General features: G+C 32.9%; 4 protein-coding genes across 4 annotated transcripts; 2 read left to right on the top strand and 2 right to left on the bottom strand.

The window, feature by feature from the left end:
* Nucleotides 1-15182: 15182 nt before the first annotated feature.
* On the bottom strand, nt 15183-21110 carry LOC140176190 (probable serine/threonine protein kinase IREH1). The gene is made up of 4 exons (XM_072206091.1): nt 21045-21110; nt 20774-20914; nt 20576-20668; nt 15183-15365 (listed from the first exon to the last, which is right to left on the bottom strand). Exons 1-4 carry the CDS (start codon nt 21108-21110, stop codon nt 15183-15185), a joined length of 483 nt encoding a protein of 160 aa, XP_072062192.1.
* A 7446-nt stretch (nt 21111-28556) lies between these two features.
* Nucleotides 28557-30824, top strand: LOC112722504 (geranylgeranyl diphosphate reductase, chloroplastic). The gene is made up of 2 exons (XM_025773560.2): nt 28557-29577; nt 29958-30824. Exons 1-2 carry the CDS (start codon nt 28885-28887, stop codon nt 30657-30659), a joined length of 1395 nt encoding a protein of 464 aa, XP_025629345.1. The 5' UTR covers nt 28557-28884; the 3' UTR covers nt 30660-30824.
* A 3129-nt stretch (nt 30825-33953) lies between these two features.
* On the top strand, nt 33954-36139 carry LOC112722505 (GDSL esterase/lipase At1g74460). The gene is made up of 5 exons (XM_025773561.3): nt 33954-34239; nt 34421-34551; nt 34657-34896; nt 35241-35490; nt 35574-36139. The coding sequence occupies exons 1-5, from the start codon at nt 33960-33962 to the stop codon at nt 35843-35845; spliced, it is 1173 nt and encodes a 390-aa protein (XP_025629346.1). The 5' UTR covers nt 33954-33959; the 3' UTR covers nt 35846-36139.
* A 26537-nt stretch (nt 36140-62676) lies between these two features.
* On the bottom strand, nt 62677-63983 carry LOC112722506 (uncharacterized). The gene is made up of 3 exons (XM_025773562.3): nt 63730-63983; nt 63576-63643; nt 62677-63022 (listed from the first exon to the last, which is right to left on the bottom strand). The coding sequence occupies exons 1-3, from the start codon at nt 63830-63832 to the stop codon at nt 62918-62920; spliced, it is 276 nt and encodes a 91-aa protein (XP_025629347.1). The 5' UTR covers nt 63833-63983; the 3' UTR covers nt 62677-62917.
* Between the last annotated feature and the right edge of the window lie 8106 nt (nt 63984-72089).

Below are 72089 nucleotides of genomic sequence, written 5' to 3' on the forward strand. Positions count from 1 at the left end.
TGTATTTGTCACACCTTACAATCTGTAACACCCTCACTACCAGAATGTCACGCTTCCGGCTGCGCCACTCTGATAGAAAGAAGTATTACGACTAATTTATATACTTAATATTAAAATAAGAGCCTGTGACTCGACACTGTATTGCTGATTTTTTTTAAAACTGGAAATAAATAATTTATCTTAACAAAAAAAACAAGCAGGCATAGATTCATATACAAGACTTCTTACATAATATCTTATAATATAATATACATATAAAACATACAACTCCTATCCCTCTTACTAAATTATAATAACAAAGACGAGGGAAGAAAACAATCTAATTAGTACAACAACATATAAACCAAACGCAGTATAACTCTTCATAAAGCTTCTTCATCCGGTTCCTGAAAAGGTAAAGCTATAGGGGGTGAGAACCTAACCACATGGTCTCACCACGGAATTTCAGAGTTGTCATAAGAAGATACTTAATAAGAAAACTATTTTCAAGCTCAGTGATTATCACTGCCTTATGAATCTTTTAAAAACCAAGAGTTAATCATTTCAAACCTTTTCAAAGAGACAATATTCAATCTTTCAAAAATCCAAAACCTTTCTTTTTTATAAGAAAATCTTAATCAGGGACCAACCACAAAATCAATCAACAAAATCATTAATTCAGCACCAAAGCTCATTCTCAAAAGTAGCACACCAGGACAAATACAAGCAAAACAGACAAAGAAAGCACAAGTTTAGGTAACAGTTACAACAAATAGTTCAGGTAGCAGTTAAGAATAGTTTAACAATTAAGCAAACCAAAACAAGTTCAAACCCAAGCAAAGCATACAAATGCATATGATGCATGCCTGGCCTATGGCTAATGGGCTCATCTGTCGGTTATCCAGCTAACCCGACAAGTCCGAAAATCTTAGACTGTTCCTCGACGTGCATCCCCAAGAGTCTATGCATAGCTTTTTCTCAAATAATCAATATTGTTCAATGGGGGTAAAATTCCCGGGAATTTATAGTGCTCGGTCACCCTTACGTCGTAGGGTCAACAGAGTATCGAGTTTCAACCTGGTACACATGGTGGCAAGCCACGGTACTTTACCCAGGAAACTTGTGTCTCAGATAATTCAATTTCATAAGCCATATAAATAATTCATTCAACATTCATCAATGTCTAAGTTATTCTGAACATCATCATCATTCATCAATCCATAACTCATTTCTAAATTCATTCAAAATCATATTTCAAAGAAAATCCTCATCATCCTTTTTTCCATTCCGTTCACTAACAATTTCCAATCCAAAACATAACTCTTCCTTTGATAAATAAAGTAATCTTAAACCATATAATGCTTAAAATTAAACCTTTTAAAATAACTACTTCAAATGAAACTTCTACTTTTATAAAATTTCGGCATCATCTCCTCTAAAACTCGGATTTCTGCCACCCTTTTCGGATCCCATCCAAACATTTCTTAAACCTTTACTCAACCATTTCCAAATTTCAATCGTTTTCCAAAATTCAACTATTTCCAATATCAAATTATTTTCAAATCGAACCAATTCCAATAATAAAACTCTTTAAAATCAAACCAGCTCAAATATTAGATCATTTATAAAATCAGACTAACTCAAAAATTAAACTACTTCGAGAATCAATTTATTTTCATATCTCAAATCATTTCCAACAAAATCGACTCATTTACATTACCAAATAAATTCTAAAAACCAAGAAAATTCACTTTTCATAATAATAAAGTAAATAACATTTCAAACCAATTTCTTATCAACAACCATACACCACTCACGCAATCAAGCAACAATTAATTCAGTCTAACAAACCATCACATCTACAAGACAAATATAATCACAGAAACATATCTTTTTGCATTAATATCTATTTCTAACAACTCTATAATATAAAATAGATTTTTAGAAAAACCCCTACCTCAGTTAGCTGAGTCTGCGTAACTTATCGTGATAATTTTCTTTCCTTTTAATTCATAGCAATAGTGACAACAATAACCCCACGGGAACAGCAATAGCGTAACTTATCGTGATAATTCCCTTTCCTTTCCCTTTGCTTATATTTTTATCTTTAGTTATTAAATTCTATTTTTTTTAATGCTCTAGACGAGGTGCTTTGATAATTTGCCGACTTTGTGTTCTCTTGAATGCTGAGAGAGTCTATCGTGAACTTTCTACAATACTAGAAGGGGAACCTAATTTGAATTTTGCATCAATTATGGTTCAGGTTGGTTGACTTTTCTGCGAGCTTGAATAGCAAGATGCAACACACGTGTAAATTTTGATATATATAAATTCATAGGTCTATGACCCACACCACTCTGTTGGCTATAACCAAATATTTAAATGAAACAGCTTCATGAATTTTGTAATTAATCTAGTGTATTTGCTTTGCTTTTATGGGAATGATGAATCATTCTTTTGTGAATTGTTATTGCATAACTTGGTTCTGTTTTTTCTCTTTTAAGCAGACCTATAGAAAGTATATTGATTGACATTGATATGCATTTTGATATTTTGTGTACAATACTTAATAGGCCTTTAGCCAATCCAGTGTAGTAGAGTGGTATTGATATAGATTTTAATATCCCCCTCCTTTTGTAACAAAATTGTTTTTACTCTCTTATTATTAAGCATGTTGCTGTTTACCTGTTTAATGGTGTACATCACTACTTCATGAACAATTCTATTTACGATATGATTCAAATTTCTGTCCACTCAAGTCTCAGTATTTCCTTCTTGTGCTAAAGGAATATATGTACATTAACAACAGCTTGGAAACCTTGGCGGCATATGTAGTCCCTAATATTGACACTTCATTTTCCGTCATTATGCAGCAAAGTGCCGCCTTTAAGATACTGAAAACTCATTTAAAAGCCGTGCCTTCGTATTCTTTCAACGGCGAGCAACTAAAGAGAACACCCTTAGGGAATCCCTACCAGTTTCTTCATCAAATGCCTGGTGGCTCTCAAATCACCAAGGATGGCGACATAACCATGGATGGTGGAAACTCACATAACGGGATAAATTTTGCTGCAAGACTACAACAGTTTCAACAAGTGCAGCATCTACATCGTCTACATTCAAAAGCACAGGTGCAGTCACGCAAGAATTTGACCTCATTATCAAAAGGTATGCAACCTGTCTGCAGCCTCTCTCAAGTTTTGTAGTTAGATGTAAACCATATTTATTTATGTGATCCTTTTGATTAGTTTGTATTTTGTGATGTAAATGGCTGCAGAATATGGTTGAAGCGCAGAAACAAAAGGAACCAAGGAGACCACAGTTGAGTGAAATTAATGTTCCGACCTCAAGATCATCATCAAAGAGAAGCCCCCAAGTGTAAAGGTGGTTCTTGCACATTCATATCTTGAGTCCTTATTGTGCCAATGATCTCTCTCAGTATATTTATAAACTTTGAACGGGATCTGCTTATTGATTTGGAAAAAATTGTAAATCACATAGTAGCGCGTAAAAATTTCTTGGGTTTTTGGAATCAAGATGAAGCTTCGGGCTTTGGCTGAGGTATTCTTTAGTTTTTGTTGAAAACCATGAGGGCTAGAGGCCATATTTTATTCAGGAAAAGGTCTCTTTTTGTTGACCTCTTTATCATTTACTGCGATATATAATAATTAAATAATATTTGATAAGGAATTAGATACTCAATGACAATGTGATGCATGTGTGTATGGGTGTGGGGTACGCGTTTTGTTTGGTTTGATCTCGTAATATCAGAGAATCATATGTTGCTGCCTCAGGTTGCAACATTGTACAACACTTACACATGCATTTCACAAATATTGTTCCATGTATTAAGAACTCATTATGATGTAAGCTTAAGTATTGGCAAGTTTTTTACAATTAAATGTTCATTTCTGGAGGATTTCTATGATGTACGAATATTTAAAAAAAAAATAAAAGACACGGAGAGAGAATCAATTAGAAGATACCAAGAAAAAACTAATTTAAAATAACCTCCAATATGAAAGAAACATATGGTTTCAAAAAACTTTTCATACAAAATTTTTATATTTTCTTTATCTAAGTCTAATTTTTTGCTTAAACCAAATCGATCTTGTATGGAAAAAAGTTTTCTAAATCGAAAAATTTTCATTTTCAACTTATAATATAATATACAAAAATCTACATCCGAGAGCTGATTATTGATCTTAATAATCAAGATATGAGCAAATTAAACAGATTTGAACAGCCTACTACAACCTGAAACTTCATCTGAAAATAGGTGAATAATCTATTCTACTGTTCTAACATTTTCACCTCAGTTTCAGTAAAAAATTGCATCTGATGCTATGTATGTCCTCACAGAGCATAGATCTTTTCAATGTCGGAATTATATTCGTCCAAGTCTGATATATTTGCAGAGTACGACCATGAAAAAGATTTACTTCCGCTAGCTCTCTTGATTCGCCTCTGTGAATCGTTGTGGAAAACACCAAAATGTTGTCGAAAAACAAAGTAGCACAAGCTTGCTAGTGTTCCAACTAGAATTGGTACTCCCAAAATGGTGATGGTCCAAAAATGTATATGATCAAGACATATATACAAGGGGTAGCAAAAACATCTAAAATCTTATCATGAGGAATGCAAACAGAACACTTGCAAGGCTGACACACAGTTTTCCAAGGAACAAGATAACATTTCCAATAATGTTAAGACGCCTGATCCTTAAGATGTTATTCATGATCAACTCTGTTGCAATAGATGAACAGCTAGGTCAAAACAGATGCTAGTTGTTACATGAACAACTAGTTTTAAGGTAAGCAAACAACATACTTGTGCATGTTGCAGCCGGACACGTGAACCAGCTTCAACAATAAGATCTATAGCTTTGTCTGGCAAAAATCGATCGCTGCAATACACAATTATTTGAGAGAGAAAATATGGCAAATACATAGAGCAATTGTATTATACAATTGCAATTGCTATTGCTAAAATATTTCATCAAAACTTATTTAAATAAAATAACAAAGAACCTGAATGGAAGCTAGATTTTCTTCAGACTATGTAGCCTGCCTCTTAAGTGCATCGATGGAACTTAGAAATGCCTCAATTTCACCATTTTTGGCTGCCACGGCCTCATACGGCGACGCTCTCTGGAATCCATTGTTAATGTTGCAAGTGTGAGGAGTGTTGAAAGTTAGTTCCACATCAAAGAAAGCAAGGAAGAGTGAGGAGTTTATAAGATAAGAGACCCATTAATTTGACACCTTAAGGTTTTGAGTTGGATGTGATGTCTTCTCATCTTATGTTCTGATCGCGACGACGACCTTGATTGCGAGACAGATGAGAGAGATCGAGCTCCATGAAAGAACAATCTTTTGATTTTTTTTGTTTCTCAGATATGTTTTTAGCCTGTTGTTTAAATTATTTGAAAATATAAAAAAATTGAGTTAGTATTCAATTTTGTTCTTAAACTTACTCATGAGTCTCAATTTATTTTTTAAAATTTTAATTGTCTCTATTTAATTCTCAAACTTTGCAAACGACATTGTTTTAGTTTTAACACTTAAATAGCTCAAAAACAACACCGTATCACTTGCTTTGGGAAGAAAGATTTCAATAAATACCACTTACAATGTTGTTTTTAGACTACTTGAATGTCAAAACTAAAATGACATCGTTTTACGATGTCTAGCATGGCATCCGGCTATCTACGTACGTCAACGTTTCGTTAACGTCTGTGCGTTAAAAATTGTCCCAGGGACTAAATTAAGTCACATTCACAAAGTTTGAAAACTAAATAGAGACAATTGAAATTTCAGGGATCAAATTGAGTATTATATATCTAAAAGTTATCGTATTAATATTTAGTACAATTTTTAAAATTAATTTATAATTTTCTAAAAATTATTTAAAATGCTTAAGGAGAAGTAAAAAAAAAAAAGTGGCTTCTCCTCTAATATAAATATTTTTATCACTTCTCTTTTAAAATAAATACTTTTGTAATTGAAAAATTAAATATAAAATAATTTATTTATAAACTATTTTTAATATATACTTTTATATTTTAAATATCTTAATTAAATTATTTATTCAAACTGATTCTTAATTTTATAGGTTATTTTATTTTATTTTCAACTTTAGATATCATCTAATTTATTTATATTATTTAAGAAAATTCTTTTTATTAGATTACACACATTGAACAAATATTATATTATGATTAATAGGCTAACAAAATTGTTAAAATCTCTCTCCCCCATGCTTTCGGACCCTCTCCATGAGTTCGAGTTCTACCACTCCTGAAATCCAAAAAAGATTATAAAAAAAAATCTAAAAGATAGAAGTACTAAAAAAGTTAAAATGAATGTTGATGATAAAAAAAAGTCTACATAGTAGAAGCTAGCCAAGAACTAAAATTTTCACCGGAAGAGAAGACAAAAGACAAAGTCATGTATAAGGCAATTACAACCCTGAGCCTAAGCAAGTCGAGTCAACCAAACTTTTCTATGGGGATAGGCTGGTTAATAATGGTTTGGATAAGTTAAATCCTAAAGAAATAGTGGAAATGGTGGCCGAAGACTACAAGTCAGACATGGAGCAAATGATTCCTACTGAAGAGGACAAGGCTCTCTTCAATCCAAAGCCTGAGATTGAGATCTCCTTGGAAGAATATGATGAATAGTGCAGGCCTTGGAAGCAAGCGCTTATTGTTAAACCGCTCGAAAAGAGAGTCAATCTACTGGCTATAGAGCAATGGATCAATAGGAGATGGGCAAATAAGGATGTACTTCGGCGATAGATCTGGAAGAAGGTTTCCTCTTGGTTCTGTTTTTTACACAGGAGTATTATGTGCAGCCCTCTTCGAGGGACCATGGATGATCGTATATCATTGCCTTTTAGTCCAAAGGTGGCTGATAAACCCATATTTTATGATGTATTTTGTGCTCAATTTAAGTGATTTATTCAATCCTTCACCCATTTATTCATGTAAATTGCACGGTTTTACTTTCCCTTCCTATTATGTGATATATGTGAGAAATATGTTTCCTATGCTTTAAAAATATTTATTTTTAATTACCCTTTATTACCATTCGATGCCGTGATTTGTGTGTTAAGTATTTTCAGATCTCCTAAGGCAGGAATGGCTTAGAGGACAGAAAGAAAACATAAAAAAATGGAAGGAAAGCACAAAAATAGAGTTTTGAAGAAAAAGGCAGCGACGCGAACGCGTGATTGATACGGACGCGTGCCCTGAGCAGAACGCAAATGACGCGTACGCATGACCGAAGCGAACGCGTGACAAGGACGCGAAAAGGCAGCGACGCGAACGCGTGACCTACACGGACGCGTGACAGATGCCACATGCAGAAACTGCAAAAAACGCCCCCAGCGATTTCTGAAACCCTTTTTGGCCCAGATCCAAGTCCAAAAAACACATATTATAGGTTATAAAGTGGGAGAATGCATCCATTCATAGAGAGTCTTCGATTATTCACTTTTCATAATTTAGATGTAGTTTTTAGAGAGAGAGGTTCTCTCCTCTCTCTTAGGTTTTAGGATTAGGATTCCTCTTAAAGGATTTAGGATTTCAACTTCCTCTCAGGTTCAATATTCCTTTTATATTTTTATTTATTCTAATGCTTTTATTCGTATATGACTTATGTTACCAATTTGGCTCATGAACGTTTTATGTTTAGATTGATTTTTTTTATTAATGCAATTGAGGTATTTCAGATTTATCTTTAGCTTTTTTATATTCTTGGCTTTAATTGATTAATTGGAGACTCTTGAGTTATCAAACTCATCGTGATTGATAATTGTTATTTTTGCTAATTGAATTGAATTCTAATAACTCTAGTCTTTCCTTAGGAGTTGGCTAGGACTTAAGGATCAAACTAATTAGTCCACTTGACTTTCCTTTGCTCTAGTAAAGGTTAACTAAGTGGGATTAAAACTTAATTCTCATCACCATCGATAAGGATAACTAGGATAGGACTTCCAAATTTTCACACCTTGCCAAGAGTTTTATTAGTTATTAATTTATTAATTCCTGCAATTTATTTCCCTTGTTCAAACCTTTTGAAACCCAAAAACACCATTTTTCATAACCAATAATAATTCATACTTCCCTGCAATTCCTTGAGAAGACGACCCGAGGTTTGAATACTTCAGTTTATAAATTTTAGTGGGTTTGTTACTAGTGACAACCAAAACTTTTGTACGAAAATGATTTCTTGTTGGTTTAGAAGCTATACTTACAACACGCTTATATTTTTATAAAATTCTTTACTAGCAAAAATTCTAACGTCAGTGGTGACCACTCTTTATCCCACGAGAGTGAGGTACAAAAGGTAGCTGCTTGGATTAGAATTCCTAATCTCCCAGCTGAACTGTACAACTAGCATTTTCTTTGGAAAGTTAGGAAAATTATTGGAACAATTTTGAGAGTGGACGAATCAACATCCATCCATTCTAGGGATAAATTCACACGTATATGTGTGAAAATTGATTTAACATGACAACTAATCCTCTCTTTTACTGCATTGGCAAAAACGTTTTCTTAGAATACGAAGGTCTACATCAGATTTGTTTTCATTGTGGGCGGTATGGCCATCAAATTGATCACTGTTAGGAAATACTCAGTGAAGCGATAGAAAATTTTTTCTCTCAGGCGGTGATGGCCAGCCAGAACCACCAGGAGGCTAGCGTAGGAGACAGTGGTCAGATTCAACCGTAGCAACAGGTCCCGTAGACCAAAACAGGAAAGATCTTGGAGTAGCTGAAAATTAAGGAGAGAAGTTGAAAGAGATAGCCATTGAAAATCAAATAGGCAATCAAGCCTTAAATTCAGGGGATTCCATAAATGAAAATCAAATAAGGAAAGATGGGAGCCCTTTTGGCCCTGGACGGTTGTGAAGAAAAATAAGAGAAGAATCAAGCAAGGATCTGGGAGTATAAATGTTGGAAATAAAGACAACAATTATGCCACCCATTTTGACGCCTTGAGTAACGATGGTATAGTTCAGGAAAGTAACAAAAATGGAAAAGATTTATTGCATTCTAACAGCTCTTGGCCAGAACTAAAGAAGGAAAGTGGCTTTGAAAATCTGCAGTTGCAAGATAAGCCCAATTTTCAACAAAAAATTTAGAAACCAAACCAAAATCAATGTCAACCATAGAAATTTGAAGGGAAAATAGCAAAAAATAGGGAAAAATTAAACTCGTGACAACCAAACTCGTCCAGCAAGCAATAGCAGCAATAGAAAGGTCTCATCATCCCTGAATCATGCCAGAAATATGCTAGCAATAGTAAAACAAATGAGAAACAACATCATAAATATTGGCAACAATTTTCTAGACTCGGTAAAGCGATCTATCAGAGCCATCAACAGGGAATCATCTAGCTCTAGATAGCTCTCTTGATCCGCACACCAACTCTATCCTGGAGGAGGTTATGGGAGGGGGCAGTCATGTAAAGAAGGGAGTTTTGTCAAGGATAAATCTCCAGAAGATGGAAATAAAGCCAACAAAGGAGAACATATGAATATTAATAATGATAGTCAAGAAAGAGCTACCCATGGTGGGCATGCTTTAGTAGAGGAGTTGACATTAAAGACTATGGAAGCCTAGTTGTGTCCTATCTCTGAACAGGGAGTTTTTCTTTTCCCACGTTTTATAAGTTCTTCATTATTGTTTTATTTTTAATGATGAATATCTTAGTATGGAATTGTTGTCGTGCCTTTACAAAATTTTGTTATAAAAAATCTTATGTTTAAATATAAGACTAAATCATGTATTCTTCTTGAAACTCATGTGTCAGACAATAGGGCTGAGTCGGTTATTAAAAAGATGGGCTTTGACTTTTGCTGTGTGAGTGATGCGGAGGGTTTCTTGGGTGGTATTTGGTGTCTCTAGATGAAGGATTTTTGGCATATAAAATCTTTGATCATACACAAGCAATTTGTACACATGAAAGTTAAATGGGAGGATGACATCTTGTGGAACTTTATTGCTGTGTAAGGCAGCCCTAGAGTTGGTAGTCAAAATGAACTATGGAGTAGTTTGGAAAGCATTGCTGCCATTGTAATGGGACCATGGTGTATTGGGAGAGATTTTAACTCGATCCTATCCATGAATGACACGGGGGGTCTTCAAACTTAGCTCTTGACACTCATAGATTTTTGCAATTGCATTAATATTTGTAATATAAATGATCTAGGATTTTTTGGACCCCCTTTTACTTGGAGTAGAGGAAATATAAGGAGAAGGCTAGATCGTTTTCTTAGAAATTTAGATTTTACAAATTATTTTTCAGATGTGTGTATTAAACACTTACCGAAGCTTAAGTCTGACCATCTTCTCATTTTATTGGATTTTCAACTAGCACATCAAAGAAGGGAGAAAACCCTTTAGATTTCTTGCTCCTTGGGTGCTTCATGAAGATTATGATAATATGGTCAAAGAAAGCTGGATTATTCATGATGATTTCCTACAAAATATTTCTAATTTTATGGATAAGGTTAAAGTATGGAATAAAAAAATTTTCGGTCACATTTTCAAGAAGAAGCATCGCCTTTTATCAAGATTGGAAGGCATCAATAAGAAGCTATCCTTTACAAATAACCCTTTCTTAGAGAAACTCCAAAAGGATATTTGGAAATAATAGGAGGTCATAACAATTCAGGAAGAAAGTTATTGGCAACAGATGTCAAGATGCAACTACATAAATTTTGGGAGATAAAAATACAAAATACTTTCATCAAAAAGCAAATGGGAAAATGAAGCAAAATAAAGTTTCTGCTCTAAAGTCTAAGGGAAGAGAATGGATTGATGATATAGATAGATTAAAAGCTTGGGGGGTCCATTTCTTCAAGTTGCTTTATTGTTTTGATTCAGTTTCTAATAATTTTGTGATTTCTAACAAGTTCCCCAGACTGTAGGATAAGGATTATGATAAGATGGCTGCGGATGTCTCCTATGATGATATCAAAGAGGCAATTTTCTCTAAGGGGAGCTGGAAAGCACTGGACAGTGATGGGCTTCTAGGTAAATTCTACCAGCAAGCTTGGAATGTACTAGCAGGACCCCTAGTTGACTGGATCAAAACGGTTTTTAGTAATTCTAGCAACATCAATGGAGTTAACAAGACTCTTATTGCTATTATTCTAAGATTCCCGCTCCGAAACACTTTGGTCACTTTAGACCTATTAGTTTGTGTAATGTTTGCTATAAATTTGTGACTAAAGTTATTGCAAGTATACTAAAAGATTTCATGCCTACCCTTATCTCTAATACACAATCTAGTTTTGTTTTTGGCAAGGTTAGTGCAGATAATATTCTGGTTGCTCAAGAGGTCATTCACACTATGAGGAACAGAAAAACTAAAAAGGAGCTTATGGTTGTAACACTCTACCACACAGAGCTTTACGTTTTTTAAGTCATAAATCAGAGGTGGTGAGGTATTATGACCTTTAAAAGTAAAAACACGTACATAGATATATTTGAAAGGATGTTTATCTAGGAGCCTTGAAGAAAAGTTGAACAAAACAGAACTCGAAAGTCGCATCACACTCGAACAGTTAAGCATATAAGAGACAGATAACAGCGTACGGAAAGAATAATATACATACGAATATAAAGTTCCAAAAAAGATACATATAGCAGGCTCCCGACTCGACCTGCGAAGCAAAGGCTAGCCAGAGTATATATATATAACCCAAAATTATACCAAAAGATAAAATATAAATCCTGATTCTCCGAGTCAACCTCTAGGAGGGACAAAATACAAGTTTATACAAAGTGGAGAATGTGTGTGTGTGTGTGTGTAAGTGCGCGCGCGCTCTAAGTACAAAACATAAATATGCCTAAAAGTAGTTCTTCACTTCCAGAAGTCTCCAGTACGCTCAGCGAGGTGCCTCACGTCCTACCTTTGAAAAATAACAAATATATATGGAATGAGAATCGGGGGTTCTCAGTATAGTAAAGGTGCCCATATAGATAATACATAAGGTCCCGGAAAGCCAGAGACATTCCAAAACTCCAACAACCTATATCAAATCCTAGAGTTCTCACTACACCAAAAATATGGTGACTATATCTAAGGATTCTAATCTAACTCTTCGTTTTCTATTATCTGCAAACCTCCAAATCACCAAGTGGAACAACCCTCAGCGTCTCCTCCACCCGCATGAGGGATCTCTCAGAAACAAACACAAGTAAGACAAATAGGGAAAACAAAAATATGGGAAGTAGATACAATAAATAGATCAGGTAGCAGTTAATTACAGTTAAGCAAATAGCAAGCCAAAACAAATGCATACTCAAACAAAATATACAAGTGTATATGATGCATGTTTGTCTTATGGCTGATGATATTATCTGTCGGTTATACAGGCAAGCCCGACATGTTCGATAGCAAACTCTGGAAAGTCCCTACGTGCACGCATCCCTAAGGATCTATGCATATATATATATTTATTATCTCATTGGGAGAATCTGGAGAGTTAAAGTATCTGGTCACATCTTGCAATGGAGGGTCAACAGAGTATCGAGTCTCAACCTAGAGCAAGTGGGGGCAAGCCACTGCATCTATCCAGAGAAACTTGTGTCTCAGATAATATAATGCATATGCCGTGTGGATCTTTCGGTCACAATTCATTAATATCATTATTACCCTTATTCATATCTCATCCAATATTATCCATGCATCGTTAATTCAATTATTCACTTTACAATTCTTCCTCAAAATAAAACTAACTCTTTCAATAGGTTTGCTCTTCTTCTAAAACCTAACACTAGCTATCGGTCCTTAATAGGGGTTACAGAGGTTTGGAAAGCTAGAGAAACGGTTGAAAACTCAAAAAATACTACTTTGGCAAAACAGGGTGGTCATGCATACGCATACCACCCGCGTATGGGAGAATTTGAAAATTTACAGTGCCGCGTACGCGAGACCATGTCCGTGTATGCGAGCTCATGAGGCAAGGAACAATCCCCGGGTCGCATGGCACTGCTGTATACGCGAGATTGCGTGTCCGCGTATGCGAGATGTCTGTGCAGAGCCCAATACTCGCGTCACGTGACACTGTCGGGTACGCAAGCATGTCAATTTTGCCAAAAAGCTGTTAAGTTTAGAAAATCAGTTTTTCACACTAAACTTCAACCGCACATAACTTTTTCGTTAGAAATTATTTTCAGTTCGTTCTTCGAATGTTATAAACTTCACGAATCCAATTTTTTATTCAAGACAAGTTTCACAAGATTTGAAGGTCTAGAAGCCAAGTTATGGCTTGCCAAAGTTGGTCAAAAATAGGTTTTTACAAAAATTTACAAATCCTCTAGTTTTCCAAAATTCTCAATACAAACCAAACCACTCACAACTAAAATTAATCCTAAGAATTCACATACATCATCAAATATTAGTCCCATACTTATCAATCACCCAAACCCCTAAGTTATCAAATTTTCATTTATGTCAACTCATCATCATACTCATGATACATCACATATATACACATTTAATCCACCAAATCCCACAATTCCAAGCATTCAAACCTATCTTATGGAAACTAGCCTAAGTTTTTACGCAATATTATATATTAACTACTAGAAACTAAAACCATACCTTGGCTGATTTCTCCCGAGCTCAAAACACCTCAATACCCATGAACCAAAATCACAAAAATGAAAGGAGTGGAGAACTGAGTGAGAAATTTGAATCTCTTACCACTTTGTTTAGATGGATTTGAAGATCTTAGTGAAGTGATCGCGTGGCCGCAAACGGTCGGCGATCAGAGCTCCGAATTGAGAATTATAGTTGATAAAAGATTGAATTGGAAAGTGGAAGTTAGGCTTCTTCTTCAAATCTCTCTCTCTCTCTCTCTCTCTCTCTCTCTCAGCATGTTTCTTAGTGAATAAAGGGGGAGAGTGGCTGATTAGGGTTATATGGGTGGTCGTGGGCCCAGTACAAGCCCGGTTCAACCGATTTAGTCCGTTGGCCCAACTTTGGGACCAAAATTTTTAAAATTAGTGTTTTAATTTGTATTTTAAATATTTTTACTTCTATAGATTACAAAATTTCATTTTCTAATTTCTTTGGCTCATAGTTAATTTATTAGTTAATTATTTATTAATTGACTGAGATTTTACAGTTGCCATCAAGATTGACCTAGAGAAGGACTATGACATGATCAATTGGAGGTTTGTCATTGATACCCTCAAGGATGTCAACATCCTGGGAAATATTATTGACATCATCAATCATTGCATATCCTCCCATTCGAGGAACCTCTTGTGGAACGGCTCCCCGTCGGAAACTTTCTTCCCTACTAGGAAAATCAAATAGGAAGATCCCCTTCCCCTTATCTTTTTGTGCTTTGCCACTACAAGAAAATTTAGGATTTTGCTACGCTTTTAAAGCATGGAAAAAAGTTAGAAAAAGCGTAGCGATAGCTTTTAGCCACGCTTTTTGAGCTACCGGCACGTTTTTGAAAGGGCCACATCTGCTAATGTGCCAGTTCCTCTATCTCCACGCTTTTGGTGACCTATGGCCACACTTTATTTGTTGCCATGCTTTTTATCTACTGCCACGCTTTTAAGCGTGGCCGTATGTAGGACCCTATGGCTACGGTTTTAAAGCGTGTCAATAGCTAGAGATAAGACTACGCTTTTAAAGCGTGGCAATAGCGAGAGATAGGGCTATGCTTTTGAAGTGTGCCCATAGCCAAAGATACATGGAGCTATTGCCATGCTTTTAAAGCGTGGCTATATCCTTATCAAATAAAAAAAATTATGGTATGTGCTTTTACATGTATTCTAATGCGCTCCATAAACAATAAAAAATATTAACAAAAATATGTGAATATCATTTTAAAAAATTAATTAATGAAAACTAGTATTACATTAGTAGAATTCAAACCAAATTTACCATATCATTCTCTTATATCTAAAATAGTTATAAAATACATCAGGATAAATAAAATCAATCGATGTCTAATTTCATATCCCATATTAGTCTGCATTATCTCATATCATTCAACTGAGCCTGGCGTGCCATTCCAATTGGTCTAATCTCAACTTAAGCACAGCCAACACTCCAACCAATTCCAATCCAATTGAGGTCTCTCAGTCTGGTAGTTGAAGGCATAAGCAAGAGCTCTCTCGCTCTTCATTGTTGCTTCATGTTGCTTCTTCTCATGACTTAACTAGATGCTCAGATAATCAGGGGTACCTATAGCAGATCTTTTCTTCCTTAGTTCCCTTTGATGCTCATATGTAGATATGTTAGACTCATCCTCCCCAAGCAAGGATGTCCCATTCACTATTGGACCAGATATATCATCCATACTGTTGATGAGACCAACTTTAGCAAGCCTAAAATCTGTTAGCTACATAGAAAGAACCAAAAAGAATAGAAAAACTTCAACACGTGATCAGTTGAACATTAGTATACATGAGTTAAGAAATAAAACTCATAAAAATCTACATGAATATGCAAGATCTCCTATGAGCAAAATTCAAATTAGGAAGAATAAGGGAAAGGCCACGGTTAAACATTTATAAAAAAATCTCAAACATTACAGACAAACATAAATAACTTACAAAAGTAAAATATATATTTTTAAAAAGACTAACATTGAAAAAGATCTTTCAACCTTGTGCTCCTCTATATGTAATACCCGGTCTAACCGAAATTTAGTAAATAATAAGTTAAATAGGAGCGAATATGGTTGGAAGATTTGGCAATTGGAATTTGATAATTTAAATATGATATTTGGATTCAGTGAATTTTTCCGAGTCGGAAAATATAGTTTTCTGCGTAAAAGTGCGCAGTGGAATTTTGACCGGCAGTACCAGCTGAGATCTGTCTGGTACTACAACTGAGGAAATTGATTATGGGTAAATAAGATTAAGAAATGAGGAATTATAATTAGGGAAGGTAGAAATATTTAAAGTGCGATTTAGAGCGCTAATCTTAAAGGTTTTGGCCCAAAATTGGGCCAATGGGCAAAAATAAGTGAACCGGGCCTAAGTGGGCCCAAAACCCAACATATATAAACATTAGTTGTGAGCATTTCAGCTCATTTTACCCAAAAAAGAAGGGTTGGGGCGCTGATTTGAGAAGAGAGAAGAGAAGAGAGAAAACCTAACTCTCTTTGATCTTCAAACCACCATAACTTGAGCTACAGAGCTCCGATTGACGAGCCGTTTGCGGCCACGCATTGCTCTTCTCATCCTCTACAATTCTATCTAAGTTTGGTGGTAAGTATTTCATTTATCTCTGCCCAGTTTTCGAAATTCCCCACTGTTACATGTTTTTGGGTAGTTAGTGTTGAAATCTTGTGATTTTGGGTATTTAGGGATACTCCAATATGGATTCTAAGTGGGTTCTATCCCTACTTCATATGGGCTGAGGTAAGAAGTGCTCAAACCCTTGTGATTTGTCATTTTTATGAGCCCTAGGTTGATGTATGTATGTGACATTGGTTATGTTAGTGTATTTGGTGATGTTGGTGTACAATTGGGAGATTGGTATTGCTTGAGGAGCTTTGGTAAGGCTTGGAGCTAAGGTTGGTGAAGAATTCCAAAGAAGAGGCTCAATTGGTTTGGCTACAAGAGGTACGGTTTAAGTTTCATTTAAGTACCGTGTGTTGTGATGAGAATTCCTAAGCTAGATGCCCCTAGGATTAAGTTTGGATTGTGTAAATGGTTGGTGCTAATATGCATAGTTGATATGTAATGTGAATTAATGATCGGGTTGAGAATTGTGTGACCTTGTATGCTTGGTGTATTGAGAATTTGATGTACTGGATAATGAGTATTGATTTGTGGTTTATGCATTTAAATTGTGAAAATTGGGCCGGAGGCCGTGAATTTTGGGCCGGAGGCCGGAAAGAGGTAAGAAAGGTAAGTCGATGTGTGCATTGTATGATGGCACAAGTGATTGGATGAATTTCAGATAATGAATATATGAATGATTAGGTTGGTTATTGAATAATAAGGTTTGAGAAGTTGAAGTGTGGAATTTGGTAATTTTGGGTGAAATTATGTAGACGAGGTATGTTTGGTTCGGTTGAGATATATTATGTGATCATATATGTGATTATGATTATTGATGCCTTGATGGTATGATGATGCATTAGAGATATGTATGTTGTGATATATGCTTGGGGAATGATTAAGGTTAATTTGTGGGTGAAATCACGTGATAGTGAGTATGATATTGATTACGTATAATGATGGTTGATTGGAAATGGTATTATTGGAAATTGGGATGAGGAAGGATGTATGACATGATATTGTGTTTGTCCTTTAGCCATTTGATTGAGAAGTGTTAAAATGGTTAGATGTGATTTTGGGAATTTTTGGTAAAGTGTCAATGTGTGAGTTGAGGATGGCTTGATGTGGATTTTGGTACATTTTGATTGATTTCAAAAAGGGTTGAAATTGGCATGTTTTGGTTGATTTTGAAAAGAGTTGAAAATGACTTGTTTTGAAAATGGCACCTAGTGGTTTTGTATGAAAACATGGTTTTTGGGCATACTTTGACGGGACATAACTTGGACTACGGATCTCTGTTTTGTGCCAAATCTATTTAAAAATGAAATTGGGTCCGGGATGTCCATGCCGTTTGAAGAACGGGTGAAAAATGATTTAAAATGAGAAAGTTATGTCCGTCGGAAGATTGGGGGTTGAATCTATAAATTCTGCAGCTTTTAACTTAGAAAATTTTTAGCAGAATGACCCTCCACGCGTAGGCGCACTTGGCGCGTACGCGTCGTTCTTCAAGAAGGCACTATCCACGCGTGCGCGTGGTGTGCGCGGGCGCGTCGATGCGCTGCACCAAATGCCCAGCTATTTTCCCGAGAGTTGTGCCAGAGTTGTGCCAGTTTTGTGCCTGGGGCGCAAGAGCACCCACGCGTACGCGTGGCTGACGCTTGCGCGTCGTTTGGCTATTTTTCAACCCGCGCGTCCGCGTGTATGATGCTTGCGCGTCGATGAGTTTTGTGGCCATCCACGCGTGCGCGTGGAGTGCGCGTACGCGTGGCCCTGTTTTCATGCCAAAGTTGATTTTTGAGTTTTAAAAGCCAAATCTCATACTTCTAAGCCTCCGATCTCACCTCTCATGTATTAAATCATTCTGATATGCCTAGCAATGAGCTAGGGGATGTGGTAACTTGCGAGTGAAGCAAGGGGAAAAGTTATGATCAAGGATGATCAAAGATGATTATATGAGATATGGAGGATGACGGTGGAAGTACCGTGTATGCCATGAGCCGGAGGGCTATATTTATTGATAAATGGCCCGTTCTTGATTGGACCATGAGCCGGATGGCTGAGTTATTGCCGGGTTACGACAAAGCCATTATTGTTTATGGCTGAGTATAAATGCATATATGATTAATGAATGAATATGTTAAATGGATAATAATGAAAAAAAATATTGAAATGTGATGTGCGACCCCGGGTAGTAGGCAGTGGCGTTGTCCACTTGCTCCGGATATGAGACGGGAAAGGAGGATTATGATAAACGAGTTTAATCGTGGGGTTTTGAATAAATGTGTATTTGTGATACCTGGGTAGTAGCAAGGGTCGTGGTTCGTCCCGCTTGCTCCGGGTCATTGTCTGAGGATTGATAATAATGAAGGGTGATTATGAATAAATGTTTATTTGTGATACTTGGGTAGTAGCAAGGGTTGTGGTTCGTCCCACTTGCTCCAAGTTAATGTTTGAGATTTGGTAACAATGAATGTTGATAATATGAATTGAGATTGAATGAATATATGTTTGAGATGCCTGGGCAGTAGCAAGGGTTGTGGTTCGTCCCACTTGCTCTGGGCCAATGCTTGAGATACCTGGGTAGTAGCAAGGGTTGTGGTTCGTCCCACTTGCTCCAGGTCAGAGATTGCGACGCCTGGGTAGTAGCGGCAGTAGTGATTATTTCACTGGCTCTGGGTTGAGCGGGCAGTAGCAAGGGGGTTGTAGCTCAAACCTACTTGCTCCGCAAGGGGTGTTTCTGTCCAATGGTTAGCTACCAGGACATGTCGGGTTGGCTATATAACCGACAGATGATATCATCAGCCATAGGGCAGGCATTCATCATTTGCATATGTTTGAATTGTTTGGGTTTGCCATTTGTCTTGGATTTCTACATCATATATGCCATGTTACCTGACTATATGCTACTTGTTCTACTTGTATCATGTTTGTGTATTACTTGCCTGTATTGCTTGTGTTTGTACAACTGAGAGGCCCTTCATGCTGGTGTCGGTGGGTGTGAGGGCTGTTCTTGATGGGATGAATTGATGATGCGATTGCATGATGATGTATTGATATAGAACTATTGAGGCAGAACAACTGGTGATGGTTTTGCTTATGATTCTGAGTCTGATTCGTGGAAGAGTCAGCGAGTTGGGAAACATGTGAAACATGAATTAAATTTAGCACTCCCTTATGACAGTTGCCTATTCATGGATTAGCGAGAACCTAGGATGAATAATTGGTGAAGAAGTTTAGGATGCTTAGTGAGTTTTTGTTGCAGTACATTGAATTTATTTGGCACTTTTACCGTACTGGGAACCCATGGGCCCGGGGTTCTCATTCCGTATATATCTCTTGTTTTTCAGATACAGGTCCAGGTGCTCAGAAGTGAGTTGTGGGTCGTCTGAGAGACGGCGAAGATCTTTATTTCCTCTACTTTGTGTTTTGATTAGAATCTCTCCACCTTTGTTTTGGAAAGTTTATATTATGTATTGAACTCTTTGAATTTGCCTATAGAGGCTCTCATGTTTCCTTCGGGAGAGATTAGGATATATTGTTGTCAACTAATTTCATAATGTACTCTAGCTGACCTAAACTTCGCGGGTCGCGACTAGTAGCTATTTACTTATGTTATATATATCTATCTGTTATCTATCTCTTAATCTCCTTTACGCCTTGTCCATATATCGTTTTCGGCTTCACGGTTTATCTTTTGTTGTCGAAACGTGAGAGATACGTCTTCGCGATTTTATTTCTACTCTTTTCAGGCTTCTCGATTAATACTCCTTTCGAAATTACCTATATTTATTTATTAAAAATCCACCTGAGAGTCGTACCACCGTAATATCATTGACTTATGACTCGAACATAAGGATTTGAATATTAGGGTGTTACACTATACAATCCAAAATTTGTTTTCTAATTTCTAGAAGGAAAAAATTAATTGAAAATTAAAAAATAAAAAAATTAACCAATAAAAGCACATGTCAAATCCTTTTTCTTAAATTCCAACAATCAAAGGACTAAAGGAGAATAAGCTTTTTAAATAGAGAAAAAATTATTCTCATAAAACAAAAAGCTATAATGATACTTTAAAAATAGTTAAAATATGCTAATACCAACTAAAAAAAATGAATGACCCATAATAAATATAGGCCAAACAAAATCCAAAAATCTGAAATCACACTAGGCACCCGAAACAAGCTATACACTAACCAAAAACATCAACTTATTTGTGTCTACATAAAATCAATTTTAATTAATTTATTTAAAAATATTGTGCCTAAATACAAGATTGAGGGAATTAATAGTGAGTAGAAAAAGTGTATTTAGTTACCTTAATCTGACCATCATGGGCACTCAGTAAATTGTCAGGTTTCAAGTCTCGATGAACCACCCATAGTGAATGCAAATATTCTAGTGTGAGAACCTAACCATGGGAATAAAGTTTAGACAATGTAACGAAAGTTCCCTCTTCTCGTTTTTTGAGAGAGAGAGAGAGAGAGAGAGAGAGAGAGAGAGAGAGAGAGATTACCACTTCAGCAATATACACGCGAACAACTTCTTCATCTAAGCAACCTAAATTCCTTAATAACGAATATAGGTCATCTCTATTAAGATACTCCATGACAAGATACAAGTTCTCACGACATGTGAAACAATAGAGGAAACGAACCTGATTATGTTAAGTTAAATTAGAAAAAAGGTTGCATTTTGAAAGACATCATGAAACAAGTAGCAAGTTAGATCAGCTCACCACAAAGGATTCTGAACTGTAATTAAAATATCATGTTCTGCTAATATACTTTCCACAGCATTCTTACGAATATGTCAGCCTTCTTCAGAACCTGTGAAAAATAACTTGAATTCATGTAACTATGCAAATATATAAACATGACAAAGTAACAAACAGTACCACAATCCTTCAATGTTTTAACTTTTAAAAAGCAATAATAAAATAAAATTTATTAGAGAAGAAAATAACAGAAATACAATAAAATGTATATTTAAATTTCATATGGAACACTACTTAAAACATGTTACAAGAACAATAAATAGTGTAATATACTACGATCAAATAAAAGTGGTACGAACAACTTTAAGTCTCCAAACACCCTCACATTATGAAATGACTCTTCTACAAGCCATAATACCGATCATCCAAAAATAGAACAAAAGATAAAAATTGAACACTTATCGAAATTAAAATTTAAGTATATAATACAACAACAACAACAAAGCCTTGTCCCACTAGGTGGGGTCGGCTACATGAATCAAACGACGCCATTATACTCTATCATGTATCATGTCTACAGAGACACCGTTTACATGTAGATCTCGTTTGACCACCTCATAGATGGTCTTCTTAGGTCTTCCACTGCCTTTCGCCCCTTGTCCATCTTCCATCTCATCCACCCTCCTGACTGGGTGTTCTATCGGTCTTCTTCTCACATGTCCAAACCACCTGAGACGCGATTCAACCATCTTTTTCACAATGGGTGCTACTCCAACTCTCTCCCTTATATTTTCGTTCCTTATTTTATCCAATCGCATACGACCACTCATCCATCTCAATATCTTCATCTCTGCCACACTTAGCTTATGTTCGTGCTCCCCTTTGGCCGCCCAACACTCCGTACCATAAAGCATAACTGGTCTTATAGCGGTGCGATAGAATTTACCTTTAAGTTTTAAAGGCACTTTTTTGTCGCATATAAAACCAGATACACTCTGCCATTTTGACTAACCTGCTTGGATCCTATGATTTACATCATGTTCAATCTCTCCATTATCCTGTATGTTGCACCCAAGATACTTAAAATTTAAGTATACAATAAATGAAGAAAAAGCACCGAATAAAAGGGTGAAAATAATCAGCAAGCCAGAAGCATAGAATATAATTACTTTAATAATTGCAAAAAGATCACCAGTTGTTCTTTTTTTAGCCAGGAAACTAAGTAGAACCAAAACCAATTCATCAGAAGCATTCACACAAACAGCACAAACGCAATCGTTAAACAAGATATGGGCATTGATTATCTTAGGGACCATTGAATTTAAACTCCAAGAAAATAATAGCTTAGAATATTTTAACAAATCCATAATAAAGCAAAATGCAGGATTAACAAACCCTAACAAAAAGATGCAAATCAGAAAGCAAATCCGACCGAAGCAAGAAGTAGAAACTCGAAAAAATTAGTAAACCCCAAAGTTCAGAACACCCAACACCCATCCAAAAATAATTCACAAAATGATCGAAAATGAAAACACACCTTCATTGTTTGGTTTGGTTGTCTCAGTTCGCAAGGTAGTTGACCATCGCCCTCATTATTCTTCTTCGTTCTTCGTCACTGATAACGAACAAAACAGACAGTGAATGATACAGATTTGCAAAACGGAATATGGAAGGTTAGGGTTCGCAGTGCAGCATACAGGGGAGACGAAAGGGGCACCGATAGAGGGAGCAGCAGTGGAGAGAACGTCAAAGGAAGATTTGTAAGAGAGAGTGAGCGCCTTGCAAGAGAGAATCATCGCCAAAGGAGCCGCGACGGTGGGAGCGCCAGAAGAGGGAGCGCAAACGGAGGCATTGCGATAAGAGAGTGCAAATGTCGATGGTGGGAGAGAGTGTGAGCACTGGCGATGAGAGATATTTATAACTTGAATCGCTGACTCAGCAATTTATAACTGCGACACCCAAAAGACAACTCATCATCTTTATATTTATCATTAATCATCATCCCATTTGCTTCTCATTCATCACCGAGAAAGCAAACAAGAGAGAGAGAGACCATGAGAGAGAGAAAGAATTTCATGGCACCGTGAATCTTCCAAGCTTGATTTTATGAGATTCATAATTCCCGTAAAAAAATCTAAACTGATTAAAGTGTTTGTATCTTCCTCTTATTCACAAAAGTACCACTTTTCATCAGAAGGAGCAATGCGTGGAGTTGTTGTCCCTCCATGCAAGGTTCGACCGAGTGAGCCCCAGAGGTAGAGTAGCCAACATTGATGTTTTCTTCTTCGATTTTTCGTTTAGAAAGCTTCCTTGATGTTTCGGTTTGGTGGCTATCGTACGAAGGTAGGACTTTGTAATTTTGTAATAATTAAATGTGTTCTTGATGTGTGATTAATAAATTAATGTTTGAGGTTTGATTTTGAATGATTTTGTGCTTGAATTTTAGTGAAGTTTTGTTGATTTATTGACTTGTGGTTCAACTTCAAGAAGACAGCAAGAACCAAACTGTTTCGGTTGATTTCAGCGCTATTTATAAGGTTGATTTTGATGAAAATTTGATAAGATTTGGTGGTTGGAAGGTTTAGGTAAACTCTGTGAAAAATCGGTAACTGAAAAGCTCAAAAATTGATTAAAAATCAAACCAAAAATTTGAAGAAAACTTAAAAGAAGGTTCATTTTCTATGATGGAGATGTGATCCCTAACACAATTTATTTTTGAGAATAAGATTGTATTTTGATAAAAGATCGTAGTTAAAAATAGTAATTATATAAATTTTGGAGGTATTTTGGGTAATAAGTAAAAGTTTAGGGGTAAAACGGATATTTTATAAAAGTATGAGAATATTTTTTATAATAAATTATTTTAGTATGTTCGTAAAATACGTTGGTTGAAGATATAAATCTTTCTAAAAATTCAAAATTAAAATATAATTCCTAAAATTTTGACGATAAGACTTTTAATAAACAAGTTTTTATTATCAAAATAATAATGATATTACCTTTTATTATTAATATTAGTTACTCATAATAATATAATTATTATTCTTTTACTAAAGATATTATTTAATTTAAATAATTGTTAATGAAAAAGTGAAACAGTAATATTCTCTAAAAGTTTTAGAAAGTCAAATCTAAGCTAAGAATCTTATGATTATCCTGTCATAGCATATTTAGAGAAAGACAAGAGAACGAAAAATGCGAAGATAATTTATATTGTTGAAATGTAAGAAAGTAAAAGAGAATAATAAGAAAGAAAAGAAGAAGAAAGAAAAGGATTAAAAGGATCTCTGCCATAGTAGAGTAGAGAGCAAAAACTAAAAAAATCTAAAGAATCTCTATCACAGGAGAACAGAGACCAAAGATAAAAAGACTCTAAAAGACCATCTTCCACATGAGAGTATATAGAACACGATTGTTGTTTGGGCCTTGGTACCAAATGTTTAAGGACGGGAACACTCACGAATTGATAATAATTGATTACAGGGATAACCCATGAATTGTTGAGTGTTGATCTTGGGGACGCCCACGAACAGAGGATCACTATTTTTCCATATGTGTATATTATGGCATCGAGCTTTGTGTCGATTGCTAGTGGTCTCGAACTGATGGTACTCTTAACCACAGACACGTATGCAGAAGAACACAACGGAAAACTATATTTGAGATTGATTCTTAGGTAATGTCGGGTTGTAGGGTGTAAACCTACACATGAGCTCATGACCTGCATAGGACAGACATGCATCATACTTGTTTGCGCATACTTTTCTGTAATATGTGTTTCTGTGATTGTGTGCGTGCTCAGTGGCGGACTCAGAAAAATTTAGCCATGTGGCAAAAATATAATAAAATTTAGGCATATATATATATATATTGTTTTTTATGATACCTAACAAGTTAAGGGCTAATTTATCGTGAAATTGAGTTTCATTTAAGAGGGTCAATGAGTTGCTATACATACGAGACAGAATTCGAACTCCCAACACTTGCTTAAACGAACGACTAAACTAATCACTCGATCAACCCAAATTTGTTTAGATATATTTAAAATTTTAAATTAGAACTATCTATACATATTGATAAGAACTAAAAATATACACATAATCACTTATTATAGTATTTAAAATAATAAAAAGATAATTTTACATACCGTATAATATTTAAAATAATTAAAAAATAATTTATAATGACTTTCTTTTTATTTTTGACATGACTAAATATTTTTTTTATATATAATCTTAAACAATTATTTTACTTTTTATTATCTCATATTTAATTATAAAATTTACTTATTATAGTCTTTATGGTATAAATAAATTTTTAACCAAAATAATTACTATAATCAAGATCATTTTAATAATAAATATTAATAAAGTATATTAATATATAGATAATATATTTTTTTATCTTAAATATTTTTTAAAAAGTCACTAATAATTTAAGTTGTATTTAATTAGAAAACTAAGTTTTAATTTAATTATCAACTAATTAACTAATATAATAAAATTAATTATCACTATTTTTTGAGTTTATTTATTTATTTATTTTTTATTTTTATACTAAATCAAATTTAACAATATAATTATTATTAAATGTAAAGTTTAACAAAATATTTTTTTAACATAAAACACAAAAAAATTATTTATATTTATTATGGAACAAATATATATATAAGTATTAGTTTTTTTTTTAATTTTATGGGGACAAATGCTAATACTCAAAATGGCCCCTAAAATTTGACCTCTAACTCAATTTAGCTCTCAAGGTTTCAATTGACTCTAATTGAATCCTGAAATTGTGACCCGCGCCTCAATTTGGCCCTTCTATGACTTTTCGTCACCGGAGAACTGACCTGGCAATTTTGGTTGACACCTAGCACTATTAAAACGACGTCGTTTAATTCTTGGGGCCCAAATTATTTAAAAACGACATCGTGTGACATGAGAAAGGGGTTAAACCAAAACCCAAACGTTAACTACTTCAAAATGAAATTTTCCAATAACCTTTATTCTTCCTCTTCTTCCCCTCGTATACGTACCCTCAGAGAAGAACCATGAGTGTTGCTGTAACTAAAACTTGAAGTTTTTCTTACTTGTTTCGCCCCCTATTGTGAAGACTAATTGCCTAAGAATCACAATCTCTTCAAAAACAGGTTAATAACAAAATGGTTGCTCTTAACATACGATGCTCTATTTTTTGCAAAATATTGCATAAGGTTTGTTTTTCAATTTTTTTCGCTCTATTTTCATCAGTGAAACTTTGGGAGACTTTGGTTGATTACGGTTGTTGATGATGGTAGAGTTATTGTATGCTAGGGCTTAACTTTTTTGTATGTATATAGTTGTGCTCAACTGAATCTTATAATTTTTTGTACTCCCATTTAAAACACATATTGTAAGAAATAGATGCTGCACTTCTTATGTTCAGGTGTACCCTTTTTGATACAAGCTAAGCCTATTAGCTATGCACTATTTCTGACATTTTGAGAATGAATTGTTGCATACTGTGGCAGTGTGTCTAATGCCACTAGCACTTGCGTTATTAGGACTAGGCTTGTTTGGGGTCAGTTTATTAATTTGCTTCGAGGTTCTAATAACCTATTGTTGCTAATACGTTTATTCATGATTAAAAAGAAGAAATAAGAACAACTAAATTGATCCTGCACTTTGCAGAGTGTCAATCACAAAGTGTGTTGCAGGAGAATACTAACAACAATTTGACCAAGACGCCAAGTCTAGATTCTAGACACCGAACTTGTTGCCTACATGTAAATTATAAATTAGAGTAAATTTTTAGAGATTATAAATTCCTATAAAAATACATGTAAGACTTGTTTTTGAATTCTATTATTTAATTTTTGTTTGTATTCTAAATTTGTCTCTATAATTTTACATAATTCAATTGACACTAAATTCATTTTGAATTTTGACTTGACTGTCTAATACTTAGCATATTAGTACAAACCAAAGGCCTAAATTTTCACCTCTTAGATATTTGATGCTCATTCTATTATTCTATCCCTTGTAGATAGTGATATTTGGTTATGATTAATTTATTTAATATATGAGAATTAGGCTCCAATTGAATTGTCTGTAATCTAAATTACCGTTTTTAATAAATTAAAATTAGTGTTATTTTTAACTAGAGCAGCCTGAATCTTGGCTGCTGCTCCCCAACATCCTTCTCAATTCTTGGAGAGACTTTTGCGATTTGAGGAAATTGGGGCTGCTAGGTTTTATTTGAATTTTTTAGGAGTTAAATTGATGCCTTCAAACATTTCGCCACGTCATCTAACTGCTATGGTGCCAGGTGTCAACCAAATTTGTCAGGTCAGCTTTCTGGTGACGGAAAACGACGAAAAGGCCAAATTGAGGCGCGGGTCAAAATTTAAAGGGTACAATTAGAGTTAATTGAAACCTTGAAAGCTAAATTGAGTCGAGGGTCAAAATTCAAGGACCATTTTGAGTATTAACTCGGATAAATGCCTCTTTTTTATTGAATGTAGGTCTCTCTCTGTGTGCATTTTTTGACTTGTTCCTAGTTTTTACTTCCTTTTTCGAACCTTTTCAACTACAGATGCAAAGGTTTATTGTAAAGTTGTGAAAGTATAGAAGAGTTTGTTTGCGAGTTGAGTTGTTATTAGAATTTATTTATCTTTTGCTTGTTAGTTAAAATTTTATTTAGAGGGATAAGTTTTATAATTGATTAATATATAATATTATAATGTATTATTAATATTAAGTATCTGAATATTTAGTATTTATTTTTGATGAAAAAATTTTAATTTTTTAAAAAAATTATCGAAAGATTAATCACATAAAGACTCAATAATAAATAAATACTCAATAATAAATAAATAATAAAAAAATTATGTTTTTGGGAATCACTTGCGTTGAGAACCTCCCTTCTTGGCTCTTTCCGTTTGTTGGGGATGACTTATGTGGGATCAAATTTCTTTTTTTGATCAGAGTGAGAGGTTAGGGATTTTGTAACATCATAGATAGATATAGCACTTTCAGTATCAGAGTGTGGCTCAAGAACCCTAACCCTATGTGGGATCAAATTTCATAGAGCTTTATTAGTTTAGTTTGTTTGCTTGTTGGGCCTCTCTCGATCCCCTCATATATCAAAAATAGTATTATAATTAATAAAAATTATTAAATTATATTTAAATTTATTAATCATCAAAACTTAAGATTAACTATATAATATGTTCAATACCCAAAAAAACCTATATAATACATTCTGATGTCATGGTATGTTTTGTAACTTAAGATTAATACTATCGTTATAAAATTATAATTCTCACCTCTATTTTAGTTTCAACAAAAATTTGTGTTGAACACTAAAAAAATATTTTTGTTTATAAATGTGTTACTATACTTGATAATAAAAAAAATTTTTTTTTCAATTATTGGAGCTGATTTATTATTCACAATTTTTAAGTTAATGGGATTTTTTTCTATCAGTTTTCACTTTGTGAATTAATTGAAAATGAAAACACTAGTTTTAATATTTAGATTAATAAAATAACATTTGTATTTTTGTAACTTTCACATGTGATAGGTGTTTAAAAAAAAAACTTGTCTCAGTTGCAATTGAAAGTGGAAACTGAAAAGTGTGCTAGGAATTGAACACCTAGAAGCAGAAATTGCACAACGTGGCTACATATTAACCACTCAAAGTACTACATACACTTCCAAACTCCAAAGTCACAATATCTAGCATACATTATCTACATAAAATCTGCACTCTCAATTTACCCTATCCAACGGCTATAAACTCCCTATAATCCCGTACCATATCCCATCACCAACAAAACTCCAGTTCACAATAAAATAAACAAAATATCAAAGCTTGAAAAAAAAAACAAAAATAACAGTCTCTCACTCATTCTCACACTCACTAACAACATGAACTCCATGGCTCTAAAATCCTTCGTTGGACTCCGACAATCCTCGTTGGAAACCACCCCTTTCACCGTCCACCAGAAGCCCGCCATCATCAGCCTCCCCCAGAAGTTCAAGGTCATTGCCGGAAAAACCAGCCCCAAGCTCCAAGGCCGGAACCTCCGCGTCGCAATCGTCGGCGGAGGCCCTGCCGGGGGCTCTGCCGCGGAGACCCTAGCAAAGGGAGGCATCGAAACGTTCCTAATAGAACGGAAAATGGATAACTGCAAGCCGTGCGGGGGCGCCATTCCGCTATGCATGGTGGGAGAGTTTGAGCTGCCATTAGACATCATCGACCGGCGCGTGACGAAGATGAAGATGATATCACCGTCGAATGTCGCCGTGGACATTGGAAGGACCTTGAAGCCGCACGAGTACATTGGAATGGTGAGACGTGAGGTTTTGGACGCGTACCTTAGAGATAGGGCAAAAGAGAACGGTGCCACGGTTATCAACGGATTGTTCTTGAAGATGGATATGCCTAAAGATAAGAACTCACCTTATTTGCTGCATTATTCTGGGTATGATGGTAAAACCGGTGGGGTCGGTGAGAAGAGAACACTGGAGGTGGATGCTGTCATTGGTGCCGATGGGGCTAATTCTAGAGTTGCTAAGGCCATTGATGCTGGTGACTATGAATATGCCATTGCATTTCAGGTATCATCCTATCATCTTCAATTTTTTTTGTTTTCAATTTCTTCATTTTTGTTTTCTTTGATCTTTCAAATTTCTATTTAGTTAGTAACTTTATAATGTTTCAATGCATTGCTTAGACAAAGTAATTCTTTCCTTTTATTTGATGAATTTGTTCCCTTTAGTTTAAGTTATTTATGAATTTGGCCCCATTCGGTTTATTATAATCAATAAAAGTGCGATCTGATAGTAAACTCTATAGATTAAATACTTATATTTGATAGAAATTAAATCCCTGCATTACTAGGACAAAGAAAGGTTCAATTTGATCTAGCTCCAATGTGATATTTTTTTTAAGAATTGCAAAAATTTTTATTTTTTGGTGGTGCGGTTTGATTTATTAGGAGAGGATAAAGATCCCGGATGATAAAATGGTGTATTATGAAAATCTTGCGGAGATGTACGTTGGGGATGATGTATCCCCAGATTTCTACGGTTGGGTGTTTCCCAAATGCGACCATGTTGCCGTTGGAACAGGTACAGTAACACACAAATCAGACATCAAAAAATTCCAGCTGGCAACAAGAAAAAGAGCAGAGGACAAGATCACTGGAGGCAAGATCATCCGAGTGGAGGCTCATCCCATCCCCGAACACCCCCGCCCCCGAAGATTATCAGGAAGGGTGGCCCTTGTGGGGGATGCAGCCGGCTATGTGACAAAATGCTCCGGGGAAGGGATCTATTTCGCGGCAAAGAGTGGGAGAATGTGCGCGGAGGCGATCGTGGAAGGATCGGAGAATGGGAAGAGGATGGTGGATGAAGGGGATTTGAGGAAGTACTTGGAGAAGTGGGACAAGACATATTGGCCGACTTATAAGGTATTGGATGTGCTTCAGAAAGTGTTTTATAGGTCGAATCCGGCGAGGGAGGCGTTTGTGGAGATGTGTGCTGATGAATATGTTCAGAAGATGACATTTGATAGCTACTTGTATAAGACAGTAGTGCCTGGAAATCCATTGGAGGATATCAAGTTGGCCATTAACACCATTGGGAGCTTGGTCAGAGCTAATGCTATCCGGAGGGAAATGGACAAACTCAATGTATGATCAGTCATCAATAGCAATATACTCATATTGTCTTTCCCCTATATATCATGTTCATCATTCTTTTTCTTTAACAGACAGCATCTTGTTATATATAAGTGATTATAACTATAAACAATTGCTTTTAAGTTTCACGTAGAATGGTAAATTATTTGTCTGATTTAGTGATATTACACTATTATTATTGTTGTTAAAAGTTATCCTACTACTATTTCTTGAGGTTTAAGTGAGGATATCAAAAATGTTATTTGTATATTAAAATTAGTCATCAATATATTTGTATATAAATATATGTAGTTTAAATATATTTGTATATAAATATATATAGTTTAATTTTTTTTAATGTGTATTTTATATTTTAATATGGTTGATTTTAGTATATATTTAATATGGTTGTTTTATATTTTGTAAAAGAAAAATAGTAGAGGATTGTCAAGATTTATTATTTTTTATCATCATTTTTAAACATTAATTTAATTCTTATAGTTTAATAATTTAATAAAGTATTTTAATTCATATTTTTAAATATTAATAATTAATTAATAATAATAAAATAATAAATTTTGATAATTTTGTAATATTTTTTTAGAGTATTTTTTTCTCTTGCAGCTCATGGACGTGGTTGTATTTCGATTTTTTTTTTTTTTTGGGTCATGGACTGTTGTACTTTGTTTTGGGGATCAGCTAGATGTTGATTTGGTAGTACCTAAGAAATGAGAGAAGAAGACAAAAAAAAAATAAAGAAATGAGAGAAGACACAAAATGTACATTATAATAAGAAAAAAAATTGTAAATAATATTTTTAGTCCAATAAGTGTGGCACATTTCTCTACTAACATGATCCCCCGTTCAGCACAATGGAGTCTGCCCCCAAGCCCGGTGCTATGCCATGAATTAAGTTTCTGTTCATTGAAAAATTGAGCGCAACTGAGAATGAGAGTATGAGGATCTAATTATTTTAAATTAAAGAGTAAAGTATCGTTTTTGTCCCCAACGTTTGGGGTAAATCCTATTTGTATCCCTAACGTTTAAATCGTCCTATTTGTATCCCTAACGTTTGTAAAAGTGATTCAATGTTATCCTGCCGTCAATTACACATCATGAGCGCTTTAGTTTGAGTTTTAAAAATCTCTTCTTGAAGTTAGAATACAAATGTTTGGGATAGAATCGATGATCTACTCCGAAAAATAGCTCATCAAATGTTGAAACTAATTCCTACAATATTTACATAATTCATTTTTCTAGGGCATAATTGAATCTAAACACAAATAGTGGGTATAATATTAAAATAGACCGCATCCAAGTGAGAATAATTGAAAAATATAATCTGATTTATTAGTATAATTGATAGTAGGATAACATTGAATCACTTTTATAAACGTTAAGGATACAAATAAGACGATTTAAACGTTAGGGACACAAATAGGACTTACCCCAAACGTTGGGGACAAAAACGATACTTTACTCTAAATTAAAATAGTAAAATTTTATAATGACAAAAATTATAAATTTAATAATAATTAATTTTTTACTTTATTATTCTACCAAATTTTTTAATTTTGTTAGTACTAAAGTTAATAGGGATAAAATAAAATAAATAAAATTCGTGGACAAAAAATAAATAAAAATGAACAAAAATTTAGATAATAGTAAAAAAAATATAACAAAATAGTAAAATTACAATATTTTACAATACATAGAGAAATTTATAATGCTCTTACATATTATAAAAATTCATGAAAAGAGATTACACATATGAGAGACTTTACAATTTCTCTCTCTAAGTTTTATTCACAAATTCTATGCAAAATATGACATACATTAGCAAATACCCTAACTACTTATATGACTTTACAATTTCTCTCTCTAAGTTTTACAATTTCTCTCTCTAAACGAACGAGTGAGCTGACCACTCGACCAACCCAAATTGGTTTCTTTCACATTCATCTTTATCAAGTTGCAATCTTTGACTATAACTTTTAACTATGCAAGTTGGACAACTTGGTCCAACTTGCCAAGTAGTTTCATCAGTCTTCCAACTTGATAAGAACATACTTGATTTTAGACCAAGTTTAAGTTCTATAATATTCTTTAATTTTCTTAAAATTTTATCATGCTCCATTTATATTACTTGTAATCTCTAGCCATTTTTATTAACTTCAAATTAAAAAAGAAGAATTTTGTTTCTTTTCATACTTTTGCTGATGCGAAAATAGATGATTTGATGATTGCGTAAATTTTTTTTTTTAATTCTTAGGATATTAAAATTAAATTTTTATAAAAAGTAAAAAAGCAAACTTGCTCATTTATTTGTTAACTCTAATAATAGGTTATTTCATTATTTTGGAAGGTCTTGAAAATTATTTTTGTAAGACAAATTGGTTTTTTTATTATTTTTAATAAAATATTTAATATATGCATTGAATAAATTAGTGCATAATAAATTTTATTATAAGGTAATTCAGTGCCAATTAAGACAAATTAGTTCATCTCAGAATAATAAAAATTTATTGCGGATCAAAGTGTTTAATCCAAAACAATTATGCTAAGTGTATACAAAAAAAAAAATTAACCACTAAATTACTCATTTGTATAGAATATATATTAAAATAAAAAATATATATTAAAAACAACCTAAATACTACATATATTTATTCATAATGATTAATTTAGTAATTGATTTTTAATGTATACATAGTATTTTTTATCCCAAATTTAAGTATGTACTTGACAACCAATTTAAATATTTACTCTTACTAAGTTAATACTTGTATTTCTTTTTCTAGTCTATGTCATTCGTCTGGTTAAAAGTATGACTAAAATAATTAATAAAGATAGTTTATCAAGAAAAATTCTAAAACGATAACATAAATAATAAATTTATGTTGCTGGCTCTCTTCGATTACTTAAGAACCCCTAGTTGGTTAGTATGGTGGGTTTTGAGATTTTGGGAGAATTTAGAGGGAGAGAACTTTCCAGTTTGGTGAACTTACTAGAATAAGTGAATAACACAACCCATGGAAACGTGGTTTGTTGAGAAATCGAATTAAAGGGCCACCTCTCTCTATTCCTCCAATTCCAATTCCTCATGACAAAATCTCAATTAGAACAAATTCTCTGGACTTAATCAAACATTCACATTTGTGATCTTATACTTATTGTAACAAAATATAAGGTAGTTGCATTAGGTTTGAATAAGCAATAATAGTTGGTATATCAAACAATTATACTTCAGCGCAGCGCCCCCTCTGTAACTTAGAACATAACATTCTCAGCATATTATAAAAACCAAACATAGAGGTCATGTGTGAGTGTAACTTGGTACACAAATTAAACATGAAGTTGAATAATCTGGCACTAGTTGTTGTTCTAGCAGGGACCATTTTGGGAAATGGGATAATTAGAGGGTGTGATTGCAAGATTGTGCAGTTCATATTTGGTGACTCCCTCTCTGATGTTGGAAACAACAAACGCCTCAATAGAAGCCTTGCTCAGGCCAGCCTCCCTTGGTATGGTATTGATTTTGGTAACGGATTACCCAACGGAAGGTTTACTAACGGCCGCACCGTTGCAGATATTATAGGTAATTATTTCTGTCATAATATCATTTCTCCCAATAATTTAAATGGACCCAAAAAGGCATATGAATGACTATACTTCTAATAATTTCATTTTTTTTCTATTATTCAAAATATTTGCCACTTTAAAATTTCTATAATAAATTTATTAAAAAAATATTTGCTGACCGAATTATACACATTTAGGCGACAATACTGGCCTCCCTAGGCCTCCAGCATTCCTAGACCCATCTTTAACCCCAGAAATTATTCTAGAAAATGGAGCGAACTATGCTTCTGGTGGTGGTGGCATTTTGAATGAAACTGGGCAGTATTTTGTGAGTTCCAATGTTAACTTGCATTTTATTGATATAGTGCGTGTTTTGTTATATATTTTAGCCATTTAAAAAGCACATTTATAAGATAATTGTGCATGTTTACAGATCCAGAGGTTTTCTCTGTACAAGCAAATTGAGCTATTTCAGGGGACACAAGAACTAATTGAGGCCAAAATTGGAAACAGTGCGGCACAAAAGTTTTTTCAGGAAGCTAGATATGTTGTTGCGTTAGGGAGCAACGATTTTATCAACAATTACTTAATGCCTGTTTACAGTGATTCATGGACTTACAATGATGACACTTTCATGGACTACTTGATAGGAACACTCAGAGACCAACTCAAGGTTTATTTTATTAATTAATTTACTTTAATTATTATTCGAACAGGAAAAAAAAAAAACAATTTCTTTATATATGAGGTATAACTAAATACAAATACGACTATGCTACATATATACTAAAATCAGCCATTAAAATCAGCACTAATATAAAATATATATTAGAATACAAATATAAATTAAAAACAAATTAAACTACACATGTATTTATATATAAATATATTGTTTGCTGATTTTAATAGCTGAATTTAGCATAGGAATTGAATTTTTGATACAAATAATACATCTCGAATTTTTTTTGTAACTTTTTGATGATTTGACGGGGCTTAAAGCCCATTTTTTTTTTGTAGTTGCTTCATGGGTTAGGAGCAAGGGAACTAATGGTATTTGGGCTGGGCCCAATGGGCTGCATTCCCCTTCAAAGGGTGCTAACAACAAGTGGAAACTGTAGAGAGAAGGCAAACAAATTGGCTCTTTCTTTTAATAAAGCAACAAGCAAGGTGGTAGATGAGTTGGGGCAGCAGCTTCCTGGTGCAAAATATGTATTTGGAGATGCATATGATGTTGTTTATGATGTCATCAGCAATCCAATGAAGTATGGTAAGTAGCAAATAGTAGTAAGTACTAGTACTGAATTCAATGCCAGTGACATTAAATGAATGAATTGATGGATGGTTTTGTAGGATTCCAAAATGCAGATTCACCGTGTTGTTCGTTTTGGAACATACGACCTGCACTTACATGTGTGCCTGCATCGAAATTGTGCAAAGATAGAAGCAAGTATGTGTTTTGGGATGAATACCACCCCACTGACAGTGCCAATGAGCTAATTGCCAATGAGCTCATCAAGAAATTCGGATTCACACGTGTTGATCAAACCATTCATAATAATAATGCTCCCTCACCAGCACCTGCTTCTGTCTCTGATCTTGCTCCAGTTCCATCTCCACAATAATAATAATAATGATGCATCATATAATTGTCTTAAATATTTTTTTTATATGGTTTGAGCCTACGTGTCATAATATATAGATATAGCTCACATGACATAGTCTTTCCATACTCATCTAAAAGGTTGCGGATCGGTAAAAAAAAAAAATAGATTATCTTGCATTGTACTCTTGTTATAATTCTTATAATAAGAAAGAAAATTAAAAAAGTGTCTGAATAATAAATACTTCATGTAATGTCATTTAACTGATGCTAATCTATGTGTTCTTCTCTGCATAATTAATTAATTCGAGATTGATGTTATCGTTCCTATTTTGATAATATTTGTTATAAATTCATGAAAATATATAATATAGTAAATTTATGTATAGAATGATATTATAAAAAATAAAAATGACAATATTATTATCATTAATTTTACCATATATAAACAAAACATAAAAATCTTACGTATATATAATTAATTAACTAATAACTAATATTCCAGATTTTTTTTTATCCAATAAAAAACTACTTAGTTCATGGCCCAAATCAAATACGATTTTGAAGACCCTGAATAAAAATCACAAATCACAAACGGCTTTTTATGATTTAAATCATATGAAATCATATTATTATATTTGAATTATATCTTCATATTTAAAAACGTATTTTATCTTATCTAATTTTTTTTAATGAAAAAAGTCAATTAAATCCATCACCACTTCTAGGAGACAAACAATATAAATAATACCCTTTTCACACTCATGCACATATATTCATATTACCATGCATTATTACACCTCAAAAACTCTTTTGACTTGAATATCGAACGTAAAAATCTTTTTGCCGGTACCCATCTCGTGGAGATGCAACCCAAAGCAAGGAGATCTATCGCAGCCTCCTAAAAATCGATGTTCCACGACTCCAAGAGATAATCCTAAATTCTTATGGCTCATGGCAATTCTCTTTTAAAATAATTTTTTTATATCTAACTATGTTTAAAATTTAATAAAAGTATTTTTATTTTAAAGAGTGATTTTTTCACCAAAAGAAGCCAATCCAAATAAACTACTTAATTTTATTAATTTTATAAATTAAATATTATTTTTATTTAGTTCATTGATATATTTTTAAACTATTCTCCTTATTATTCTTTTAATTTTTAAATAAATAAATATTTTAAATTTTTTATCTTTTAATGTTTTCAAAGGTAAAATATATAGTTGATTTCTTACTCATTTAAGAATTTTATGAGGATGGTTAGAGATGAATTAGAAATCTTAATTATTACGCTATATTTAAATTCATATAGCATAATCATAAAATATTTGTTTCGATAAAAAAACCATTTGTGTTCTATTATACTTTTTTACAATCATAAATAACAAACAATTAGAATTTTTAATAAAAAATAAATAAATTTTGGTATATGATAATGTAGTTCAATTTATAATTAAGTCTTTATTATTTATAAGGTTTTTAAAATGTAGTCCCTTTAATTATATATATACTTAAGAATATTATGTTTCTTTTAAATATTTTTTGTAACAGTAGAACCTAATTAAGAAGTTTTATAAACTGTATGGGCATGAATACATTGACAAATTCATATTTACTTTTTGTTAAAAAAAAAATCCAAATTCACTCCATGGCATATTAAAAATGTAAATATTCTTTGTCACTAACTATCAATGTAATATGCACAAAAATTTGGCCACAAAATCTTCTTTACCCAGAATTCCAACTATAATTTTTTTGTTAGAAAAATAATATAAAAGATAAAATAATACTTAGTAGATAGTTTAAAAAGTACTATAAAGAAATCAGATAATATTTATTAGTTGACTAATTAATTTTAAACTATCAATAATTTTTATATTGTATTTTACTTTTTTCTTATTTATATAATTAATCATATTATCTATAAATCATATAAGAATAGTATAGTTTAAAGTTCTGAAAATCGAATCGATCATCAAATCGTTTTAGTTACTGGTTTATTAGTTTATATGTTCAATCGGTTTGATCGTAGTTGAACAAAAAAAACTGTTTTATAATAAAATAATAAATAAAATATAAATAAACACATTAAAATATAATTATAGTCTAATATAAATCTTAAAATATCATCCAAATTAAAAGTACTACATGAATCATAATGTTATGATCTCATTCAAATACAAACTCAAGTCAAATAACAAAAACAACCAATCAAATATAAAATACCAACATCTAACTGATCCAAATTTGTCATCAATCATCAAAATTCGCTGTAACAATACAATCTAACAACTAATCAACTTATCAATGTCAAATCAGCAAGCAACCCTAAACCCTAACAACTAATCAATTATCAAGGTTTCAACAATAAACTATAACAATTAATCATGCTTCAAGCAACCAACTTCAACAATTAATCATTTAATAATGTTTCAAGAAATCAGCACAAAAAATTAATCATTTAATCATACTTCAAACAATCAGTTTAAGCAATCAATACTAAACAATCAGTTTAAACAATTAATCACTTAATAGTTAAAAATGCTTTAAGCAATCAACACTAAAAAATTAATCAACAACAAGCAAACAACCAACACCAAAGAATTAATCAGCAACCAGCACCAAAAAATTAATCATTTAATGAAGAACTCTAATTAATGCATATGAACAAATCAAGGCTTATGTAAAAATCATGCAGACCAATACTGTTATGCTATTCCTTTGATAGCCATTTGGATTTTGGACCTATAAAATAGTTCCTTTCCCCCTTGAATGGTTCATATTCTTCTTTGTTTTACAAATTAGATTATGTAAATAAGCATGATTTTCAGTCACATATAAGAAGACTTCTCTTATGCACAGGGACGGATCTAAAAATGATATCATGGAGTCCAATAACACATAATATTAAAAATTATGTAAAAAAATTATATAATATAAGATGTATTACAAAAATATAACGATAGAGAATATATTTTAAAGTACAAAAAATATGTGTATACTTTTTACTAACGAAGTGGTCGATTCTTCATATCATAAAATTCATCCATAATAGAATTTACGTCAAATTTTTCAGCAATTTTCTTTTCAATATAATTAAAAGACAATTTGTAAGAAATTTATTTTTTATTTTGTTTCTAAGTTATTTTTCATAATATTCATAGTTGAAAAAGATCTCTTAGTTGTAGCAGTTGAAACAGAGAGAATTAATACCAAATTAATAAAAAAAGACAGTCACAAGAAGAAAAAGAATTCACTTTATGAGATTTAAAAATTTTTATTTAATTAAAAAATATTAGTAATAATATCTTTTTCAGATTTTTTTAATATTGTTACTTACTTTTTAGATATTAAAAATTATTAATATTTAAATTAGACTGGACTTTTATTTATACTAGACTAAATACTAAATAATTTTTTTAAAAATTAAATTATATATAATAACTTATTGCTATTAATTTTTTAAAAAAAAGTTGGGGTGTCGAGGCCTCCACTCGTCCCTCTTATGTCTGCCCCTGCTGATGCATGCTAGTTAATAGGAGGAGTTACTTCAACAATTATTATTACAACAAATTAAAATTATACCTAGGGTTAGTGAAAGAATGCAGAGCTGGCAGCGACAGGGAAGAATGTAGAGCTGGCAGCGACAGAGACAGTGACTGCGGTGGAAGGGTCGAATAGGACTGGCGCCGGTGGGAAGACACTTTGTGATGGCAAGGAGTGGTCGCGGTGGCTGTGATTTCCATGGCTGACTTCGCGACGGACAGGGCTGTGCAAATCTCCAAGCTGGCTCTAGGAACTTGCAACGGTGAGTGACTTCCACGGAACTTGCGACCGTGGCGGTGGCTGGATGGAGGGTGCGCCGGAAGTTCAAGGTGGAGACTGGAGACGTGGTAACTGAGAGTGAGAAGTGAGAGTGGAGGGCTGGAGGGTGGAGGCTCGAGAGTGTTGTCTGGCAGAAGAACTGAAGAGTGAAGACTGAAGACTAAGGTTCTTCTGGAGGCAAAACGCAGCGTTTTGGGCAAAAATAAAAAATCGACCGAGTCACAGTTCGGTTCGATCGATCGGTTTTTGACCGGTTTAGTAGTTCAACTTCAATTTTTGAATTTGGCGATTTTTTCTTCTATTTGAACTATATTTGTTAATGATTTTCGATTTGATTGGTTCGACCGGTCGGTTCGAACCGATTTTCAAAACATTGGAATAGTTAAATTAAATTCAAAATTATAAAGATGATAGAGAAAATAAATTATCTTAATGTTATTAGCATGAGCTATGCAATTTCTTACGGAAAAATAGAAACAATATAATGTGTTTAAAGCAGAACCATGAGAAAAAGGAAAATTTTTTTTTGTATATTTATGAATTAGAACGAACTCAAAAAATATATTAGATATTTTTTACATATTTGTCTACCTTGCATGAAGAAAAGGAAATGAATCATGGAGAGAAAAAATATAATTTTGTAATATACGAAAAGAAAAGAATAAAAAATCTTTTAAACACAATTTTGGTGACTATAAATCAATAAAATAGAATTTTTAAGAAATCATATTATATTAAGTCTCTTTAAAAAATTTATGAACACCTTTATGATTCACCCAAAGAAGTTTGAAGTGTCTTTAATTTTTTATTGTAATTTTGTATATATTTAAATAATATATTAACAATAAAATTATTATTAGTATATAACCAATAAATATATTAAAGTTGTTAGAAAGGTTAAGAGAGAGCATTAGAAAAAAGATTTGTGTGTATTCAAATTGTTATACAATGATATAATATAGAAGAGTATTTATAGGTGTTAAGAGAATCGAAATAATAAAATTATAATATCTTATAATAAATATTCAGATATGCTAAATGCTAAATAATGCTAATTGAGTTCTTTAGTTCAAAGACGTCCCTTAAGCCAGATTCCAAAAAAAGGCAGTGAACATTTTAAGTACCTCGAAAAAGAATATTTTCGATAAAGATGTTATTGAATTCTTTGACAAGTCGATGTTCGACAAGTTTAGATTTCGATCATTGCCAAGTGTCAAAATAATATTTCGATCAATCTCCAAGTACATGTTACAATTAACTTTGGATTGGAGCCAATTACGTACTCTATTATGTACTCTCTATTAATCGATTGATACAAATACGGAAGTCGAAGTGGCAGACTCGACTGTGGTCAACTGTATCGAAGAAGAAGTCAGCAAGGCAATTTGTTAGTAAAAAAAATAACACAGTTGTGAACTTCGAGGTGGAGTCATTGAGGATGGTCAATCCATGAAGGAGACTAGGACTCATCGAGAGAGAGAGAGTGAACGAATCGAAGGAAGTTAATAGGTGAAGATAGTTAGTGGCACAAACAGCACTCAGAGTGGAAACGATTACGCATGGATTATTGTACGTGGAAGTTACATTTCAATTGGATTGGTTGAAGAGTCTTATAAATAGGAGAAGACTCGAAGGAATAAGGGTTGGAATCTTTTCAAAGAAAATACTTATACTCATACTCACTCATATCTCAGCAACTTTCTGAGTCAGTCAAGAGTCTTTTTTTTAAAGAGTTCCTTCCATGTCTTTACTTTTTATTTAAATTCACTGCAACTTTCTTTTTCATGCAATTTATCTTCTTTACAATGTTATTTTGATTCCTTTAAATTCAGCAACTTTTATCCTTTCCAGTCTTTACCTTTCAATTTGTCCTTTATTTTTTCCAAACACTTTTTTCCTTTATTTAATTTGATTTCCCTTTTATTCAAGACATTTAAATTTTAATTTGTTCATTTCAAATTTCTGCAAAGCTTGGTTCCTTCTTCTTCGTCATGGTCAAAGGCATGGATTTTGATGCAAAATAAAACTGGTACTCACAAAGAGGGGTAGGTTTCGCTCCCAGACTATTAGATATGAAACAACCTTCGATTTGCAAAAAATCGACAAAACAAATTGGCATGCCCGGTGGGACAGTTTTAAAATTTAATTGTGTCAAAATTTGTTGCTTGCATTGTGCATGCAGTGTTGATATTTGGTGCATGGAATTAAGAAGTGATAAAATTGTTACCATGTTTGACGAAGTTTCAAATGGCAATGCATAAACAAGTAATAATGCCCCAATAACTGCTACACAAATTTCTGCAAATTTGATTCCACATGCAGAATATAATTCTGGGGGAGAATAATTCAGTTATTGATGCAAGTGTTGGTGGTAGTGGGTGAAATTCACGCCCTAGGATCACCCCAGTGCAGAATCAACCGCAAGTAACCGCTAGTTTGCTTCCATTTGACCTTCTTCCTGGCTATACGCCTCCTATAGGCAGTTACACATTTCCATTTCCAGTCAGATTTGGTAATGTGCCAGGTACGGTTTCTAACCAATCTTCTTTCTCATATCCCGACGTTAATCGAGATTACCAAGTGGCTCCTTGTCGAATAATTCAGGATCGATGGCTGAGTTTCGACAATATATTGACGAAAGCCATTATGATTTAGTCAACTTGTTGACTCATCAGATGGCTACTATTTTGAATCCTATCCTGGATGACAATGAGTCAAAATATGATCAACTGGTTAAACAAGTCGAGAGAATTGCTCGAATTGTCGATTATGATGAGGGGGAGCCTATTCCCCAAGATTTGGTAGTAGATCAGGAGGACATAAGATATAATGAGGAGAGTGTATTTAACAATCCTGAAAGGAAAGAAAATATCCCTTATCTCGTTCGACAAGATCAAAATACTGATGAAGTTTTGAATAGACTTCACACAGCGTGGATATCATTACCAGGTGACAAGGATTGTCGTGGATGTCCTCAATGGAATGGGTATCAACGTGGGTCTCATGCATCGACCATATTTTGTTTCTGCTTTTTCTTCTGCAGTGCAAATGACAGAAGTACCAATAGGTGTGAAAAATCCTAAAATAATTACAAAATTTGTAGGAGATATTGGAGAGTCAACTGTCGAGCATATAGCTTGCTATATGGTCGAATTAGAAAATTTGGCAGATAATGAAAACCTGAGAATGAAGTTTTTTTCTGCTTCATTAACAAAAAATGTTTTCACTTGGTTTTCAAATCTGAGACCCAGTTCAATTTTAACATGGGAACAATTGGAAAATACTTTTCATGCTCAATTTTATAGAGCAAAATTGAATGTCTTGTTGACAAATTTGCTTACAATAGAACGAGATGATGGAGAATCGATAGATGACTATATAATTCGATTCAAAAATGCTCGCAATCGATGTTATGTGTCAGTCCCTGAAAGCGAGATCGTCAAAATAGCCATCAAAGGTCTTGGCTTGTATATGCGTCGAAAATTACTCAATATGCATATTCCTGATTTACCTATTTGGCTGAGAGAGTTCGACAAGTTGAAAAAATAAAAGAAGAAAAGAAGAAAGAAAGAGAAATAGTTGAATATGAGTTTGTCGAAAACAATATTCAATGATGATAAGTATTTTTGCTTTTGTCCATCTAGCAAAAAAATAATAAAAATAAATAAAAAATAAAAAATCATCAAAAATAATATTTTCGACAAGATATTGTTGAATTTTTCGACAAGCCAATGTTCGACAAATTCGAACTTTATCAAGTTACAAGTGCATACTGGAACACTATGAAAGGAGTTGCGTACTCTATTAATGTACGTGGAAGTTACATTTCAATTGGATTGGTTGAGGAGTCTTATAAATAGGAGAAGACTCGAAAGAACAAGGGTTGGAATCTTTTCAGAGAAAACACTCATACTCACTCAAATCTCAGCGACTTTCTGAGTCCGTCAAGAGTTTTTTTTTTTTTTTAAGAGTTCCTTCCATGTCTTTACTTTTCATTTAAATTCCCTACAACTTTCCTTTTCATGCAATTTATCTTCTTTGCAATGTCATTTCGATTCCTTTAAATTCAGCAACTTTTATCCTTTCCAGTCTTTACTTTTTAATTTGTCCTTTATTTTTCCAAACACTTTTTCTTATGGGAATCACTCACATAAAGACGCTTAAAACATCTTTTTTTAAAGATATTTTTTTAATAATTAAAATTCAACTTATATAATCGATCAAACTGTGTTAATTTTTGTCAAAATTAGAGGAAATAAATCTGTTTGACCGAAAATTGATAAATCAAATTTTGAACCAATTTAAATTAATATTTTTTTATAAAAATGACTATAATACCCCTATTATAAAAAATGACTTAAAATATTTCTATTATATATTTTAAAAACTCTAAATCATAATCTTTCTCTTCTCTCTATGCCACATTGAATTAAAATTTAGGATTTTTAAAATTAATATATATAATAAGAATATTTTAGTCATTTTTTATAATAAGAGTATTATAGACATTTTCTATAAAAAAGAATATTAATTTAGATCGATTCAAGATTTGATTTATCGATTTTTCGGTCAAATCAGTTTATTTGGTCTAATTTTGACAAAAATAACACAGTTTGATCGATTATATATAAGTTATATTTTAATTATTAAAAAGCGTCTTCAAAAAAAGACGTTTTAAGCGTCTTTATGTGAGTGGCTCCCTTCCTTTATTTAATTTGATTTTCCTTTTATTCAAGACATTTAAATTTTAATTTGTTCATTTTTGAATTTTTGCAAAGCTTGATTCCTTTTTCTTCGTCATGGTAAAAAGCATGGATTTTAATGTAAAATAAAACTGATACTTATAAAGAGGAGTAGGTTTTGCTCCCAGACTATTAGATATCGAATCACCTTCGATTTGCAAAAAATTGACAGAACAGTACCAAAAAAAGAAAAGACAGAAAATTGATCGAAAAGAATCTTTACACTGCATACAATATATCTTGTAAAATCAAGAGTTAGACGCGTAATATCTATATGAAAAAATTTAAGAAATACCATCATCAATTCGTGTTGAAAATTCATTATGCAAGTTGACCAATAAATTGTTCTAGCACGTTCATAAATTTTACAAGATCGGTATAAATAAAAGAAATTATTCGGAGAAGAAAAATTACCTTATTTTAGGAGAAGAAAAAAAAAAAGTGACTATAATTTTTTATAATAAATATTTAAATATATTAAATAATATTAATTAACCTAATTGATCTTAATTATATTCTAAAAAAAATAACTCGATCCTTAAACTTAAACACGATCATATGAATTTGTCAAATTGGTAAACTAAGGTGTAATATCAAAAGATATTCACCTTCTAAACAAAAATAATCATTGAGTAGGTGTATATTTTGACTTTATAGTCTTATACCTTATATTACTAATGTATTTAAAAATAATTTTAGTTAAAATGCAACATTTTTTTAATTTTGTACTTTAACTTTTCATACTCAAAATGAAAATTTGGATAAATACTCATTGGTACTCAAAAATAGTTTGGTCTAAAATACAAAGTATCTTTTTACTTTATATGTTAGAATACTTAAAAGTTTCTTTACACTCACTATCGTCTAATATATGTATACTTCTCATTCTATTCTTGATTTGTTTGTAAATTTTGTATTTTTTTTTGGTTGGTTTAAGTTCTTTAATGGAGTGGAAAGAGAAAGCATATATCTTTTTATTATATTAAACATGTATATAATAAGTTGACTTTAATGTTTTCTTTTTTATAAAAATGTATCTGATGATATTGTGTGTATTTAGGTTTTTTTTATTCAAGAGTAAGCTTACTTTGTCTTTGGACAGTGTGACAAGGTAATTGTATTTATTTTTCAAAAACAAAATTATTATATTAAAAAATTAGTAATATAACATATATTATATTTTAGGAAGATATCCATTCATTCAGGCTAAAAATTTTAGGTTATTATAATGTAGTACATAAAGTTATTTTTTCATTTTCCATCACACTTAATTGAAATAAATTGTTCCTTATAGCTAGGTTAAATTTTTTCATTAAGAAATCAGTGGATAATTCAAATTATTTTTTTATCATTTTTAATATATTTGAAAAATTAAAATGGAATGTTATCTTAATATATTTATTAACCATAAACAATAATACATTTTTGTTTATAAACCAAGAAATATAGATGGTGTTTCGAGGGTTACCTGAAACGTTGATTTGGGTCTGAATGTCAGATCCAAGCCCCTTTGAGGGGCAGCGTCCGACTTGGGATGCTGAGGTGCCGCCTGTCCGAGTTCTTGGTGAAGAGGTGGGGGGGTGGTACCTGCAAGAGACTCCGATGCTTAAGTTAGTAAAGGCTTTAAGCAAGTTTTTAGTATATTAGAGCGTGTATTATACCTGAGAAGTGTCAGTATATTTATAGTAGAGTAGATAACTACGTTTGTTGGAGTAGTTCCATCTTTATTGATGGATAACCGTTCCCTTTATCTTAGGAGTTTGTTAGGATCTATCTTTCAGAGAAGATAAAGATAGTTGGAGAGATTCGGGGAGGTAGTTACTTTCTTAGATAAGAATAAGCTGCCCCTTTTCAATGTGTCCGACCTCTTTAAGGAGGTCGTGTATGCGATAGAGGCCACCCTTTTAGGCGGGCCTTTCATTTTTATTGGGCCTGACTTTTGTTTTGGGTTAGGGTATGAACAGTGCCCCTGCTTGAGTCCTGATCTTTTCATAGGTCGGGCTCGAGCATTTTGTGACTTCTGCTCGGACAGAGTTTGCTTGACTTTAAGTCTTAGCAACTTTGTTAGGTTATTAGTTTCCTTTCCTAGTTTCGACTTCGAGTAGTTGGTCTTTATTAAGTTACTTTTACAGCTCGTTTTTTATCCGATCTCATTGAGGTCATTTTGTACGAGTTGTTTATATAACTTCTTATATTAATTTGTACCTCGTCGCTTCATCTTGCCGACCATTCGAGGTCAGATTTTTACGGTTTGTCAAGCTTAAATTAATGCGTTCTAAATAGAAAAATTTTGAAGGAAGAGATAGGAATTTTTTATTAAGAAATTCCTTTACAAATCTGCACACTATGGGCTTGGGTGCCCCTAGTTCTCGTGCTGGTGCCTCGTTAAAAAAATTTTATTGTCGAAAAAAGGAGTACACCAATACACGAGGTTTGCTACTTCGTTGTAGTACTTCTTTAGGTTACAAGTGTGCCAAGACCTCGGGAGCTCCCGTCCTTGGAGGTCGGACACTTTATAGTAACATTTTTCTAGAACCTCAACTATTTTGTAAGGTCTCTTCCAATTAGCAGCCATATTTCTTTCTCCTGATTTCTGTACTTCGATGTCCTTTCGGATCAGATGAAGTCGTTGGTGGCGAAGATCCTTTTAATTACCTTTTGATTGTACCTTAGAGCCATCCTTTGCTTTAGAGCTTCCTCCTTAATCCGAGCACTTTCTCGAACTTTGGGGAGGAGGTCGAGCTCTTCTTTCTGGAAGCCATCCATCTTTATTGGTGTACAAACAACATCAAATTCATTGGCAGTGATGCAATTTGTGAGCAACTAATAAAAGATGTTCCATGAGAATTTTTAGTGTTATTCATTGATCTGTCGTAATTGATTTGTGAATCTAATGAAGAAAAAATTGGATTCATCAATCCATTGTCTGATTGGGTAGCATCCAAATTGGTTGATGCTGCATTTTTTGGCATAAGTTGGGAAGAAAGGTTTCATTATTTTTATCAACAATATTTTTTCATTCTTCCTTTAATTACTGACCAATATAGGACATTTTATTTATTTTTTTTTCTTCATGAAACCTGTGTATTTGGAACATGCAACTACTCCATTATTCTGAGTGGGTATCATGATTCTTTTCGTGATTGTAAGTCAACACAGATCTCATTGCCCATCCTATTCCACGGGAGATTGGGATCAGTCACGTTCCTTTTTTCTTCTTTTTTTACGATGGTGATGAATATGTGGCTTTCCATCTATCATGATTGGTGTCTATGAGTGCATTATCCTCGTCTCTTCTGTTCGGTATATTTAATCCAATTTAACTGTAGAAGCAGAATCATCATCCCTATTTGAAATCTTCTGCCTATTGGGAGAAGATTTTACAGAGTTTTTGGTATCCATAGAAACTGTATTCCAATATCTTTTTAATATGCTTGTATCCTATTCATGTCGGGTGATTGTTTGACCATTTTGTTAATCATCCGCCATTATCAAGGGTTGAGCTCCAGGTCCCCGGCAACGACGCCAATACTCCGAAAGTTACCTAAAACGTTGATTTGGGCCTGAACGTGAGGTCTAGGTCCTTTTGAGGGGCTGCATCCGACTTGGGATGTCGAGGTGCCGCCTGTCCGAGTTCCTCGTGATGACGTGGGAGGTGGTACCTGCAAGAGACTCCAATGCTTAAGTTAGCAAAGGCTTCAAGCAGATTTTTAGTAGATTAGAGCGTATATTATACCTGAAGGGTGTCAATGTATTATAGTAGAGTAGATAACCACCTTTGTTGGAGTAGTTGCATCTTTATTAATGGATAACCGTTCCTTTTATCTTGGGAGTTTATTAGGATCTATCTTTCAGGGAAGATAGAGATAGTTGGAGAGATTCGGAGAGGCAGTTACTTACTTAGATAAGCATAAGCTGCTCTTTTTCAATGTGTCTTACCTCTTTAAGGAGGTCGGGTATGCGGTAGAGGTCACCCTTTTAGGCGGGCCTTTCATTTTTATTGGACCTGACTTTTGTTTTGGGTCAAAATATGAACAGAAGTAAAGCATAGACCTTCATAAAGTACTCTTAAAATATTAATAATGATCATCTATATTAAAATATAAATAAAATTAAAATAAAAAGTAAAAAAAAAAATCAAATTGTGTTATATACTTATATTAGCTTATTATCAAATATTTTAAACATATATTACAATCAAGGTTGCGAGAATTAGACCGGTCAATAAGATGACTGGTTTACTGGTTTAATAGTTCAACCGAAGTTCAACGAGATTCAATCGGTTTAATTAAACATTAAATAAAATTATTAAAAATTCAACATATAATTCCAAATATTTAAATTTAATAATTTTTAACTTAATAAAATTTAAAATTTCACAATTTCACCTAATAAATTCAATAATTTATTAATAAAAGTTCATAAACAACTTCAAACATTAAAGTTTAATAACTAAAGTAGATCAAATCGCACAGTAAAGGACAAACATAATGTTCAAGATACAGCCAAAAAAATTTAACCAGCAAAAAATCAGTAGCCAAAAAAATTTAACCATCAAAAAATCAGCAACATCATTCATTTTCCATAATGACATTAATAAAATTATTATTATTAACTCATCAACTCAAACTTAAATCCTACAACTCATAATTAAACCTAACTCAGCAAATCAGCAATAACATCATTCATATCCCATAATCAACAACAACATTTCAGAAAATCAGCAACTCAAAGTAAACAAACATTAACAAAATCATTATTATTAACTTAGCAACTCAAACTTAAACCCAACAACTCACAATTAAATCTAACTCAGCAACTCAGAATTAAATAAGACCACCAGAAAATCAGCAACAACATCATTCATTTTCCATAATCAGTAATATTTCATAAAATCAGCAGCTCAAAGCAAACAAACATTAACAAAATCATTATTATTAACTTAGCAACTCAAACTTAAACCCCAACAACTCACAATTAAATCTAACTCAGAAACTCAGAATTAAATAAGACCATCAGAAAATCAGCAACAACATCATTTATTTTTCATAATCAGTAATATTTCAGAAAATCAACAACTCACTAAGCAAGCATTAACAAAATCATTATTATTAACTCAGGAACTCAAATTTAAACCCAGCAACTCACGCAACTCAGAATTAAACAAGACTATCAGAAAATTAACAACAACATCATTCATTTCTCATAATCAACAATAATATTTCAGAAAATTCAATAATCAACAATAATTAATCCAGAAGAAGTCAGAACAAAATAATAACAATCAAGCTCTGTTAACAACAATGAACAGTGAATAAAATTAATTCAGAAAACAACAACTTACCTAGAAAAACAACAATCAACAATCAAGAATCAATATAATTAAATCTAGAGCCCAAAAATAAAACTGAAGAAGCAGTGTAGGATGGAGGCTTACAAACTCAGAAATTCACAGTAACTAAGCAGAAATTAATAAACTCAGAATCAGAAAGAAGAAAACCAAATAAAAGTATAAAACAAGAAAAATTAAATTGAAGATCGGCAGTGAAAAAGAAAACCAAGTGATAGCGACGGAAGAGGAGAAGTGAGCTCGAACAGAGAGTAACAGAGAGCTCGAAGAGGGATGTTGGCCTCGGACACACACACAGAGCTCGAAGAGACAACGACCGATCGAACAACCTTCGCGACGGCGACGTCCAGGGACGGATTCATGTTGAAGGGAGTGGGGGCAAGTGCCCCCAATGGAATTTAAAAATTTGTAAACTAATACATAATTAAAAAAAAGTATTTGCCCCGACTATATAATTAATTTGACCCCACTATAAGTGAATTTCACTCATTAACTTCAATGATCAAAAAACAAATAACAATTCAAAATTTAAATGAATTTGTTACAATAACATTTAAAAAAAAGGGTGAAATAATTATAGATTTATTATTTTATAGTTATGACTAATAAATAAATTTAAAATTTGAAAAAATATGTTTATATACTCAGTAAATATTACTGTTGTGCTGTGTATATATATTATATATATTTGATTATTTTTCAAAATAGAGGTAACTACCAATTTGATATCTAAAAGATTCAGGCGCAGACAAAATAATCGTTAAATAATTTAAAAATTGTGATAAAAATAACTAATAAATATTATATTTATTAAAAGTAACAAAAAAATCTTTTAATATTTAACAAATGATATATCCATTTAATCTAAATATTTGATAGTCTATAGAATTCAGCTTAATATTTTATTATATTTGATTATAAATATATAAAATTATTCTATTAAATTAATTTTAAATTAAATAGATTATCTTATTAAACTAATTTTAATATTAAATTAAAAATGACTAATAAAAATATTAATCTTATATTGACTATTAAATAAAAATGGTTAAATAAATAATAATAATAATAATAATAATTTTATTCATTAGTGTTTTTTTTTTAAGTTAACTTTAATTTTTCCTGGATAACATTAGTTGAAAATTTTTTTTTAAATATGAATATTATAAAGAGTCGATTTCGTAATCGTATGAGAGATGAATTTTTAAATGATTATTTAACGACATATATAAAAAGAAAGACATTTGATTGTATTGACAATGAAAAGATTATTTAATCTTTTTAAAATATAAAACCTAAAAAAATAAAATTTTAAATTATATATTATTATTTAAATTATTATTTTAGTATTTTAATTTATTGATTAGATAATTTAAAGACTAATTATATTTTATAATAATAAAGTATAATTATAAAAATTATTATCATATTATGTATATTTTGCCCCACTCACAAAATTTTCTGAATTTGTCACTGACGACGTCACCTGAATTATGATTATAATAGATAAAGAAAAGATTATTCGCACTCAAATATTAATTCAGATACATATTGTATTAATTCTAGAACTTATTTTCATGATTACTTCATGCCATTGAGCTAGCAGAAGTTACTGAAATTTCTATATAAAAATCTAAATTGAAAATTGAATTTTTAGAAAAATAAGATTTAGAATCATTTTATAACTAAATTATAAACTAAAATAAACATAGTTTTTTGGATAAAAAGACACGATGGTTTATATAAATCGTCTTACTATTATGTTTTAGTTATAGGAAAAAGGTATTTTTATTGCGATAAGGCTAACTTTCTTTTGGTACTCCCCTGTGATCTGACAACATAGCATATGCAAAAAAATCACTTATTTTTCACACAAGAGTTGTCCCACACTTAAAAAATATCATTCTTTGACGTATCATAAATTTGCATCTCTGTTTTCCACAACTTTTAAGTCTTTTATCAACGATTGTAGGATAAACAGTTATAGATAGATATCAATATCCTTACCAAGTGATTGTGGGTATGCAATATTGGGATTTCATGCATATCCATGAAAGCAAGTTGTATACCATTAATATCAGAGGCCACGTACTCCAAAAACTGTTCATGCTACAAAAGGGCTTGAACCCATCATGCATCATCTTTATCATCTGTCTCATCATCAACTGCCATTAAAATTGTTCATTTTTCATGATTAATTAATGTTTTATATCCTTTAACAAATCCATCGGATATTAAATAGTCAAACACAACATCTCTTCTATACCATTCAATATTGTAACACTTCTTACAATGACATTGAATTTGTTATTCTTCTCGTTTCTTCTTCAGAAAAAAAAAAAAACTATTATCACTATTGAAATACTCTTTACTATACCTTAATTTATTGTTTAAATTCGGTTTGTAAACCATATATAAATCTAGAAATATTGTGATATCATTAACAAAGTAATTCTATTACAGTAAATTTTAAAATAAATATTTTAAAATGTCTTTCATAAACACAAAAAATTATTTAATTTATTTTATATACTAATAGTTTAATTTATCCACATTCACTTCATGGCATATTAAATAAATATATAAGAAAAATAAATAAGACTCTTAATTTATCTTATAATTAGACCATGTATCAATGCAATAGAACAAATCTTGGATAAAATCTATAAACATTAGACCAAATATTTTAGTATGGTTACACATTGTAAACTTTAATATAAGAGATAATATTTATCTCAACATTAGTATAATAGTATGAGTTATTATTTTGAGAGTTATCTGAAACGTTGATTTGAGTCTGAACGTGTGGTCCAGGTCCCTTCGAGTGACAGCATCCAACTTGTTTGGTGCCAAGGTGCCGTCTGTCTGAGTTCCTCGTGAAAAGGTTGGGGGGGTGATACCTGTAAGAGACTCCGACGTTTAAGTTAGCAAGGGCTTTAAGCAGGTTTTTAGTAGAGTAGAACGTGAGTTATACTTGGGGGTGCCAGTATATTTATAGTAGAGTAGATAACCACCTTTGTTAGAGTAGTTCCATTTTTATTGATGGGTAACCGTTCCATTTATCTTGGGAGTTTGTTAGGATCTATCTTTTAGGGAAGATAGAGATACTTGGAGAGATTTGGGGAGGCAGTTATTTAGATAAGCATAAGCTGCCCCTTTGAATTCTGTTCGACCTCTTTAAGGAGGTCGGGTATGCGGTAGGGACCACCCTCTTAGGTGGGCCTTTTATCCTTATTGGGCCTGGCTTTTGTGTTTTGGGTTAGGGTATGAATAGTGCCCCTACTTGAGTCTTGATCCTTTTATAGGTCGGGCTCAAACATTTCGTGGCTTCTGCTTTTGAAATGAAGTTTATGTTTTTGTAGTTGAACACAGGTTGCTTGACTTTTAGGTCTTAGCAACTTTGTTAAATTTTGAGTTATTAGTTTCCTTTTCATAGTTGACTTTGTTAAAAGAAGCCAGCTCGGATCACTTTTTTGGCTAGTGACCGAGCTCCTAGGTGATTTCCACATATGCCACTGTATACGTCTTCCAAGACTTCCTTTGTGCCGGAGGTTGGGATGCATTTTAAGAGGGGTGTTGAAATTCCTCTTTTGTATAGGATATTGTGGACCAGCATGTAATTTTTTTCCTCTTTTACGAGTCTTTTGGCCTCCTTTTCATCCTTGGGGAGTATGTCAAATTTGAGATAGTTGACTATGGAGGTCATCCACACTAAATATTGATTGTGTATAGTCAGTACTTCTTCTTCCCTTGATATGGATGGTGATTGCAGAGTCTCTTGGATGAGACTTCTATTGTTGCCTCCTAGTTTGGTGCTGGCTAACTTTGATAGAACATTAGCTTGGGCATTGAACTCCCCAGTTATATGCCAGACTTCACTTTCTAAAAAGTGTATCAGTTATTTTCGTGTCTCATCCAAGTACTTCTTCATAGTGGGGTCTTTAGCTTGGTAGGTGCCATTAATTTGCGAAGTTATTACTTGTGAATCACTGAACACTACCATATTTTCTGTCCCCACTTCTTTAGCCAGCTTCAAGCCAGCAAGTAGGGCCTCATGTTCTACCTGATTATTAGAAATTGGGAACTCAAACCTTAAGGATAGTTCTATCCGAGTTTCTTGATCGCTTTCTAGAATAACTTCAACTCCGCTTCCATATTTGTTTGATGACCCATCTATGTACAAGCTCCGTCTAGTAGGGTTTTTGGGACTTTCAGTGTATTCAGCAATGAAGTCGGCGAGGTATTGCGATTTGATGGCTGTCCGAGTTTCGTGTCTTAAATCAAACTCAGACAGTTCTACTGCCCGTTGTAGAATCCTCCCAGCCAAGTCCATTTTTCGTAGGATATTTTTCATTGGTTGATTAGTGCGGACTTTAATGGTATGGGTTGGAAGTAAGGTCGGAGCCTTCGGGATGTAAGAACAAGGGCATAAGCAAACTTCTCTATCTTTTGATAATTCAGCTCTGCCCTTTGTAAGGCTTTGCTGATAAAGTAGATAGGTTACTGCCCCTTTTCGTCTTCTCGGACCAGGGCCAAGGCTATAACCCGACTTTTGACAGATAGGTATAGCACGAGTTCTTTCCCCTTTTTAGGTCGGGTAAGTATGGGTGGTTGCCCCAAAAATGTCTTGAAGTCTCGGAAGTCCCGTTTGCATTTTGGGTTTCATTCAAATTGCTTTCCTTTTCTTAGAATTGAGTAGAGGGGAAGTGATTTTAGAGATGACTGGATAGAGCAACCAACCTTCCATTTAGTTGTTGGACCTCTTTAATACAAGTCGGGCTCTTCATATTGAGTATAGCCTGTCAGTTGTCAGGGTTTGCTTCTATGCCTCTTTGAGTCAACATAAACCCTAATAACTTCCTAGCGTCTACTGCAAAGGTACACTCGGAGGGATTTAACCTCATCTCATGCTTTCTTATAGTCAAGAATACCTCAAAGAGGTCGGACAGTAGTGTTGTGTCCTCTTGGGTCTTCACGAGCATGTCGTCGACATATACTTCCATGAGTTTCCTATGTGAGTGGAAAACACCTTATTCATCAATTGCTGGTATGTAGCCCCTACATTCTTTTATCCAAAAGGCATTATTACGTAGCATTAGTTAGCTTTTGGAGTTATAAACGAGGTCTTTTCTTGATCCAGTTTGTACATCGGAATTTGATTGTACCCTGAGTAGGCGTCCATAAAAGACAAGTATCTGTAGTCTGAGACGGAGTCGACCAGAGCATCAATGCTGGGGAGTGGATAAGGATCCTTAGGACTGGCTTTGTGAGGTCGGTGTAATCGATGCACATTCTCCATTTTCCATTTTGCTTTTTTACCAATACAACATTGGCTAGCCAAAGTGGATATTTCACCTTTCTTATAAATCCTACTTCTAGTAGGGCCTACACTTGTTCTTCTATGACCTGTGTTTATTCTGGTCCGAGCTTTCTACGCTTTTGCTACACAGGTCGAAAACCTGGGTACACAGCAAGCTTATGGCACATCAAGTCGGGATCAATACCGGGCATGTCAGAGGCTTTTCAGGCAAAGAGATTGAAATTTTTTCTCAGCAATTCAACGAGTTATTTCTTTAGGATTTCCTCCAGGTTTGCCCCTATGCTCGTTGTCTTGTCGGGGTTGTCTCCAATTTGTATCTCTTCTGTTTTGCCTTCCAGTTGAGGTCGTAGTTCTTCTCGAACTCGGACTCCACCTAACTCAATTGTATTGACTTCTTTGACTTCCGAGCTGCCTTTCAAACTAAGGCTCTTGTTGTAGCATTTTCTTGCTAACTTTTGATCTCCTTTGATGGTTTCAATCCCTTCAGTTGTGGCAAAGTTTATGCAAAGATATGGAGTGGAAACGATAGCCGCAAGTCGATTCAAAATTGTCCGGCCTATTAGGGTATTGTAGGCTGAGTTTACATCGACTACTATGAAGTCGATACTTAATGTTCTTGACTTGGCACCTTTTTCGAAGGTAGTGTACAATAAAGATGTATCTCATAGGTCGGATTAGGGTGTCTCCCAGTCCGAAAAGGCTATTTGGGTATGCCCTTAAATTCTTTTCCTCTAACTTGAGTTTGTCAAAAGTGGGTTTAAACAAGATATTCGCCGAGCTACCTTGATCCACCAAGGTTCGGTGGAGGTTAGCGTTTGCCAGGATTATAGTTATCACCACTGGATCGTCGTGCCCTAGTAATATTTCCTGAGCATCTTCTTTAGTGAAAGAGATAGTGGGTAAGTCGGACGGTTGACTGTCCTCTCCGACTTGATATACTTCCTTGAGGTGCCTTTTTCGTGAGGATTTTGATATTTTTCCTCCTGCAAATCCACTATTAATCATGTGTATATGTTGCTCGGGGGTGTGAGTAGGGCGTTCTGTCGTCCTCCTTCTTCGTCCATTCTTCTCTTTCTCGGGTCATCCGACCTATCCATCAGATATCTATCAAGTCGGCCTTCTCTGGCCAACTTTTCAATGACGTTCTTCAGATCGTAGCATTCATTAGTGGAGTGCCCGTACAGGTTGTGGTACTCACAATATTCAGTCCGACTTCCAACTTTCTTGTGCTTAATCAGACGAGGTGGTGAAAGCTTCTCCGTGTGACATATCTCTCTGTAAACATCGACCAGGAAAACCCTTAGAGGGGTGTAGTTGTGATACTTTCGAGGTTTTCCTATATTTTGCTCGTCTTCCTTCTTGGGTTCTCTTTCTTTGTCTTGAGCTTGATAGTATGGCAAGTTAGATCGCGAAAGAGGTTCCCTGAGTCGGGAGTTTTCCTCCATGTTGATATATTTTTCTTCCATTTGTTGAATTTCATTCAGAGAAGTCAGATATCTCTTAGATATTGACTGAGAAAATAGCCATTCTCTAAGGCCATTGACTAGACCCATAGTTATAGCTTCGGTTGGTAAACTCTATATTTCCAAGCAAGCTTTGTTAAACCTCTCCATATAGTCGCGAAGGGTTTTCCCGACTTCTTACTTTACTCCTAGCAGGCTCGGGGCGTGCTTCATTTTGTCTTTCTGGATGGAGAATCTGGTCAAAAATTTTTTGGCCAGGTCGTCAAAGCTAGTGACCGACCTAAGGGGCAGGCTATCAAACCATTTCATTGCAGCCTTGGTTAAAGTAGTTGGAAAGGCTTTGCAACGAGTGGCATCAGAGGCATCGGCCAAATACATTCTGCTTCTAAAATTGCTGAGATGGTGGCTCGGGTCGGAAGTTCCGTCATAGAGATCCATGTCGGGAGATTTGAAGTTCTTAGGAACTTTAGCCCTCATGATCTCTTCTGTGAACAGATCTTATCCCCATAAGGGACTTTCCTCACGTTCCGCCCGATTATTCCTCTTCTGTACGTCAACTTCCAGTTTTCGTAGCTCGTCCTTTAACTCTTTCCGTCGTCTTACCTCTTTTTGCAACTCTCGTTCTGCTTCCCGTTGTCGTTCAGCTTTGTTTTTGAACTGTTGTAACCGATCCCCCTGGCCATGAACAAGATCCAGGATCTCAGTTGCGTGGGGTTGGTCCTCAACCTCAGGATGGCGGACTTTGGACTGGATCCTCCTTGGCTGAGGATTTCCTGAGGTCCCTTCCCCATGAGGGCCATGATGTGGTGGTGGAGGCAGAAGCACGAGAGCTTAGTCTTCTGGCTGATCTTCTGGTTCAGAATCAGATGTCGTATATCCATCTCTAAGCTCATGGTCCGCCATTGGTCAAAGGGTGAATCCTAGATCCTCGGCAACGGCGCCAATGTTTTGAGGATTACCTGAAATGTTGATTTGGGCTTGAACATGAGGTCCAGGTCCCTTCGAGTGGTAGCGTCCGACTTGTTTCGTGACGAGGTATCGTCTGTCTGAGTTCCTCGTGAGAAGGTGGGGGTGGTACCTGAAAGAGACTCCGATGTTTAAGTTAGCAAGGGTTTTACGCAGGTTTTTAGTAGCGTAGAATGTAGTTATACCTAGAGGATGCTAGTATATTTATAATAGAGTAGATAACCACCTTTATTGGAGTAGTTCTATTTTTATTGATGGATAACTATTTTCTTTATCTTGAAAGTTTGTTAGAATCTATCTTTTAGGGAAGATAGAGATAGTTGGGGAGATTCGAGGAGGCAGTTATTTAAAAAAGTATAAGCTGCCATTTAAATTGTGTCCGACCTCTTTAAAGAGGTCGAGTATACGGTAGAGACTACCCTCTTAGATGGACCTTTTATCCTTATTGGGCCTGATTCTTGTATTTTGAGTTAGAGTATGAACAGTTATAAAATTTCTAAGGTAGAAATACTATTTATTGAATTCCTTAAAGTGTTCCTATTTTTTTTTTATTAATTTGATAAATTTTAGTAATTTTTTATTAGGAGTACACTTAAATCGATTAATTTCTTTTATTGGAAGTGCATGTGAGTACATATTTTTTGTTTTGTTATTTGTTAAAATGTTCCTGGATTTTTTTATCATAATAAGTTGATCAATTTTTTTATTTTTTTTTTCTTGAGAATACTTGTTAATACAATTAACTAATCACACTACTTAAAATGCAAATAATCATTTAACCTTAGACTTTAGAACAAAGTTCTTCTGTAGTTCAGATAAATAATACTAATGAAGGTGGTAATATTATAATTTTTTTAAAGGATTTGTATTATATAAAATAGTGGGTTTAATTGTTTAAAGTGTTTTTGATGCAAAAGATTTTCTTTAATCTTAACAATAATAATCACGTATGATTTTTATACAAGTCCAATATACAAAAATTGAATCAATATTTAAATTCACATCTAAAATTTATTTCAAGTCTTAAATTATCACTTCAAATTTAGTGGTTTCAATTTGAACTTTGAATTTTTATTTATGAATAATTTTTATTGTTGAAATTAAAAAACGCAAATCGAATTAATCCCCAAAATAATTTCTCTCATTTTTATGCGATAAATTCAAAATTATTAATATTGTTTAAATCCATTAGTTTCTTTTTTATTTTTTGCTAGTGCATAAATACAAAACTTTGGTAAATTTTTTAAAATTTGTAAGATAATATAATTTTTATAATAATTTAATATAAGTTTTAGAATTAATTATATTATTTCAATAAGATAAATATATGAATAATTAAAATATATATTTTTTATTTTATTCTAATTAATTAATTAATAATTTTAAATTTATAAAATAAAAAATAGAAAAATTATTTTATAAACTAATTTGATTCGCATTCTTTAACTCTAGGGGCCATTTTTTTTTTGTTTTTTTTCATGGTATCTCCTAACTCGTCAAGTTAAAGATTAGTAAAGTTTTTTGAAGAGATACTTATACTTTTTAAAAGTTCAATCTCCTCATTTTATATTTGGTAAATAAAAAAGACTATGTATTTGTACTTGCAGTTTTTAAAAAATTGGGGTATTTTTTTAAAGTTGACTTATATTTTTCAAAATTTAAAAGTCTAATATAACCTCATATGCTAATTAATTTTCAAATTTAATATTTACATTTATGTCTATTATAGTATTTTTAAATTTTAAAAATTATTTTATCAAACGCAATTGTTATTTGTGTTTATTAAAAATTATTTTTAATTTGATTTACTAAACATAAATGCTACAACTTTAAAAATAGGATTCGAAATTTCGACACTTACCTATAAATTAGTGTTAGACCAACCCAACTTGATTCGTTTAAAGGGCAATTAAAATTAATTAAAATGATAACATACTAATGATATATGAACAAATTATATTATAATTTGTGGTACTATTATCCACGTCAACATACTACGTGTTAGACATATATCACTTTATTTCACATCGCTAAATATGATTTTGACACATGATACTAAGTTAATATATTAAGGAATTAATGAGCCACAAAATAAAAATGTAGAATTCAAATTAAAACAATTATAATTTTAAGACCAATTTAAGCATTAAATTTGCAAAAAATCATTTATTTTTCTTCCCCGTTACTTTAAATAGTATTAGCAAGAGGTACTCGAAAATCCTTTTGTTTATATATGTATTACACCTGAAATAATATAATTTATGTCTATAATCTTTTATGTATTATATTTGAAATAATAATAATAATAATAATAATAATAATAATAATAATAATAATATTATGTTACCTATATTAAAATAAATACAAAATTCAAATAAATTAGTACACCAATTGAAAGAAATGGATCAACATTTTTATAATTAAATATTAGTAAAAAATCTAGAAACACTTCAAACTCTTTGGGCACCAATCATCAATGCAATACAGATAAATATTTAGGCGTAAAATCTCAATGTTAGACCATAGATTTAGCATGGTAACACATTGCAACATCTTCTTTATTCTGAGTTCTAATGACAAACTTTTAATTCAAAAAAATAATATAAAAATTAAAATAATAATTAAAAAATACTGTAACAAAATTAAATAATATTTATTAGTTGTTTAATTAATTTTAAATTATTAACTATATTAATAATTTTCATATTGTGTTTCACTTATTTCATTTATCTTATCAGGTTATCCATAAACAATGTATGACGAAAGATATAGTTAAATTAAATTTAAAATTAAAAAATATAAGAGAGAAAATACCTTTTCCACAAAAAAATCAAGTATGCTGACAACTTCGTTCGATGTTAAAATTGATACTTATATCTAAACTCTAACAATGTATAAAATCAATTCCAACAACTCACCATCCGTATGAACACTAATTTTGAAACATGAAAAGTATCTATCCATTAAATATATTATCTAAAAGAGTTTTAGAAATTAAATTTTGATGTAATTTTCTTTTACAAGTATGACTAAAAAATTAACTAGAAAAAAACATTTATATTCTTAAATTTTAATGCTTTTGTTTGCAAATTTTTTGTTATGGCAAAAAATATTTTTAAAAATAAAAAATCCAAAAATCACATTTTGTTTTGATTCTCTATATGCACTTTTTAAATAATTATCCAAATATTCTCACAAAACTTCGTATTAAATGCATAATAAATTTGTCAAATACAAAACTAATCTTTGCCACTTAAAATTAATAGCCAAATTTTTTAAAATTATTTCGTTTATATTAAATTTTAAATCTTAAATTCTAAATTCTTAATTTTAAATTTTAAATTATAAATTTAAATTTTAAAGTTCACTAATATTGACTAATTGATTTCCTATATTTTCTCATTAATATACATGTACTCATAGGAATTCCACTACTTAAATTACTAACTTCATATGTCAGAATTATTGGCCTCAAATAAACTCTTCCAAGGGAATATTTTGAGAAAAAGTTTTTGTAGACAAAAATATGGCAAGTCCCGACAACATCATAGATCGCTTTCTCCATGGAAAACCAAACAAATGAGTTGAGTTAAATAATTATATATTATGAGGTTCTTTCAGGTCTAATAGTTAGTGGCCAACTTATTACCATTATTACAACATAAAATAAATTAAACCAACACTTTGATTTAGTTTCTTATTTCGAGAAAATGTTTATTCAACACCTATCAATTTGCTGTGTGGGGTGTGAGCAATAATGGTTCTTCATTCACTTCACAAAAGAAACCCTAAAAAGAATGTCTATGTTATGTTATGTAGATAGGTTTAGTGCCAAATTCTTCCTCCCAATCTAACATACAAGAAACTCACCTGTTTTATTGTTAACTTTGTGTTTTGTTTATTCAACGACTCATACTAAACGGAGTGGTAGACTTTTTTTTTTGTTTTTTTTCTTAAATCAGAGACTGATAGACTTTATAACACCCTTTCTAAGCTTCTAAAAGATGCTTTATTATATACATATATATTTATACTTTTAATTTCTATAATGGAGTCTTTCTTTAAGTAATTAGTAGTATTTGTAAAGAGTAACAAAGGAATTTAAAAAATATTTATATATAACGTAGTAAATTTGATTTTTACAATGTTTCGAGAGTTAAATACTTAAATGCATGCCAACTAGTTATAGTTCAAATACTATAGTATTTTTATCTTCATCTAAAAATTTTGAATTTGAGTCTTTTTTCTAACTTTAAAAAAAAATACTTAAATGCTATTTTAAAAACGGTAATATTAGAAAGACAATAAAAATAATTAAAATTTGCTTTATTTTATAAAAACGAAAATGCTAGGGTTAAATATTCATATTTTATATTTTTTTGTTATAACAATTAATAAATATTAACCAAGATAAATTTTGATTGTTTTTGTCTAATTCTTCTTTTTTTACCAAACATTTTTGTTTCAAAAAATACTTTACAAATAAGGCCATTTTGTTTGAAATGTAATTACAATTTTATATCGATTAGAAATGCATCATGCATGTGGTCGCAATTATTGTATATATGTTGTCGTTGCATTGCAATTACAATGTCTAGTGCATAAATATTAGAATAAACTATTATTTTAATTTCTAAAAATTTAATTTTTAATAAAATAACTCTAAAAAAAAAGGAATGTCATTTTTGTTCTTGAAAAATAATTTCCATTTAATAAAATACACCAAATATACGAAGACAATAATTGAAAAACGTTTTTTAGAGATTAGATTTTAATGTACCTTTTGCAAGTTTGCATAGAAAATAAAATCTTTTCATCTTTCATATTTGATAATATCATGCTAAGTGAATTTCTTTTTGAGTTTCTTTTTACATGAATGGTAAAAATTGAAAATAAAAAAGGTATATATCAAATTTTTCCTCAATTTTTTGTATCTTCTTTCTAAATGGTTTTCTAATAAATATTCTAACAAAATGTTGCATCAAAATTTCATTTTTTTTTGGATTACTTGTCAAAAATTGAAAAATTTTAAAACCAACAAAACAATAATTTACCGTCAATATAATGTTATTAGTTGCAACCGCAACCATGGTAAAATAAGATTTTAGAGTAGATAAAATAATACTACTATAAAGCAAAATGTGATTGTACGGTGAGATTAAGCCCTATCACAGCAGGAATTTCAGGTTTTGAATTAGAAAGCAGAATTTAATTTAAAAAACACAATTAAAGACTTATCATGATTTCCCATATCCATATCAAATTAAACTAGATAGTGATGCAGGATTCAACACCAATAGTAGTTCTTCTTATGATGCACAATTAAACTAGATAATACTAATTTCTTAGCTAAAAGACTAATTTAAAATATTACTCTAAATATATAACGAGTTACATATAATAATAATAATAATAAAATATAGTGTCATCACGGTGCTTTTGGAGTGTGATGACCATTAGCCCCCGGTGGTTGGTAGTCTAGCAGTTCCAAATCCATTCTCTCTGTTTTTTCATCTTTATTCATATCCTCATCCTGTATATATGTGTATATGGTTAAGAAATTAAATAACAATGACTTGAGTGTCTTATTTTATAGCAACTTTAATTTGGTTTAAGAGTAAAGTAAGTTTTTAGTTTTTAACTGTTTGAGTTAAGTTTTAATTTTGTCTCAAATATTTTCGACGTCTTATTTTTTTTTATCTCAAAATATCTCAGTTCATTCTATTTTAGTAATTTAATCAAAATTAAAATTTTTCTTTCAAATATACCATTTTTCTCCATTATGATTTTTTTTTCTAGATAACGACGTAATTATAGTAGTTATAGTGGTGGTTGTAGTAATTTGAGAGTGAAAATCAAAATAATAAAAGAAAGAAAAAAAGTAATAATAAAGGGGAAAAAGGAGTATTTTAGGAAAAAAAAAGTTTTTAATTTGACCAAAGGACTAAAATAGAATGCAATAAGATGTTTGGGATAAAAATAAAATATTTTAGATATTAGAGACGAAATTAAAACTTAAATTAAACGCTAAAGATTAAGATAATATTTTATTTTTTAATTTAATTTAGAAAGATGATTGAATGCACCTTGTGGTTACTACTCTGCAGGACAAGGACAGCATGACCTTGAGAACCTTGCATGAGGCTTTCACTTCCTGCTTATATATATCAAACCATTCGTTAGGAGACTAATTAAAAGTATATATAAATAAATATGAAGGAGAAGCAGAAGAAAATATACTTGTAATTGGAACTGCTTTCAAGCACATAAGAAGATGAGAAAACGCAAGAAGAATCACTAGCACACCCAAGGTACGATGTGGAATAGTAGTAGTTCTTGCCATTCTTATTAATGAATAATCTCTAATGTTAGTTCCCCCCTGCTTCACTTCTAATTTCTTGCTAGCTAGCTACATGGTTCTCAATTTATATATACATGCACAAGCTTAAGCTAATTAAGGTATGTAGTTTTTGTATTTTGTTTTTGAGCGCGTGGAAAATTGCATCAAAGTTAGTGACATTATTATGTTATTGCGAAAGTCAAAAAGGTGATAGCGACTCATAATTTCTCAACGTGTTTCCACTTTCCACTAGCTAGCTACTCTCTTTTCATTCATGTATGTGAAAACACACATCAAGGGAATATTTTTAAATTTTAAGTAGCTAGCACACTACCAAAGTGGAAAGGTGACACGCAAATTAAAATGATGTCGGTGTGGAAATTAAAAAGCCAATGCAAGTTGGTGCAAACTAACACTACTACTGATCCAAAATAAAACAAGTCAAGTTCTATTATATTATATTCTAGTGGGAAATATCATTAATTAAACATATTCAGGCACATTCCAATACATATCCACTGCGTTAATACACAATAATAGAGATTACATGCAAGAATATACACCGCATATAGCTCTAGTAATTAATTAATTCCTTTTGAGCAGAGTCCCATTTTGATTCTAATGGAATTCAAGTTTTCTAGATGATAAGTATTTAATTGTTCCAGCTAAGTCTGATGATCCATGGCATACAGTGTGAGATTATATATAAAGAAAATGTTATACTACTATTAAACTATATGTTCTGCACAAGAATAATTACTCCATTATATTAATTTAAATAAATTTGTTATGCTATTAGTTTATAAAGTTTAATGTATATATCATAAAAAGGCATAAACTCTAACTTGTAATGTTGTCAAATCATGGTATTAAAACAGTATATTAAAAGTAATAAATACTTACAAATGGTCACATCGAAAAGATGTAATAAAGAAAAAAGAAAAACATAGATATTTTTTACTATCACTTAAGAATATTACTGACTTAAGTATTTGAGTGTCTTTGCAAATTGTCTTCCCAACCTAGTTCTAATACGATTTAAAGTAAAATTTTCGAAACTCCTTAGCTCATAACCACATGTACGAACATATGGCGCCGTCTATAGAAAACCTAAGAAGTTGATACCATGGCTGATCGAGAAGTTAAATCTATGTACAAATAATTTCAAATACTCCGTTCAAGGAACAGCGAGATGAAGATCATGGACATGAGATAGAAATCACCCTCAATCCCAATAAGGGAGAACATCAACAAACCCCCCTCCCCCAAGTTTCAAACATAAAGAGGTTCAAAACACTAGTGGTTGGCATTTTGTTGGTTTGGGGAAGATTATGTCCATGCGATGCAGGAAATGCATCATCAAGTACAAGAATTGGAACGATAGCTAGCAAAACGGCCGATGTCACATCAATCTTGGTCCCGAAATTGAACGACAAGGGATCGACGTAATAGTCATGACAGAAGGACCCTAGAGCGAGTTCATAGATGACATCAGGAGGATGATTGTCGTTGTCATTTTTCTTCACCTCAAAGAAATAGGAGAGAGTCTCCTCGATGTGAAGAACAACGTCGTGAGCCAGAAAAGAGGGTAAAGACTGACCCTTGTTCAGCCCAATCTAAAAGGAGACAGACTCCACAAAGGAGGCCAAGTCCTAAAAAGCATATGGATACCGGGAGCATGTCATCATGAGACAAACTCCATTTGCTCCACATGTCCTTCAAGTCCACTTGCCAAAGCACTTTGATAAACGAACAGACTTGAAGTATGAGGGGAAGTCGAATTCTCAGGAGCACATAAATGTCTTTGAGGCGAGAATGAATCTAGAGAGAGTTGGGGATACTATAAGATGTAAAACTTTCCCTGTTTCATCATCTGGACCAGCAATGGAATGGTTCAACACCCTACCTTCTGGCTTCATATATTCTTTTATTGATATTAAGACAATGTTTCTTGCACATTTCACTATTAGAAGAACTCAAGCCAAGCATCTGATCTCTTTACTTGGTGTAGAGCAGAGAGTTAAAGAAAACATCCGAGATTACTTGGATTGATTTAATAAAGGATTGTTGGAAGTCAACACATGAACTCATGAAGTCGTATGTTTGTGCCTTACCACTGGCTTATTAGAAGGGGATTTCAGATGACACTTAACCTTCAAAGATGTCAAGTCTATAGAGGAGACCCATCAAATTGCTTTGGAATATATGCAACTCAAAAGTGGTGCCAAATGCCAACTAAACAAAAAAATCCAGCTCCATCACCTAATAAGGCTGGAAGCTTAGGGAAATCGTCTACATCAAAGGCGTCGACACCACGAGTTGGCAAGTTCTCAACATATACACCGTTGGTGGCTTCGCTAACTGAAATCTACCAACAAGTGTCACAGAGAAGAATACTTTCCAAGGCAAGGCAGATCTGACCTAGGGATTCTCTGACTACTGTGACTACCACAAGTCCCATGGCCACAAGGCTAAAGATTGCATTGATCTAAAAGATGCCTTGGAGTAAGCAATTCAGAATGGAAAGCTTCTTGAGTTTGTTCAGCATATTAGACCGCTAAGATGGCATAATAATGATGAAGATTGGGAAGCTAGGAACCCTAGAAATGCCAAACCCATTGAGATCTTAGATGATACTGCTCAAGTAGTGGTGAATGTGGTTGTAGGGAAGAATGAATTGAAAAAATCTAGGAATGTGTTGGAAAATAATATCAAGGCTGTAAAAGTCTTAAAGGTTGAAAATTTTTCAACTATTCAATTCACTGTAGATAATTTCCAATATGCCACATCTGACGATGATAAGGCATTGGTAATCACATGTAAGCTGAGAAATGGCATAGTTAAAAGAATTTTGGTTGATACTGGAGCAAATTCAAATCTGCTCTTTAGAAATGTCTAGGATGCCCTGGGTTTGAAAGATCAGCACTTGAAACCACGCCTCCCAAGAGTAATGGGTTTAGGAGATCATTTTATCAAGCCTGATGGGACTATAGATCTCATTTTCAAAGTTGAAAAAGGTGACGATGTCCACGTGGTACAGACTGAGTTCATGGTCCTAAAAGATTCTACAACATATAATGTAATCCTTGAAAGAAAGAAGATCAATGATCTCTATGCCTTTATTTTAACAAAGTTTTCAGTAATAAAGTTTCTGACTTTAGAAGGTTAGGTGACCACTATTTGAGGAGATCAAGTAGTCGCTGTAAAGTGCAACAAGGCAAGTTTGACTATAAAGGATAAAACCAAAGATTCTATTGGGGTATTTCTAGTAGATCTGGGCTCACGAGTTCAAGAGAAGCCAAGGCCAAAGCCTAAGGAAAACTTGGAAAAGTTCCAAATTGACGATGTTGCCACCAATTATACCATGATTAACAGAAATCTATCTCAACCTCTGAAGTCAGAACTTCTTGAGAGTTAATGTAGACTTGTTTGCATAGGAACCTTCCGATATGCCTAAAATAGATCCTACATTCATGTCTCATCAACTTGTTATTGACGTATTCATGTCGGTTGCACAACGATGTCAAACGATATCGTCAGATCGAGCTGTCGAGATCAAGAAGCAAGTTTGATGAGTGAATTGTTGTGGTGGTCTAGAATTTCATCAAATGAATGAATTATCGTTGCAAGTATAGTTTCTAAACCAACAAACAATCCTCCCAATCAAAAATTTGGTTGTCACAAGTAACAAACCCCAAATAAGAATTAACCAAAGTATTTAAACTCCGGGTCGTCTCACAAAGAATTGCAATGAAGTGATCAATTATTGGCTATGAAGATGCAATGGGGGTTTGATTTTTGTAGTTTGATAAGAAAAGTAAATAACAAGAAAGTAAATGATAAGAACTAATAAAATAAAGGAAAAGAACTCTTGGCTAGACATAGGTAATTGAGATCACCATCCTTGTCTACAAACCAAATATTGATAATTATGAGAAGCCAACCTATTAAGTCTACTTCCAAAAGCCTTAAGTACGTAATATCTACTCCTAAGCTTGAAGTACATCAAATAGGCTTGATCACATCAACCCATAAGTCCCAACCTATCTACTAATTAGATTAGTAGTGGGTTAGTGTCAATGGATATCAAATTGATCACCAAGGGTTCTCAAATCACCAATTCAATGAGACCCAATGACTCAAGGTCACTCCATTCCCTTAGCCTAGGCCAAGAGTAAAGAAAACTACTCAAAAACTAAAGGAAACATTCTATCAAACACCTAGTGCGCAATAAAAGTAAACATCATAAAATGCAAGAATTAAAAGAAACCCATGACTAACATAAGCAAGAATTCAATAATAACAACTAAGATAAACATAAAAGAGCATGGAAACATAAAATTGCATTGAAAGAAAATGGAAATCCAACAAGGGTTCATAAACATAAAAGTAACAAAATAAAGGAAATGAACAAGTAAAACTAGAAGAGCAAAGATGTAATACAAGAAATTAAGAAGGAAAACTAAATCAAAACAAGAATTGAAAGTTGGATCTAAGAGAATTAAACCTAAACTACCCTAAATTGTAGAGAGAAGGGAGAGCTTCTCTCTCTAGAATTCTACCTACAACATGATGAAAACTAAACTATGACTACTTGGTTCATTCCTCCTTCAATCATTGGGTTCAATAGCATCAGAAATGAGTTGGATTGGGCCCAAAACGAGCTAGAAATTGCTGGCCACATTTTGCCAAAATTGGACCCATGCTGATCCACCAATGTGTGTGCGTGATGCACGCGTACGTGTCCCTAAACATCAGGCAACTATGAAAAATTTTATATCATTTTGAAGCACCGGATGTTAGCTTTCCAATACAACTAGAACCACCTCATTTGGACCTCTATAGCTCAAGTTATGATCCATTGAGTGCAAAGAGGTCAGGCTTGACAACTTAGCGATTCTTTCATTTCTTCATGAGTTCTCCTACTTTGCATGCTTTTCCTTCATTCCTTCAATCTAATCTTTGCCTTCTAAACCTGAAATCACTTAACAAACATATCAAGGCATCAAATGAAATTAAAGTGAATTAAATTTAGCTATTTTAAGGCCTAAAAAGCATGTTTTTACACTTAAGCACAAATTAAGGGAGAATTACAAAACCATGCTATTTCATTGAATAAATGTGAGAAAAGTTGATAAAATTTCCTAAATTAAGCACAAGATAAACCACAAAATTGGGGTTTATCAAACCTCCCCACACTTAAACCAAACATGTCCTCATGATAAGAATAAAGAAGGACAAGAAAAGGGTATGAACATTTATTCAATACAAATAAACTATATGCTCCTATCTATATGCATGCAACTAATGTAGATGCTTCTATTCACTTGGTCAAAAGTGACTCAATCCTCCAAGAGCATGTATGAACAAGTAGGACCAAGATCATATGATGATTTATGAATCCTACCAATTCCAATATCAAAATGAAGTTCAAATAGACTTGCAAGAAGAAAGCTCATGAAAGTTGGGAACAAGGAATTGAGCATCGAACCCTCACTGGAAGTGTATCCGCTCTAGTCGCTCAAGTGTATAGGATCGATCACTCAATTCTCTTCTAATCATACTTTTCATGATTTGTTTTTCATCTAACAATCAACAATTATTCACTGCATGCATACATTTATCATGAGGGCTTATTCATATGTTGTAATGGGGCTAGGGTAAAGGTAGGGACGCATATGGTCAAGTGAGCTTGAAATTGAATCTTTGATTAATCTAAGCTCTCACTAAACACATATAACAACCTATATAATTCTAATACAATACCTAGCTACCCATGATTCCCACTTTTTCACATACTCATGCATTCTCTTTAATTCATATTCCATATGCATTGTTATTGTCACTTTACCTTGGGGCATTTTTGTCCCCTTTTTATTGCATTTTTTTCTATATATTTTTTTCTTTTTTTTTATTTCTTTTTTTTCTATATATATTTTTTCACACAATCTCTTTTTTTTTCAAAAGTATATACAAGCGTATCAATGCATATGGTTTTACATATTTAATGTATAAGCATGTACCCCATTCCCAAAAATCTTCAACAAAAATACAAAAACACACTTTTCTCTCAACCAATGTCCCAAGTTTCTCATACCCAAATGATACACACCCTTACTAGCCTAAGCTAATCAAAGATCCGAATTAAGGGCATTTATTGTCTTTCACTTAGGGGTAGTGATGTGCTAAAATTAAGAACAAAAGGGATTAAATAGGCTCAAAATTGGCTAACAATGGTTGATAAAAGGTAGGCTATTTGGGTAAGTGAGCTAAATGAAATGATGGCCTCAATCATATAAATGCATGTATACATGGAACAATGGACATAAAGAATCAAACAAACCAAAGATTACAGTCATAGAAAGAGAATAATGCACACAAGAATGGAAATAAGTGGTTATAAAATGTAACCACACAATTGGGCTCAAAACTCACATGCTTGTGTTCTTAGCTCAGAAACCATGTTCCAAAATAAATTCTTCAAGCAAGTTCAACAAAAAAAAATTTCAAATTGGTAGGGTGCCCTAAAACAATTTTTTTCTTGGAAAAGAAATCATTACCCTAACCAAGTAGTCCTAACATAAAAAGAAGTGGTAAAATATGTACAACTTCTAACTAACATTCTTCAAGCAAGTTCAACAAAAAAAAATTTCAAATTGGTAGGGTGCCCTAAAACAATTTTTTTCTTGGAAAAGAAATCATTACCCTAACCAAGTAGTCCTAACATAAAAAGAAGTGGTAAAATATGTACAACTTCTAACTAACATGCAATGCAAAAACTAGCTAACAAAGGGAAAACTTGAAAATTTGGCATTGAAAAGAAAATTGTTACCACGGAGATTGGTCGAACGACCTTCCCACACTTAGAAATTTGCACCGTCCTTGGTGCATGCAAAGAAGAGCAAGGTGGGTGGGTTGTTACAATTGATGAGATTCTCCAAAAGGTTGTATGGAAGGACTTATGTGTTGCCCCATTTAGAAGCTTTTCCTTTCCCTCTTGGTGGCCAACCTAAAAGGAAAGAAAAAAAAATTAAGCCTACAACAAAGATACAAAGCAAATAAAACATAGGCGGGGCTAATGCCAAATAAGAGTAGCCTTCTCTACTACATGGTAGCTACAACATGTGAGTGAGAAAACAATATAAGCTAAGGCATATTAACTAATACTTGATGCAAGAGTAAAGTCAAAACATAGGTACATGACATGAAGAGCATGTTGCATCAAGCTTAATCAACAATTGACACAAACAAGATTAGTGATAAGTATCCTAACTCAATGATGATGAGGTACAAAATAAAGAATAATGAATTAGGAAGGACTAAAGCACTAATCTTGTGTGTGGAGCAAATATGACCATTAATGCTAAACAAGTCACGAAGCACCAAAAAAATGCACGAAATTCTCAACAATTGAGTAAGAGAATTCAACACCATTATTAGAATAAGAGACTTAGAAAAGAAAGTAAGAACAAGCTACAAGAATGAAATTAAAATGCAATGAATAAAAGTATTCATATGCAATAAACAAAAGAAAATAAAAAATAAGAAAAATAAAATTGATAAAAATAGAATTTTGAAAGGAGAGGAAGAAAGTAAGAAAGGAAGATGAGAAAAGAAGAAAGGAATAAAGAAAGAAGAATGAGAGAAGAAAGAAGAAAGAAAGAAGAAGAAAGGAAAAAAAAACAGGGCGCGGAAGCGACGCGTAAGCGTCACTCACGCGTGCGCGTGGATGGCAGGATGGACAAGTGATGCGTAAGCGTCGCCCACGCATACGCGTGAAACGCAGAAAGTCCAGGCGACGCGTAAGCGTCATCTGCGCGTACGCGTGGGTCTAGTTTGTGTGAAACGCACAGTTCCAACGCCAGTTTTGCACAACTATCGGGTTTTTGTACTAGGAGCCCCAATATCGCCTTTCGATGCGTACGCGTCGTATACGCTCACGCGTGGGTATGCGATAATGATCAATGACGCGTACGCGTCACTCACGCTTATGCGTGGGTGACTTTTAAAAAAAAAACAGAAACAAGGCACTCTCCTATTCTACAAGCATTCTAGAAACAATCAAAATTCAAATTTAACAACAAATCTTTTTTTTTTTGAAAAATTTTCAAATACAAACAAAACTTATACTACAAGCAAAATTGGTGTATGAAATTGTGATCTCTGGTAATGGCTTCTCAGGCCAGATACTCTGATTTAGTTTTACAGTCTGTCACAATCTTCGATACAACTAACCAGCAAGTGCACTGGGTCGTCCAAG

This window comes from Arachis hypogaea, chromosome 11, assembly GCF_003086295.3.
Source record: "Arachis hypogaea cultivar Tifrunner chromosome 11, arahy.Tifrunner.gnm2.J5K5, whole genome shotgun sequence".
In the NCBI taxonomy this organism is placed as follows: domain Eukaryota; kingdom Viridiplantae; phylum Streptophyta; class Magnoliopsida; order Fabales; family Fabaceae; genus Arachis; species Arachis hypogaea.

Excerpts from the sequence above, each read along its gene's own strand:
- LOC140176190 (XM_072206091.1), bottom strand. The coding sequence starts at position 21,110 with ATGAATTCAAGTTATTTTTCACAGGTTCTGAAGAAGGCTGACATATTC. Across the intron at positions 20,915-21,044 it reads TCGTAAGAATGCTGTGGAAA|GTTCGTTTCCTCTATTGTTT; the intron begins GTATATTAGCAG and ends TAACATAATCAG. Across the intron at positions 15,366-20,575 it reads CCCATGATGGTCAGATTAAG|CTAACAGATTTTAGGCTTGC; the intron begins GTAACTAAATAC and ends CTTTCTATGTAG.
- LOC112722506 (XM_025773562.3), bottom strand. The coding sequence starts at position 63,832 with ATGGCAAGAACTACTACTATTCCACATCGTACCTTGGGTGTGCTAGTG. Across the intron at positions 63,644-63,729 it reads GAAAGCAGTTCCAATTACAA|GAAGTGAAAGCCTCATGCAA; the intron begins GTATATTTTCTT and ends ATATATAAGCAG. Across the intron at positions 63,023-63,575 it reads TGCAGAGTAGTAACCACAAG|GATGAGGATATGAATAAAGA; the intron begins GTGCATTCAATC and ends ACATATATACAG.
- LOC112722505 (XM_025773561.3), top strand. The coding sequence starts at position 33,960 with ATGTGTGAGTGTAACTTGGTACACAAATTAAACATGAAGTTGAATAAT. Across the intron at positions 34,552-34,656 it reads ATGAAACTGGGCAGTATTTT|ATCCAGAGGTTTTCTCTGTA; the intron begins GTGAGTTCCAAT and ends GCATGTTTACAG. Across the intron at positions 34,897-35,240 it reads CACTCAGAGACCAACTCAAG|TTGCTTCATGGGTTAGGAGC; the intron begins GTTTATTTTATT and ends TTTTTTTTGTAG.
- LOC112722504 (XM_025773560.2), top strand. The coding sequence starts at position 28,885 with ATGAACTCCATGGCTCTAAAATCCTTCGTTGGACTCCGACAATCCTCG. Across the intron at positions 29,578-29,957 it reads AATATGCCATTGCATTTCAG|GAGAGGATAAAGATCCCGGA; the intron begins GTATCATCCTAT and ends TTGATTTATTAG.